The 72,089-nt window shown below is 41.3% G+C and overlaps 1 protein-coding gene across 1 annotated transcript; it reads right to left on the bottom strand.

The window, feature by feature from the left end:
• Positions 1-15,345: 15,345 nt before the first annotated feature.
• On the bottom strand, positions 15,346-39,304 carry AQP4 (aquaporin 4). The gene is made up of 5 exons (XM_069960069.1): positions 39,232-39,304; positions 27,173-27,587; positions 25,940-26,104; positions 24,300-24,380; positions 15,346-16,978 (listed from the first exon to the last, which is right to left on the bottom strand). The coding sequence occupies exons 1-5, from the start codon at positions 39,261-39,263 to the stop codon at positions 16,715-16,717; spliced, it is 957 nt and encodes a 318-aa protein (XP_069816170.1). The 5' UTR covers positions 39,264-39,304; the 3' UTR covers positions 15,346-16,714.
• Between the last annotated feature and the right edge of the window lie 32,785 nt (positions 39,305-72,089).

The raw sequence follows: 72,089 nt of genomic DNA, 5'->3' as shown, positions 1-72,089 counted from the left end.
ACAGATATGGTAATACATTGTATAGACACATCTATATAACTTTTAATGTACTTTTAATAGAAAACACATTTTTCTTATGTGGAGTTCCCCTTTAATTTCAAAATACTGTACACCTGAACTGGAGACAAGAGTTGATCTGTCTCTGGAAGAAAGTGGCCATGTTTTTGTATATTATCACAGAGGCGTATCACATATTGAAAATTAAAATATAACTTTATACTTTTATACTAGCGTAAAAACTTTAAAAACGCCACAAACATGTATCGGCACACGCCATGTTTTTGTAGCACTGGATAACCCCTTTCATATCTGTATGCCCACTCTTCCCTGAAAAGTTAGATGGGCATGAACTCTATTTAAAAAAGTGGTGAAAAATCGGGTCTCAGGGGAAAATGAGCAGGATTCACGCTCCGAGCCTAATTCATGTCCCCTAATATTCACATCCCTCAAGATTGTTACATGTTCCCTCGGCACCATATTCAGCCTCATTCATGCCACCTCTGTCTCATGTAGAAATTCTCCAAACTGTCCTCTCCATTTATATCGTCAATCCTGTATAGGATAGTTTGGGAAAAAAAAATTCTAATGTCATAAGTATTGACAAAACAACCAGTTCATGTAGGGGTTGTATCTTTTTGGCTTTACCTTTAAACTTGATGTTTAGTTCTTCTAACAGGTGTGCAAATAAAATGCAAATCTCAAAATTATGAACATTTATTCTCAATTTAGCTGCAAAAATATCTTATACAGTCACTTCTTTGCCAGCCAAGAGAACTGTTTCAGCTGTAATTGAAGAAGCCACTAATAGGAGAAAGAAAGGGAGAAAAGCAAGGCACAAAAGGGAATAGATACTGTACATAGCTTGCAGGCTTTCCCTCCCACACATATGATTTAGTGTTGTTCAATGTCTCACATGGGAAAATGTTGCCCTGCTGACAATATAACTTACAGGCAGTTCTGCCTCAGAGACATTCCATATGCATATTGATAACATGCACTTTGTTTTGCCTGAAGATGCTTTTAGTAAAGCATGCTTAAATGTACCAACAATTTTTATTTATATCCTTCTGCCAGCCACAGATGAGACAAATACTTCCTGGTGGTCCACGTCTTCGGCAAGCAATATATGTATTTTATAACCAAACAGACCATATGCATTTCTTATTTATAGCGTGGGTATATGTAAACTTGCTTTGAAGTTTAATGAGCAATTAGGAATAATACACCAACATTAATCTTTATGCCTTCCGCCCGTTGTAATTTTTCTATTTATAAAAGTGAAATCAAACGAAATGTAAATGTTAATTGGGTCTCAGCAGTGTAATAACTAAATACTGGCTGCTCATTGGCTGACAGAGGAACTCTAGTGGGCCCCATGCAGCTTTCTGTCATAAGTGAAGTAAAAGGATCCTTGCTGTGTGTAAAGTGAATTATTTAGTTATTTTGAGCTTGTTGTGAAATATATAAATATTTATATAGCACCAAATAAATGTATTACTTTTACTGCCCCACCTAGAGCAAAGTGCTTCCATATCGGCCACAATCACAAGATCCCTATTCTTAAAGGGATCACGTCATCACTTTCATGCTGCCCAAACCATGAGTCATCCAGAAGGTCTCTGGTGGCTTCTTCCCGTCCCACCAGCCTTGATTGATAGATCTTTCATTTTGGGTATAGCTATTAATCAAGGCTAGTGGGGCAGGGAGAATCAATAGGGCCCACTTTGATGGTTCAGGCTGCATGAAAGTAATGACAGGTTCCCTTTAAAGAACTCAGATTGATGATAGCAATATCACTATTTTGGTTATTGGTATCATGAACTGTATAACTTGTGGCTCAACTGGGTTGTTACAAAGACTCTCTAGATTGTCACTAGCTTTATGCTGTGCTATCTCAGTGTAGCATAAACTAGTGATAGAGAAGCTGAACAGGATGATATACCACTTACACTGTTCTATGCAGCTGAATCAGAGATATCCTCCTGAATAACATGGACAATAAGTAGTCCTCTCCATTATGTGCATGAGCCCAGTAGTCCTGGATATTTATGAGAAGCAGAAAACTCCGCCCATCAGCTGCTAATTGGCAGTTATCTTTTTATACTGTGTATAGGCAGTCACCTGTCCATCAGCAGCTGGAGGACGGGTTGAGGGGGTATATTAGGAGAATGGCTTAATAGAATGATGTAAGTAATACACCGATCTGTACACCATTTTTTCACTTGTTTATGCTACCCTCATTTAAGGTGGAATAAACCTAGTGACAGATTTCATTTCCACATCCAATAAATGACATAATATACAGATACAAATGTATGTGTTCAGGTATCCTGCACTGGGGTATGTATAGTAATATACTTATATATGATATATAAAATATACATTGAACATACCGTGACGGATTAAGTAAACTGTCAGTGTTTGGATTTTGTCTTTAACCTTTCTGTGTTCCTCTTGCTTTATCAATGATTCAGGAACCTCCAAGCTTTTCTTTTTCTCACTGCTGAACTCGAGAATAGATTTGTTACACTGAATTTCCTTCAGCAAAAGATATTGATGAACATGATGAGTTCTTGAAGTATAATGATAGTGTTCTAAACTAGTGCAGTCCAAACTGTACTGTATACTTTATAGCAAAATACCTTATCTGATAAGCATATTATTATTATTATTATTATTATTATTATTATTATTATTATTATTATTATTATTATTATTATTATCCCCTATATTATTCAGAATGTTTCTTTATTTTTTATGGCTCTGCATTATGTCCAGAATGCTGAATGATTTCAGAAAAAAGTTCCAGTCTGTAAGGCCTTCTTTTAATTAGAAATTTATATAGTCCTGGTCACTCATGGTTTTGACCAGTTTTATACTTTTATGTGCCACATAACAGCCAGGAGTCCTCGTTCAATTATGGGTTTAGCTTGTAGTATCATGAATCCCAATGGTACGGTAAGCTCAGGTTATTAAACCCATGGTAGGGGCAAGGTACTTGTAATACCCTTGTGTGATACTGGCCTTGGTTAGATTGGTCACTTTTAATTAAACATATTTAGTCTCAGGAAAGCTTCTCCTGTCTGTCAAGTGACATGTTCTGGGAAACCATAGTAGAAGATAGAAGAACGTGGGATATGACTACTACCATATACTTTTGATGTTACTAAATAATTTTTTTTACGTTAGTAAGTAATTCTAATTCAGGACAGGTTGATCAACTATAGAAGGACAACAAATTGCTTTTATCTTATGGTTTAGAGGATTCATTATATACACATGGTACCATGTTTCCCCCAAAATAAGACACCCTCCTAAAATAAAACACTCCAACTTCCCTACCAACTAGCCTAAAGTAAGGCATCCCTCCGAAAATAAGGCACCCCTACTCTAAACTAGGGCACCCCCCCAAGAAAGTTAGGCCGCCTGTTACCACCCATGGCTAACCAGGACAGCCGGGAACGCAGGCAGCCTGGTCCAAGGCCCCCATGCCCCGCATGCCCCCCCCCCCCCGGCCAGGGAGAGAGAAGTAAGGCATACCCCGAAAATAAGACATAGCGGGAAATTTATTGAACTGGTGTAAAGTAGAATTGCCTCAGTTGCCCCTAGCAACCAATCAGATCCCACCTTTCATTTTCCAAAGTATCTGTGAGGAAAGCAAGGTGGAATCTGATTGGTTGCTAGGGGCAACTGGGCCAATTCTACTTTACACCAGTTCGATAAATCTCCCCCATAATGCCTGTTTATGAGTAAAAATTAATATAAGGGAGTGTCTTATTTTCGGGGAAACATGTTAGTACCCTGTGTAGGACCTTTATCTATTACACTCAGCAAATAGTTTCTCCTGCTCCAGAGGATCCATGTGGAGCATGTGGAGACCTTTTGAATATAATGGGTGCCTTATAATGATTTTTTTTTTCGGAGGTAGCTCTGTAGGAAAATTGAACACCCATTACAAATTGCCCCTGATCCATGGAGATACAGTCTATAGAACACTATGTAAACAGGTAACCTTACATCAAAAAAGGGTTTGTCCAAAATAATTTTGCATTTTGTTTTTTTCCAGATCTAGAATATTATTTATCCATCATCATCTGTATATGACGATATTCACCCCTGTGTACGTTACATTTGTTCAATGAGTGTAGCACCATTTATGTCCTAGCAGAAATTATTTTGCAAGATACGACACAGCACTACTTGTCAAAACATTAAGCCAATGGAGCAAAATATACTTAAACATCTTAGCAAGTGACCTCTTCATGTCTCTTGTCTAAAGAAACAAGTCTTTTAGTAACATATGTGATTTTCTGTGTATATAATAGGCAGTGCAGCTGCATCAATTGTTTCTTGGTAGAGTCTATGCAGCTGTTTCTCTGGAGCTGTACCTGAGGCAAGGAACAGCGTAGCCCATCACTTGTGTACATTTCCTGATCCTTCTGGTCCATTTTGTCTACGGTCTGTCGTATTTAATCATTAAATCTTATTCAGTGGTTGACACCTTTCTCTTATTGTAAATCCACTGGTCTTTGTATGCGCAAGATGAAGGGACAAGTAAGACGACTTGTGTTCACTGGAACTTTTATAATCACTTTTATTCTAGAGGTCATAGGTCTTGGGGCTGACATGTAACATTAACTACGCCTTTAGCAGTCAAATATATGTATCTGCATTTTGCCCACATACACTGTAATTCTTTTTGACTACTGGTAAGAGTGCCTGTAGAAATGCCATATATACCAAGAGACATATAATACCTACAATAAATAATACAATGTTTTTATGATAACATATTTATGAACTGTTGAAATTATGAAGATATTGTCCTTTTGTGCCACATACAAGACAAAGATTAGACTTGTAGGTTATAAACACTTTCATAACCATTTTATTTTTAATTTGTTTGTCCAAACCATTTAAAATGACAAAAGCAGCAAATGTACAAACATTCTTAATCATAAATGAGAAAAGTTAGTGTTTACAGCTCCTGTGCAGACCTATATGTTTCCATGGTAACATGTTACAGCATATTCTGTTTAGTCTCACCCATTAGTCACATTGACTTCTACTTGTCCCTCTATTTCTTACCTACCAATTGTATGATAGTAACAGTAAGCGGACAGGCCAGCCTGGTTATATTGGTGGAAATACACTTTAGTGGTTGACAATCTAATGTTAATGGTATCTTATGACTGTCCCCTTGTGGTAGATGTTTGGGGAAAAAAGGAACTGAGAATCTTGGATTTCAACATAAGGGTATGTTCACACTAAGCAAAACAGGCAGAATTTCACGGCAGAGACCCTGCCATGGAACCCTGCCTGTCTCAGTGTCTCTATAGGTTGGCACCTTCAATCCTGCCTCTCTGCGCTCAAAGAATTGACATGTCAATTCTTTAAGCAGGGAACGATGGAAGCGGAGGCACCGAGCCCTTCCATAGAGACACTGTGTGACACTGAGGCCTGAGGCCCTAACTGATGCTTTGTTTATCTTGTTATTTCATGTGCATGGCTGACTTTAGACATTATGGGGGAGATTTCTCAAACATGGTGTAAAGTGAAACTGGATCAGATTCCATGTTTCATTCCTCACAGACTCTTTGGAAAATGAAAGATGGAATCTGATTGGTTGCTAGGGGCAACTGGGCCTGTTTCACCTTACACCATGTTTGATAAATCTCCCCCTACATTCTAAAAGTTTGGTCAAAATAAATCCTATTAAGTGAAGTAAATACTCATTCATTTACAATGGTCCAAAGCAAGGATCTAATAAGTTTCAATATGTGATGATCAGGCTGATCAGACTAGGTAGGGGACCCTAATAATCAGACACACTTTCTGACCAGTTAGGGGGCTCTAATGTTCAGACACAGTTGTGCTTGATCAAAAGAAATAAAAACATGTTGAGCATCTAAGATTTAAAGTGTAACTGTAATTTTAGGTAAATTATGAAAACTTTTGACATGTTGTCACAAAAATGAAGACAGTCCAACAGCTCTAATGTTTATTGTTTGCCCAGGAAAGGATGCATGCTGGAAGCCAACAATTCACACAGTTTGGCCAGTAAAACGTAGTCCAAGAAGTCTAACAGCATGACTTGGTGGTTTTCAAAGCATCAAAGGTTTATTGTGCACCTAGTATAACGCAATGATTCGGGCCTCAAGAAGTATTTGTCAGGCATACATGTGGACAGACTTTAGACGGTTACCCTGATTCTACTATGGACAGTTTCTTATGGACTAACTATACAGGACAATGAAACATCCCACCACTTAGCATTGGCGTACGTGTATGCTGAGACGCCTTTACGCCACGTTGTACCAGACCTCTCTTTTGCGAGGGTTGTTGTATGTGTCTGGGGTGGGATGAGGGGGTACACTATACTCTCCGTCTTTACCTTGTGTGCATCTGTTATGGTTGGCCAGGGATGTTGAGACAGATGCACGGGCTACCATACGTAGAGACCCGTGTCGCCATGCCTCCTGTTCCCCTTGGTAGAAGAGCCGTTACTAGGGGATCTGTATTCCCGGGGAGAATTTCCTTGGTCTCCCCTCCAATAGACAGCATGTCTTTGACCCATTATTCCTCTAAAGCTGATGACCCCTGCAGTCAATGCATTACACACACCACTAGCAGATTCCCCCGTATACTATGTCTACCCTGAATACTGCTATTCTGCTCCTAGGTACTCCTAGTTTGGTCCTTTTGTTTGTGGTATTCAGGCTACAGTCACCCAACGGTGCCACGTATTTTGTTCTTAACATGCCAGTAATGTCCACGTAGCCGTGCAATAGGCCATCCGACTTAGATACTTACCTTTCTGTCTCCAGTGTTGTTTTGACAGCAGCTCTAATGTGACTACATACTGACAGCCTAGTGTCCTTGGTCTCCATATCAATAATGATGACGTCCTTTCCTACCTGCTCAGGATTCAAACATACTCACGCCTCCTACAGTTTAGGGAGACAGCGCCCGCTCTCCTTCTGCTTCCCCAGGACTGGGTCTTTTCTCTGGCAGGGGATGGGGTAAGATTATCCATGCCCTAATCTTGTTTCAATGTTGATTTAATGATGCCAGTCCAATGTAAACCAGATTCCAAGCCTGAATGAATATTACTGATTATGATGTCACACTGTGTTTCACTTTTGATTGGTTGCCACATGTACTGTACCACATATATACCCTCACTGTCAGTTGGTTTATGTATGATTGGCAAAAGCCGTTTGAGGCTGAATCATTGTGTTTTACTGGTTGCACAATCAACCTTTGATGCTTTTCATTTGTGGGGACCTACTGATCATTCCTTGGATGTAACAAACATTCTTGTTGAAATCTTGCAAAGAAGACTGGATAATATCCTCCTGATTCCTTATGTTTTAAAGTGGCAGAAGACTGGTGAGGACAGAACTTACAATACCCTTACGGCCAGGAGCACTTCTGATCTAAGGTTTCTAAGAAAACTTTCAAGCAAAAAGATAACACGGGAAGGTAGTCATAATAAACAGAGTTCTACTTTAAAGGGTCACTTTCGTTATAACTTTCAAAATCTAAATCAACAGTAGATGTGAAATAAAGCAAGTTTGCAATTTACATTCATTATTTTTTTTCAATTATTATGGAAAAGACGGCACTTCCTGCTTTCTTACTCTTTTTTCCTCAAAAAACAGGAAACAGTCAGAAAACAGGAAGTCCTGTGTTTCCCAGGCAATCTGAGCGCTCACAGAAAGAAAGCAGTCATGTTACCGACGGACACATTGAGCCATGACTCTCTGAATTGGTTATAATGACAGCAACACTTTAACTAATAATGGATATTACAATGCAAATGCAATGTGTATAACATGACTAATGGCAACTTCTTAATTATATTAATAGCTAATAGCCAACTATGTAATGATAATATAAATACAATTCCAATTATCTAGCATTCTACCATAATAATTATGCTATAATCAGCTGACCTGCTAGCTTCAGTAAATCCTGTTAATTGCATACCTTGTTACCATTATGCCTTGCTTTATCAATGCATTGTTCAGAGCAATAGAACATCTGATTTCAGCTCAATCTGCACTCACACATTAGCCGGTGCAGTTTATGCTTATTTTATCAATGTTATTTTAGTATTTTTTCTGGCAGAACAATGGACCTGCCATCTGACATTGCTTTGAAGTATAAAAAGAGAAAGACATAGCCATCAACTATGTAGTTTGAATAAAATTTACTCATGATTTTTTACCAGTATGTAATTGAACCATGTGTATAGAAGTTTATAAACTTAAAGGGTAACTTAGTTATCATGCTTTAAAACAAAGCTATACTTACTTGTATCCAGGTCCAGTCTCTTTAAGGCAGCTTTATAGTCTTGTGCTCATTGAAAGAAAGAGACCAAATGCAGCTAGTCCCAGGTCATCTGCACGCTCACAGAGAAGGCAGTTATTTGATTCATGGACACATTGAGCCATGTCACTGTGTTTGTTCTCCTTTTTTCAACCAACACAAGACTAAAAATCTGCATTCAGGAGACTGGACCTGGATACAAGTAAGTATAGCTTTGTTTAAAGCATGATAACTAAAAAAATTAACCCCTTCATGTCAGCAATATGTATATATATATATATATATATATATATATATATATACGTTCCTGCTGCAGATGCCCTGTGGAGCAGGAACGTATATATATATATGTTCCTGACTGTGAGGGGCTTTAGATGTGTGCGGGACCGCTGCAGTGTGAGCAGCCCCACACACATCATTGTGTCTGGAGCCGAGGATAATGAAAGGCAGCTGTGATCCTGCACCTTCCTTTCATTGACCGCTTAAAAAGTATGATTTATAGCGATCACAACGTTTAAGGAAGTCAGTCACAGGTTAAGCACCTGTCACTGACTGATTGGGACCCCCAAACTTACCTTCGTCCTGTCAGACACTTACTTCCGTCCTGTCGGATCGGAGCTCTGTAGACAGAGTCTGCTCTCAGTACTGACCTATGCTTCATATTACATATTGTAGCATGTGGAATTGTCCAATCTATTAAAATTTAACATTATTGTTCCCGCACAGTAAACTGCGTAAACGTGGGGGTGGGGGGTCGGGGGGCAAGACATCAGCACTGCCCTTTACTTCATGTTTAAAAGTGGGCAGGCTGGGCAAAAAAAAAGAAGCCCTTAACCCCCCCCCCAACAAAAAACAACAACAAAAAAAAAACAGACTGTTGCTCTGCAGGCACCCAGTCCCTAATGCTCCCTACCTCTTGGTTCTGGTCTCACCCTTTCTGCTTTCTGGAGTTTAGATCTGCTCTCTGCATGTCTGGTACTGTATACCTTCTGAAACAAGCAGGGTGAATACCAGTAGCAATCATTGCATGCTGGTAAAGGGTTGATCATGTGATGACCAACAGCTGCACAAGTGAATAGACCTGGGCTATGGTTTTCTGCCGGTGCACAGAAGCATTGCTGTGCATGGAAAGTTGCAGTAGTGCATACCTAATGATTTGTGTCGGACTGGGGTATCTGGGGCCCACCAGAAGAAATGATCCTGGAGGCCCACCAATAACCAATGTTAGTGTTAGTGTAGTTCTAGTGCAAGTTCTAAACCTGGGGCCCACTGGAGGATTCTCTGGTCCTCTGGTGGGCCAGTCCGACACTGCTAGTGATGATAAATGTCAGTGTGACCGGTTCCCTTTAGTAATGAAAAGAATAAATGTCCCCTCCTGCATTCTGTTAATGGAGAGAGAAAGCAGAGTTGTCATGATAAACATCATCTGCACATAGAACTAGCCCCTCTGAAGGAGCATCTTTCTCTGAGAATGGTCATTGTTCAATTTGAAATACTTAAAAGTTAGTTGAAGTTATTTGGGTATAAGGATATTAAGGGTATTTAGGTATAAGGATATTTCACATTTCATAGGGCAATTCCCTAACATACAAATAAAAGCTTCATTGAAAAAAATAAAGTATGATATAATAGGATGTAAAAATGACTAGGAGTGCCTAAACTACAACCACTGTAAATGTCTGAGCAAAGAAATATACTGATATAAATTTCTCTTATACCCCCTTGTCTTGTAAGTGTCTTCCTTACGGGCTAAGACTACATTCCCTGATTTCCTGTTTTAAAAGATATTAGGAATTATTTTTCAAATATTAAAGCAATCGAGAGTTTCCTCAGGGTGCAATGCGAATCCACAAAATGATGTGGATTCATAGCATTTTATATTGGATGCCGGTGGGTCTCTTCCCTATAATAAAAACTTTTTTGTCAATAGAAAATTTCCCAAAGCAAAAGTAACGTTGCTGGTTAATGATTGAGGAATAACCACAATAGATTTATGTATGCATCAACATAGATCTATGTTTTAACCGACAAATTCTAATTGAATAATGTGTTGTTGGTGCTATCATAGATATAGGGCAAACTACTTCTATATGGCCAAGAAAGATGGTAACCCAACACTGAACTGATCTGCTGACTGTCGTGAAGGTTACCTACTAAAGGGAGGAAGCACAGACATTGCCGTCCATCACCACCATACAGATTCGCCGTACGTTTATCCTGACCTGCAATTATTTTTATTGGTGAAGATTGTAGAAATAAACTGAAAGATTTTATGAAGGGTGAGTGCTGCTTTTCTTTTTTTATACTGTATATGCTGAACTGAATGTATCTGAGTGCCGCCACCAATGCCAAACTACTAGAAATAATACATTATCCACTATTTTATGCAAATTACAGTATATAATATAAAGGCTAGGTCCCTTGCTACCTTTATAAATACAAATGTCATAACCCATTTTGCATGGACCAGCCTTATCTGTGGCAGTTGTCTGTTTTCTTAAGTAACCACATCACAGAGACATCAGGTAGACAAACAGGATGCCGCAAATCAGGTTTTACACACTAGAAAGCAAAGTGCTATTAAATAACCATATAGTAGAGTGGACCTTTTGTGTGATGATGTAACAAATAGTCCTAAAATGTATTACAATATCAAGTGCATGGATATCACTGTCAGGGAAAGTAATCTGATACATTGTCATTTTAAGTTTTCCATTTAGTTTTTTTAGACACAGTGAACTACACATTAATACTGTTTTGTTGAGTAAATAAATTGCAAGTTTATTAGATTATATACATGTACTGTCAGAATATGATTACTGTATAATAGCTGCAAACAGACTTATATGACTATTTCAACTAACAAGTCACATCTCTAATGTTCTCCACCTTTGCTTGTCTTTCACACTTAAGAGTGGGACTAAAGGGCTAATGTGTCTCCTTGAGGAGGGCATCATGAAGACTTATGGAGAGTTACAGGTCATACATGTTACACTGAGAAGTGTGAGAAGAAAGGATATGCAAAGCAGCTCTCACTATATTTTTGAAGGTAGCTTTCCCTTAAAGTAACTGTTTCACTCCAATTAAAAGTTATGCATGCCAGGCCAGAAATCTCTCCAGAAGGAAATAATACCTAGCTGTAGCTTTCTTTGGCTTGGCAGACATTCATTTTAAAGGCTCTTAATTGGAGTGAGACACTGACTTTAAGGGAAAGCTACCTTGAAGACGCGGTTTGAGAGAGCTGCTTTGCATATCCACACTTCAGAGTAACGCTTCTGTAAAATGGTCTCTGTCATCTTGAAATAACATCTTGCACAAAAGTAATATATACAGTATAGTTATAACAGACTTCCGAGCAGTAGGCGTGCAGTATTCTGATGGTGTTTTCTATTGGGAAAACTACAAGCTGATTCATGATAGTTTCTAGTCTGGATCACATTTAAGGCCTACGCACTTCTTTATCTCTTCTGATCCCAATATGAACACATATTGGCTTGGCTTCCAGTAGGATGAGGGGAGTAAGTCATTCTCAGGCCCCTGTGGCAGTGGCTTACAGCTCCAGAGAAGAATAGCAACATGGTAAAATCAAACTGCCCAATACTTCTCTTACCTAACATCATCTGTTGGGGGAGAATCAGAAGGCCATTATTTACAAAAAATGGTTGGCTTGTCCCACTGAACTCAGCAGGTTTGGCCAACAATAATTTAGAGAGGGCCTGTTATCGATTTCAAACTACCTAATGCTATGTTTACATGAAGCGATAATTCTCCCAATCAATCGTTTAACGATTTTGAAGCAATGATTTGGTTTTTATAAAGATCAGCATTTAGACAAATAAATCGTTAGAAAAATCGTTTGAAAATTTGTAAGAAAAATCGTTATTGCGATCGTTTTTAAGATCGCTTAAGCCCATCTTTTACATAGGGTAAATTGGTAAAAGACTGTTTACACAAAGCGATCTGCGAATTTTCAGCAAACGACAAACGACGATTTGAAAGATCAAAATGAACGATTTCTCGCTCGTCGCGTGATCGTTTGCTGTGTTTACATGGTACAATTATCGCTCAAATGCGATCGTTATTGCGAAAATTTGAACGATAATCGTTCCGTGTAAACACAGCATTAGTCATCTCAATAGTTCTCCCTCAGTGGGTTCCCCCTGCCCCACCAGCCTTGAATAATAAGTCTCTGTATGTTTAGGTATAGAGAGAGATTTATCGATGAAAACCAATGTGGCTGGGAAAAGCTGCCAGGGCAGCAGAGAGTGCCGTGTCAGACTTGACCGAATACACCACTGCCTGCAGGGCATACAGCAGCTAAAGTACTGGAGAGCTTACGTTTATTTTAAATAGAAGTAATTTACACATCTATATACCTTCATGGCACCATTTGATTTAAAAACAATTTCTTTTCTCTGGAGTACCCCCTTATAATAAATACACATCAAGAGGCTGAAGTCGTTTGGTTGTATTCATTACATGGCCATTCAACACAAAATATCATTTGATATTTGATTTGCCTGTGTAACTATGGTAGTTTAAAAACAACGTCTCATGTATTTTTTATGTTGCTTCCAGTCATTAAATATACCGTAATTCTGTACTGGTGAAATAATGGTTTTATAATTCTATTTAAACATCGAAGCTAATAATATTTTTATATTATGTTTTATTTTTTAATAAAGGGCAGTTATATTGAAAACACACATTCTTCCGGCACTTTTTACATTGACCGGGGTCCACAATTATTTTGGGTCTGAGGGCCATTTTGTCAGATTGAACCACTCCCAAGAGTAGCAATAAACCTAAGTGATAATTAAACCTGAATATCTCTAATATTCTTTAGGCAAATGTCCAATAGGTGGGAGTCAAAGAAGTGTAACTCCACCTACTGGGCAGCACTCCACTGGGATATTCTTTTAAAGGAGCCATCTTAGTAAAATTAATGCAGCTGGTGGGTTACATTGGGGTTCAGAATACAGATTACCAGACTTTGTCGGTCAGCACTAGGCACACAATAACCTATATTTGCTAAACATAAGCCAACAGTTTTTGTAGATCTTTTCGTTGTTATTGTTTTCTGAATTTTCCTGACAGATTTATCATGTGTTTCTGTTCTGTCCCATCCTTTGTTTTTTCAAATGTCCTGACATATTTAATAAGGGTTTTACAGTACATGTACTTTTTACTTAGTTGACCATCTATAAAGGGCTTTGTTTCCACATTAGTCACAGGACTTGTGCAATTTGGCCCAATATGGTGCATATAGGTGCACAATGTCACACAAGAAAACCAGCCAAATACACTTAGAGCAATAAGACACATAATAAATCTTATGGGATAAGATACTAAACCCTCATGTGTAGGGATTTACAAACATGACCATTCTAGTAAATCTTGACCAATGACCAAATACCTGGATTGCTCCTGGATTGCCCTTTTAGGCTATGTTCCCACTAAGTAATAATATCTGCGGACGCTAATAATCATCATGATGTTTATTCATGGCCGTCTATGTTACAAGCTGGTCATCTTCTGCCGATATTATTACTTAGTGGGAACATAGCCTAAAGTAGCTTAAAATAAAATGTATGCCCTCCCCATTGTAATGCTTTTCCGTAACAGTACCAGCCACACAATGTCCATCTTAACAAAAGGGGTAGCCTAATGGTTTAGGGCCACACAGAATGACATTTCAGAAAATGTGTGGCTGTGGTTGTGCATCTATGGTATAGACAGTGTCAGACTGAAAGGACAGAAATGAATCATTGGGCTAATACAGTCTCCAGGTAGAGATTGAATATCTCCCCTCCACCCTAGAGACCATAGGATGCCAGCAGAAGTATATACAGATATGGGTTGCTATCCTGTCTGATATAGCATCCAGAAATAGAATATGGTTGTTATCTGTCAATAGATCCCTTTCTCTGTGGAGGACCTGTCCAATTCTACACAGCAAAGCTGAGAGGTAGGATTCAAAAACAGGCAATGTCAGCAAATTGTGTTTGCTACTGTGAATGCAGGAATAATGTTGATGTCATATATTGATAGCTACTTTGAAAAACAGCAGAATCACACAGTTTAAATATGTCCTTTTCTTATTAACTGTTGAGGAAAATGACTAAATACGAGATATATTCCAGAATATTTACTGCAGTAGAAACAACAGTCTTATGATACGCTATTAAAGGAGAAGTCTGGCCTTAGGGTTTTTTTTTTTAAATTGCAGGGCATGGCGGGAAAACAACAAATGGCACTAATTTACCTTTCCCTGTGCCTGTGATCTGCCATCTGACTGGCTTCGGGACTTCCGCCAGGCTCCGTTATCTCCTGTGCCGCTGATGGACTGGCTGCTAAGCCAGTCATTGACTGGGGCAGGACGCTGATCCAGTCACTAATTGGGATGGGAATTCTCCCCCTAGTTGTGACTTGATCACAAGTTGGGGAAAAATGCCTTTTGGCTGGGGTACCGGGCCCGTCCAGATGGTGGATAGCGGGCACAGGGAGAGGTAAGTACCGTTTCTCGTTTTCCCCCACCATTTAAAAAAAGTGTCCTGCCATTAAAAAAACAAACAAACCTTAGGTCGGAATTCTCCTTTACAGTGATTCTGTACCCACAATCTGACCCCCCCAAAACCACTTGTACCTTCAGGTAGCTGCTTTTAATCCAAGATCCGTTCGGGGGTCCGTTCTGCAGGTGATGCAGTTATTGTGCTAAAAAACAACTTTTAAACTTGCAGCTCTGTGCCAAACTGCCGTGGCCTACAGTGACTATGCATTAGGCTGACACAAACTCTCTGTCCCTCCTCCCCGTCCTCTTCATCATGGAATGCTCCAGGAAGATATTTTCCTAATAATCAGCAGTGAGAACACGGCACATGGGCTGGATCGTTTTTTTTTTTTAATCCAAATAATTTTTATTAAAAGATATGCATTTTTTTAAAATTAACAAACAAAAACTCCCCAGAGGGCATACCCTCCGACCCCTACCCTCCCTAACCCTCCCCCCACTCCTCAGTCCTGTCAGTTCCATAGTCCTCGTGAGCATATGTAAAATTCTGCAGTCCACAAATCTTGACCTCATTCCACCGCAACCCCACCGATGGGCTGGATCGTTAAGGCACCTGTGCAGTGTTCACTGCAGAGGAATAGGAAAAATCCTGGCAGTGCATTCCTAATGATGAAGAGGGCACGGAGGAGGGACAGAGAGGCGGTGCAGGCCTAGGGCACAGATACTCTAGGCCATGCCAGTTTGGCACAGCGCTGCCGGATTAAAAGTTGTTTTTTAGGACAATAACTGCATCACCTGCCGAACAGACCCCAGGACAGATCTTGGATTAAAATCAGCTATCCGAAGGTACAAGTGGTTTGGGGTGGTCAGATTGTGGGTACAGAGTCACTTTAAATATCTTGCACATTTGAATATGTAATTGGATAAAAGAAATAGCTGAACAACTATTTCCTTTCACAATTCTATACAGGGTGCATATATTAGGTTAGATGTTATAGAATAAGAGACAACAACTTTGAAATGGCGACCTATTTGATCACATTTACATGTAAGCCTCTTCTACCATCTATGTAAGTGAACAATAAAATTAAGATGCTCTCTATCCCCCTATCACACAATGAAATTGCATTTCACATTAAGCACTAGCGGAAAGTCTTTGTCTATTTTTAGTGTGATTCTGACTTCTTTTTTTTTTCCGTATGGTCCTGATAAATTGCCAGTCATTCAACAGATCAAACAAAGGGAAAAATACACGGACAGGAAAAGAATGGTACTTAAAGATTTTTCTACTCCTCCAAGCCATTTGATGTTTTCTCTGGATGCTTCTTCATCTGTAAAGTACTTTCTCAAAAGTTTACCATCATAAACAAAAAGTAAAAAGAAGATATATATATTTTTTTTTTTAGTATAAAAAAAGGATTTTGCTGACGATCTTTCATCTTAAATGTTATTTCCATTGCGCATATGCCGCTCTCCAGATAGTGATTAAATAGGGGGATATCTTAATCAGCGCTGACAACAACCAATTAAATGCCAGAGGAAAAACCATTTGTTTGAATTTGCCGGTGGGTACTTTAAACTAATGTGCACTGTCAATCTAGATGCTAAACGGGCAGATTTGAGGCTCAATATTGACTTCTTGTTAAATTAAGGATCACTCTTATTTACCTCAAATTTGCCATAAGGACAGTGTCCAGAGATTACGTGCATGTCTTATATAGTGGTAGTTTTTACACAATGGTGGATACTGTTTATTGAATGATATAAGTATTTGTAGGTAATACAGCTGCTTTATAATATATCGGTTTCCTTGATTGAGAACAGTGTTGGTGATGGCTTAGAGGGCTTTTCTCTGACTTCCGGCTCTAGTCATACAGAAGACAATACTTCATCAGAGGTTTCCTTTGCTTTTTTCTCATCTAAAACATGGACAATCCCAGGTTTCAGTAGTAGGTCATCGGATTCTATCTGACTTTTATTTTCTTCCACTTCGCTGTATTTCCCTTTGGATGGTTGGGTTGCCTTATTTAAGACATCCTTTAAACGATTCTTGAGTTCAACATCTGGACAGAACACATATTCATACAGGGCTCCTGCCAGAACTGCGCCTACCACAGGCCCAACCCAGTACACCTAGGAAAATATATAGTCGATTAACAGTGATAAAAGCTTATTTAAAAAAAAAATGTTTAAACAAATTGGAGTCAGAAAGTTATACAGATTTGTAAATTACTTCTATTTAAAAATCTCCAGTCTTCCAGTACTTATCAGCTGCTGTATGTCCTGCAGGAAATGGTGTACTATCATCAGTCGGACACTGTGCTCTCTGCTGCCATCTCTGTCCTCAACAGGAACTGTCCAGAGCAGGAGAGGTTTTCTATAGGGATTTGCTACTGCTCTGGACAGTTCCTGACATGGACAGAGGTGGCAGCAGAGAGCACTGTGTCAGACTGGAGACAATACACCACCTTCTGCAAGACATACAACAGCTCATAAGTTCTGGAAGACTGGAGATTTTTTAATAGAAGTAAATTACAAATCTCTGGCACTTTCTTATAACAATTAATTTGAAAGAAAAACATTTTTGCTGGAGTTGCTTTTTAAGAAGGGGGATTTGCTACTTCTTTGGACAGTTCTTGTCATTCACATCTTCGCTCTACAGCGCTTCCTCTGGGCATACAGCTGCAGATTTTTTTAATTGAAATACTGTAGATCTTATTTATGTCATCGATGATGTCATCAGTGATGTCTACGATGATGTTGTCGATACAGTTATCATTGTTGTCAATGATAGTCATCAGTGATGTCTACTATTCTACTATTTATGATGTCTTTATAGATGTTATTTATGCCATTGATGATGTCATCTGTGATGTCATAAGTGATGTCTATGATGTCGATAAATCATTGTCATCAGTGATGTCATCGATGATGTCATCAAAGATGTCATCAGTGATGTCATCACTACTCGATGATGTCATCGATGAGGTAATCAATGATGTCATCAGTGATGTCAACAATGATGTTGTCGATAAAGTTATCATTGTTGTCAATGATTGTCATCAGTGATGTCGTCAATGTTGTCTACGATTATACTATTTATGATGTCATTATAGATGTTATTTTTTTCATTAATGATGTCATCGGTGATGTCATCAGTGATGTCAACGATGATGTTGTTGATAAAGTTATCATTGTTGTCAATGATTGTCATCAGTGATGTAATTGAAAATGTCATTGATGATGTCATCGATGATGTCATCATTGATGTCATCCCTACTCGATAATGTCATCAATGATGTGATTAATGATTTCAAACATGATGTTGTTGATAAAGTTATCATTGTTGTCAATGATTGTCATTAGTGATGACATTGATGATGTCATAGATGTTGTCATCAATGATGTCGTTGAAGATGTTATCGATGATGTCATCAGTGATGTCATCACTACTTGATGATGTCATCGATGATGTTATCAGTGATGTCATCAGTGATGTCAACGATGATGTTGATAAAGTTGTGATTGTTGTGAATGATTCTCATCAGTGATTTTGTCTACTATTATACTATTTATGATGTCATTATAGATGTTATTTATGTCATTGATGATGTCATCTGTGTTGTCATCAGTGATGTCTATGATGATGATGTTGATAAAGTTATTATTGTCCATGATTGTCATCAGTGATGTCATTAATGTCATCAATGTCATTGATGATGTCATCAGTGATGTCAACGATGATGTTGATGATAAAGTTGTGATTGTTGTGAATGATTCTCATCAGTGATTTTGTCTACTATTATACTATTTATGATGTCATTATAGATGTTATTTATGTCATTGATGATGTCATCTGTGTTGTCATCAGTGATGATGATGTTGATAAAGTTATTATTCTTGTCCATGATTGTCATCAGTGATGTCAATAATGTCATCGATAATGTCATCGATGATGTCATCAGTGATGTCATCTTTACTCGATAATGTCATTGATGATGTCATCAGTGATGTCAACGATGATGTTGTCGATAAAGTTATCATTGTTGTCAATGATTGTCATAAGTGATGTCATTGATGATGTCATCGATGTCATCAGTTATGTCATCACTACTTGATGATGCGATCGATGATGTTATCAATGATGTCATCAGTGTTGTCAACGATTATGTTGTCGATAATGTAATCATTGTTGTCAATGATTGTTATCAATGATGTTGACAATTATACTATTTATGATGTTATTATGGATGTTATTTATGTTATCGATGATGTCATCGGTGAAGTCATTAGTGATGTTTACGATGATGTTGTCGATAAAGTTATCATTGTTAATGATTGTCATCAGTGATGTCAATGATGATGTCGATAAAGTTATCATTGTTGTCAATGATTGTCATCAGTGATGTCATTGATGAAATCAATGATGATGTCATCAAAGATGTCACTGATGATGTTATTGATGATGTCATCAGTGATGCCATCACTACTCGATGATGTCATCGATGATGTAATCAATGTCAACAGTGATGTCAACGATGATGTTGTCGATAAAGTTACTGTTGTCAATGATTGTCAGTGATGTCAATAATGTCTACAATTATACTATTTATGATATTATAGATGTTATTTATGTTATCGATGATGTAATCGGTAAAGTCATTAGTGATGTCTACGATGATGTTGTTGATAAAGTTATCTTTGTTAATGATTGTCATCAGTGATGTCATCGAGGATGTCATTGATGATGTCAACGATGATGTCATAAGGAATGTCATCACTACTCGAGGACATCGATGATTTAATCAATGATGTAATCAGTGATGCCAACGATGATATTGTTGATAAAGTTATCATTAATCCTATATAAGGCTCAAATAGTGCGGTCTATGCGCACCCAAAATGTTAACACTAAAACCAATAAATAAAGTACGAATGCAAGACCAAAGTATTTATCGAGGGTAAAGCAACACGCGAAACGCGCGTCGGGTGAATGGTGAGGTGGACTTTTATACTAAGGACATGTATGGGTAACGTTTATTATCTCTTGATGGTGTTTTTTTTCTATATACTCACTTTGAGGTTTACTTTCTCTGTGCAATATTAACCCAGTGCCCAGTATATATATATATATATATATATATATATATATATGTATAGGTTTTCCATTAACTGTTATTTATTTTGTGATGTAGCACTTTATGTAATGGAACCTAGTAAAATCCACCGTTTTGTTGGGGTTTTGTATCACCTCCATCTCCCTTGATATGTATTTTTAACCAAGTTAAAGGGAACCAATCACACACAAATTGGCCATAAAGATAAGGAAACGTGCTGGTACATCAGCCAGCACGCTTCCTAACCATCCCCCTGTCCCCTCCGTCCCATGAACATTCAGCCCGCAAAGTTAGTTTAATAGTGTCCCGCGCTGTATGCAAATTACCATCTAAGTAGTCAAGGTGGGTGGGCGGCTGGTCAAGTAGTCACGGTGGGCGGGGGCTTCATCATGTAGTCACAGGCTCCTGGGCCGCCTCCGGTGCTGTAATCACGCCCCTCCGGGCGTGTTGTAAAGCGGCTCCTGGTATTGTCACTCGGGGGTGACGCCATTGCACGTCGGCCACGCCGACGTCTTTACTAAGCTGCGCATGCGCAGTACAGTGGGTGAAGCCGCTGCTGTACTACGCCGCGCAAGCGCAGTACAGCAGTGTCTTCTCGGGCTGCACTGCGCATGCGCAGCTTAGTAAAGACGTCGGCGTGGCCGACGTGCAATGCCGGCCCCCCCGAGTGACGTCACCAGGAGCCGCTTTACAACACGCCCGGAGGGGCGTGATTACAGCACCGAAGGCGGCCCATGAGCCTGTGACTACATGACGAAGCCCCCGCCCACCGTGACTACTTGACCAGCCGCCCGCCCACCTTGACTACTTAGATGGTAATTTGCATACAGCGCGGGACACTATTAAACTAACTTTGCGGGATGAATGTTCATGGGACGGAGGGGACAGGGGGATGGTTAGGAAGCGTGCTGGCTGATGTACCAGCACGTTTCCTTATCTTTATGGCCAATTTGTGTGTGATTGGTTCCCTTTAATTAATTTTTTGATATATTAATAAAAGACATTTCTTTATACTTTGGTCTTGCATTCGTACTTTATTTATTGGTTTTAGATAAAGTTATCATTGTCAAAGATTGTCATCAGTGATGTCATCACTACTTAATGATTTCATCGATGATGTTATTAATGATCTCATCAGTGATTTTAACGATGATGTTGCTGATAAATTTATCATGGTTGTCAATGATTGTGGTCAATGTGGTCATGTGGTCAATGATGTCTACGATTATATTATTTATGATGTCATTATAGAGGTTATTTATGTCATCATTGATGTCATCAGTGATGTCTACGATGATGTTGTCGATAAAGTTTTCACTGATGTCGATGATTGTCATCAGTGACGTGATCAATGATATCAGCGAAGATGTCATCAATGATGTCATCAGTGATGTCATCACTACTCGATGATGTAATCGATGATATTATCAATTATGTCATCAGTAATATCAACGATGATGTTGTTGATAAAGTTATTGTCAATGATTGTCATCAGTGATGTCGTCAATGATGTCTACTATTATACTATTTATGATGTAATTATAAATATCAATGATGTCATCAATGATGTCATCAATGATGTCATCGGTGATGTCATCAGTGATGTCTATGATAATGTTGTTGATACAGTTATCATTGTTGTCAATGATTGTCATCAGTGATGTCTGCAATGATGTGCACTATTATAATATTTATGATGTCATTATAGATGTTATTTGTCATTGATGATGTCATAGGTGATTTCATCATTGATGTCTGATGATTTTGTCAATAAAGTTATCATTGTCAATGATTGTCATCAGTTATGTCATTGATGATGTCATTGAAGATGTCATTGATGATGTCATTGATGATGTCATCGATGATGTAATCAATGATGTCATCAGTGATGTCAATGATGATGTCGATAAAGTTATGATTGTTGTCAATGATTGTCACCAGTGATGTCATTGATGATTTCAATGATGATGTCATCAAAGATGTCACTGATGATGTTATTGATGATGTCATCAGTGATGTCATCACTACTCGATGATGTCATTGATGATGTAATCATTAATGATGTCAACAGTGATGTCAACGATGATGTTGTCGATAAAGTTACTGTTGTCAATGATTGTCATCAGTGATGTCAATAATATCTACGATTATACTATTTATGTTGTCATTATAGATATTATTTATGTTATCGATGATGTCATCAGTTATGTCTACAATGATGTTGTCGATACAGTTATCATTGTTGTCAATGATTTTCATCAATGATAACATCTTCGATGAAATGATCAAGTAGTAATGACATCACTGATGACATCATCGATTACATCATCGATGACATCATCGATGACATCACTGACAACAATCATTGACAACAATAATAACTGTATCGACAACATCATCGTAGACATCACTGATGACATCACCAATGACATCATCGATGACATAAATAATATCTAGAATGACAACATAAGTAGTATAATAGTAGACATCATTGGCGACATCACTGATGACAATCATTGACAACAATGATAACTATCAACATCATCGTTGACATCACTTATGACATCTTTGATTAAATAATCGATGACATCATTGAGTAATGATAACATCATCGATGACATCACTGATGACATAATCAATCACATCACTGATGACATCATCAATGACATCACTGATGGCAATCATTAATAACCATGATAATTTTATCGACAACATCATCTTTGACATCATTGATGACATCATCGATAATATCATTGATGACATCATCGAGTAGTGATGACATCACTGATGACATCATCAATGACATCATCAATGACATCATCAATGACATCATCAATGACGTCACTGATGACAATCATTGACAACAATGATAAATTTATTGACAACATCATCTTTGACATCACTGATGACATCATTGATAACATCATCACTGACATTATCGAGTAGTGATGACATCACTGATTACATCATTGACATCATCGATGACATCATCAATGACATCATTACTCGATGATTGTCAATGATTGTCATCAGTGATGTCGTCAATGATGTCTACTATTATACTATTTATGATGTCATTATAGATGTTATTTATGTCATCGGTGATGTCATCAGTGATGTCTATGATGAAGTTGTCAATAAAGTTATTATTGCTGTCAAGGATTGTCATCAGTTATTTCATTGATGATGTCATCGAAGATGTCAACGATTAAGTTGATAAAGTTATCATTGTTGTCAATGATGGTCATCAGTGATGTCATTGATGATGTCAATGATGATGTCATCGATGATGTAATCAAAGATGTCATTGATGATGTCATCACGACTCAATGATGTCATTGATGATGTAATCAATGATGTCATCAGTGATGTCGTCAATGATGTCTACGATTATACTATTTAATATGTCTATATACTGTAATTTACAAATCTGTATAACTTTCTTACATCAATTAATTTAAAAACATTTTTGCCCCTGAGTATAGTAAAGGCTATGGACACCTTCTGGGGAATTTCTGTTCATCGAAATAAATGTATATTGTCATAAAATAAAACACTGTTCATAAATTTTTATTTAATAAAATTTAGCTTGGCTTCTGCAACTTAAATGTCTAACACTTTAGTGATGCAAAATCTTGTTCACAGTTAAATCCAACAGACCTCATCTCACAACTCAATCCCCAATTTTTATCCCCTAAGCCGAAATATTACACCCTCTGAGACTTGCCATTTAAAACATGAAATCCACAACCCCCTCTAAAAGAAAGTTTCTGTTTCAGTAAAGTCCCTCTTGGCATCCCAAAAACAAAATAAAAACACCATTAATGGCTAGGTTCACAGTATGTAAAAATGACAGCTGTCTTTTATAATAATGTGTGCCATTCTTCAAATAACGTCCACTATTTAAAAAATAACAGATGTTATTTGCTTAATGACGGCCGTTATAATGAAAGACGGCGATCATTTTTACATACTGTGAACCTAGCCGTTAATGGTGTTTTATTTTATTTTTTTACATGTTCATGAGAACAACATGCATAAATAAAACCATTCCAGCTACTTCCCTTTGATAAAATATGCCATTCTTGGTAACGATCGGCCATTGTGCCTAGTAAAGAGTATTTCTATAGTGGTGAGTCTTACAGAGGTACCCTACAGAGGAATGCTGTGTGTCTATTGTTCTCTAGTATGAAGCCATAGAAACTCTTTATACCTCTGTACAGGCTCTGTGCCTTTGTGGTAAAAATAAATATTAAGTCATTTCTATTGAATAGAGAAACAAGTGTGATTCAAGTTAACAACAATAGTAAGAAAATAATGAATATAGCTCATCGTACCCAATGATGTTCCCATATGTTCATAATGACAGCTGGTCCGAAAGATCTAGCTGGATTCATGCTGGCTCCTGTATAATTGATCTAATAAAAGTTTGGAACACATACAATGTTAGGAACATCTTGCTGAATTAAGAGCAAACAACATTAATAACAGAGATGAGGCTTTATGAAAATAAACGTTTGTAGTTTAATAGATTGGGAACGAATAGTTGGACGTAAATCACTGTTAACCATATGTAGGTTAGTTCTATTTATAATGGAAAAGAGGGGTTTTTGATTCCTTGATATTTGTGATTTACACTGTTTTATGTGTCCCAGTATTGTTGATTGAAGACTACTTAGAATATATGAAACCACTACATCCATAACATCGCAAAGCTGCATATATTACTGTATTTATAAAATAGTAATCAGATCAGTCACATATACTTAGATAACAAATTACCAGAGTTTCTATATTGAAGGAAATGTGTTATAAGGCATGAAATGTCCATATGAGGCATTTAGCCTTATGCAGATCAGGTGGAGTACCCTCGCTGAGAACCCCCCACCACAAGCTGGAGAAAAGAGCTGATACTAAGCAGACTTGAGCCCTTCATGTATTTGAAAAAGGTTTGCCACTTTATAGTAAAATTGTTTTGTGTATAGTATTAGTAATTACACTCACAGCAACTACTGACAGTAATAGAAACGTCCCTCCTCCAGGCTATGCTGTCCTGCTCTGTGGTGATTCTGCGGAGTATGAAGGAACACGTGAGCATGCCCTGCCCCGTGTCCTCCACTGAGCCTGTTTATGCCTAAGGAGGACAGTGGAGGCAAAGTCACATGATCCTCTATGCTAGCCATCTTATGGACAGAATCACCACAGAGCAGGACAGCAGAGCTTGGGGGGGAGGGGAGGTGTAAGATCTGTAATTACACAGGGAGCTGCTGTCAGTGCAGTGTGCACAGTTATTTATACTGTACACTAAACAATTTTACTATAAAGTGGCTAACCCATTTAAATTGGAACTGACAGTACATACATGCATACAGCCGTGCTGCCTATAACATGAACATTGCATAGTTACCTTTAGAAATACTCTGTGATCCACTTTCTTTGTAAAAGTATCTTTATTTTGCACTGACAGTGTCACAGAGGTGGGTATGTGACACTGTCTGCACCCGCCCCGCTCCACCACTTCAGGCGCCCCTATGAAAAGAATTGACAGCTGGCTCACATTAAAATCCTGCACAGCCGAAGAAGAGCTGGCTGTCAGTGATTTGGGAGGAGGTGGGGGTGACCTGAGGACACAGTTATTTTTTTTTTTACAAAGAAGTTAGATGACAGCTGCACTAAAGGTATGTATGGGATGCTCCTGTGATAGGCAACTAGAAACTGGCACTATTTGCATGCTCGGATATATGCATGCTGTAAGTTTCCCTTTGGGAGTGACCATTCATCTGTGTTGGAGGAAGCTCTTACCATACAATACACAGTTGTGCTGGGATTCCTATAATTGAAGCTTTTTTTTAGAGGTCCCCTCTGACATTCACAAGTCCAAAGAGAGCTTGTTCACAAAATCATGCAAAAATATTAATGTACCAGTATGTCAAAACATTCATGATATACGTGGATAGTTATATTAAATTGTACTTACAGCAAATAGATGTCCTATGGCCACAGAAAATCCAATGGCTAATGCCACAGACCCAGTGATGTCGTTGCGCTTTGAATCACAGCTTGCACAAATTGTGAACAGCAGCTGGAAGGTTATTACCAGTTCCACAACGAGCCCATGGCCAGGAGAAAGCATGTCATTCACCTATGGATGCATGAGAGAAACATACTATAATATAGGGCGAACTAATGGCAAAGAAACTGTGAATGTATTAGGGAACTATGAGACCATTGGGAGCTTTTTAGTTAAATATATTGGTTGCAAATATGGGAAATTTTATTCTCTTTAACTTCTATGGACACATTTGAAAAGCATTTTCTACCTTGTACTTATAATGGTGCACATCCTACAAGGCACTATACAACTTGTAGAATGAGCTCTATTTTCTCCTTCTATACACGGTCTAGAAGATTCCCCTTTCCAAAATTCCTTGAATCTGCTCTCCTCTTCCAAGCCTGAGTTCCATCTATCTGAGCTGCTTTAAAGGGGGACTATCGGCATGTTAGACAAATCTAACCTGCTGATATGTCCCTACTGCACAGAAGACATTGAGGAGGAAGGGATGTCTCTTACCTTCCTCCTTGGTGCTGTCTCGGTGCAGTTAGTCATGTGCTCCATGGTCCGTTGAGACTATTAGGAGCACTGGGACACTGTTAGGAGCACTGCCCACCCCCATAGTGACGTTCTGCATCGAAACAGCGTCGAGGAGGTTGGTAAGAGACATACCTTCCTTCTCGGTGTGTCCTGTGCAATAGAGACATATCAGGAGGTTAGAGTCATCTAACCTGCTGATAGTTCCCCTTTAAACCCATCCCATTCTGTTATCTTTAATACTGAGCGAACAAACTATGACAGATCTATCTATATATGAACAGCAGCTAGATGATAGAACATTTCAAAGGGAGAATATATGGAAGTTTGCTTCATTTTGCATTTAGAAAGAAATCAACAATAATCTTTTTTTTAATCTCTCTATCTATCTATCTTAATGCAAAATTGTCCATAGCCTTTAATTATCATTCACAATAAATTTATTGACATGAAATAAATTTATGTATCTAATATAATGGTAAAATCAATATACATTCTATTGTACTTTATTATGGTGTATAGTAGTGTTCTGTGCTAGGCCTGCAGGTTGCTAAGCCCTAGAAGTCACTATAGGCTATGGAACCAATATTATGAAATAAAATAAATGGTTTGGATTATTACCCTGGTAACGCCCAAACTTCCGGCAACTTCTGTTGGAGTAACCAGGTAGAGAATTCCTGCTCCTGCAATAGCACCCACACACTGTGCAACAATATAAAAGGCTGCCTTTGCAATGGTTATCTTCCTCATGCACACCATTGCAATAGTGACTGCTGGATTAATATGGCCTCCGCTAATATGTCCAAAACACTGTACTAGGGTTGCAATGCTAAGTCCAAAGCAGAGAGCAATAAGGACCAGATCTGCTGGTTGACGATTTTCCTTTGGACTCCAGTTAATAGTTGAACCAAGACTCAAAAGAACAAATATGAGCATAGCCAGAAACTCGCCGACCACTGCTTTCCAGAACGGCTGTGTCCAGACTCCTTTGCACGCCACCATGATTGAATCGCACTTGCACAGAGAACCACACTTGCTGAAATAGAGAGGAAAGATCACTTTAAGCTCAAATCTATAACTATGGAGTCATTCTGGAATAATAAATGAAATTGTTATAACTAGTACAAAGTGTAAGCCTTTGTTAGAAGTTGATTGCATGAAACACACGTCTCTCTGGTCTAGTAGAGCTGTGTAGTTACTAGACATATTTATTCCCTGCAAAATGCTTTTGGCAGTTCTGCCAGGCGAGTATAGTTTGGGGGCACCATGGAAGATTTATCACATTAAAACACATGAGTTTTTCTGATGCATTTCCAAGTGGTGGTTAAATATAGATGAACTTGTGCTTATTATTTTGGGCAAATATCAACAATATGTTTGTAGAGGAAGAAGTAAAACTCAATATTAGATCAGAGTACGAATCAACATGTAATCACTAGAACCTGGCTGTAAGACTTGGATGAATCTTCTGTAAATGTTACTTAATATGTACAGTGGTTTGCAATAAATTAGAATATTAACAATTTTTTTTCAGTATTTCATATATTCTATATTCATATATTCTATAGCGTCATTACATACAGAGTGAACTTTTTCAAGCATTTATTTCTGTTAAAGTTGATGATTATGGATTACAGCCAAGAAAAACCCAAAAGTCAGTATTTCAGAAAATTTGAATAATTAACCCAAAACACCTGCAGTGGCTTTCTAAGTGTTATAAAAGGTCCTTTAGTCTGGTTCAGTATGCAACACAATCATGGGGAAGACTGCTGACTTGACAGATGTCCTGAAGGCAGTAATTCACACACTCCACAAGGAGGGTAAGCCACAAAAGTTCATTGCTAAAGAAGCTGGCTGTTCTCAGAGTGCTGTATCAAAGCATATGAATAGCAAGTTGAGTAAAAGGAAAAAGTGTGGTAGAAAAAGGTGCACAAGCAACCGGGAGAACCGCAGTCTTAACAGGATTATAACGAAAATGCCATTCAAAAATTTGCTGGAGTCAGTGCTTCAAAAGCCACCACATACAGATGTCTGCAGGACATGGGCTACAAGTGTTGCATTCCATGTGTCAAGCCACTCCTGACCAATAAGCAATGCCAGAAGCGTCTTATCTGGGCCAAGAAAAAGAAGAAGTAGACTGTTGATCAGTGGTCCAAGGTGCTGATTTCAGATGAAAGTAAATTTTGCATTTCATTTGGAAATCAAGGTCCCAGAGTCTGGAGGAAGAGTGGAGAGGCACAATCCAAGCTGCTTGAGGTCTAGTGGGAAGTTTCCTCAATCAGTGATGGTTTGGGGAGCCATGTCATCTGCTGGTGTAGGTTCACTGTGTTTTATCAACACCAAAGTCAACGCTGCCGTCTACCAGAAAATTTTAGAGCAGTTCATGCTTCCCTGTGCTGAAAAGATTTTTGAAGATGGAATTTTCATCTTCCAGCAGGATTTGGCACCTGTCCACACTGCCAAAAGTACCTATACCTGGTTTACTAACCACAGCATCACTGTGCTTGATTGGCCAGCAAACTCACCAGACCTCAACCCCATAGAGAATTTTTGGGGTATTGTCAAGAGGAAGATGAAAGACATTAGACAATGCAGACCAGCTGAAGTCCGCTATCAAAGCAACCTGGGCTTCAATAACACCTCTGCAGTGACATCAGCTGATCGCCCCCATGCCACATTGCCGCATTGATGCCCTCATTTATGCAAAAAGTGTCCCAACCAAGTATTGAGGGCATTTACTGTACAGACTTTTCATTTGGTCGACATTTCTGTGATAAAAACATTTTTTTCAGTTGGTTTTATATAATATTCAAATTTTCTGAAATACTGACTTTTGGGGTTTTCTTGGCTGTAGTCCATAATAATTAACTTTAACAGAAATAAACGCTTGAAAAAGTTCACTCTGTATGTAATGACTCTATAGAATATATGAGGTCACTTTTTGAATTGAATTGCTGGAAAAAAAAATGTTGATATTCTAATTTATTGCAAACCACTGTAACATTATTCCTGCAAGTAGTTGTATGTATTGCAATGCTGACATGGGCTTTGCCGTTACTGGACTGTCCATTCATCTGGACAGCACATGCAACCTACAGTGTTCAAATGCAAAACTATACTTTTATTATTACTAGTACAGCCAGTTCTTGAAGTTGATGGCCCAGATTTATTAATATGTGTGAAATATAAACTGGCATAATTTGTCCATAGAAACCAATCACAGCTTAGCTTTCATACCTCAATACGCTTTGGTAAAATAAGGCCTGAGCTGTAATTGGTTTCTATGTGCAAATTACACCAGCTGTTGTTTCACATACATTGATATATCTGGGCCTATGTGTTAGAAGTAGGATAAAGGGGCAAGAGTAAAAAGCCAATGGTTAAATTGTAATGTCAGACGACTGGGTCAGAGCACCTCTACAATATCAGGTCCTATGGCATGTTCATGGTATACGATGATTAGTACCCACCAAACTTGGCCCAAGAAAGCCACAATGGGTTGTGCAGTAACAAGTGCTGTGGCCCGGCACGCTGGATACTGGTGTTGAACCAGCCAGTGGGCTCTTGTGTTTTTGGCCGATTTGTCACAGTGGCCAGGAGTGGTAACACTTACCCCCAGACACACTGGCACACGACCTTTGGTAGAACTAGTGTGAGGTGCACGGTGCTGCGACAGAGAGGAGTCCCACTTAAACAGACTTTACTTGAAAAACATCTTCAATGCAATACAAAACTATAACAGTGCAATAAACAGTAGATATTTCAACAGTAGCTTGAGGTAAAGATAAAGTAGGAATAAACTGTAGCAGTAGAGGGGGTTCGGATAGGGGCCCTTGCCTAAGTAGTACTGGCCACTGCCAGAATGTGTGTGAAGTGTATCTTGAAGAACTTCTTGTACTCTTGTTTGGATACGTCTGCGTTATCTGACCACCTTCTGCCTACAGAGTATTGGTGACCGTCCTGAGAGGTATAACGAGTCCCAGGCCTCTGTCACTGGGTAAAGCTAAAACTGCTCCTAATAAGGAGCAGCGTTAGGCCTTATTCACATATCCCATAATCTAAGGATCTGTATTTCCGTACTTGAGTTAGTGCACATTGATGTCTATTGGGCTATTCACATTATCAGTAAATTTCCGTAAAAAAAATAAAGATGAGACATCAGTCACATGTTGAAAGGTTGTGTTTCTAAAAAACAGATTTATGGAAATCTATATATGCAGTAGACAAAGACTACCGGCACTACCGCTGGAGGAATGAGTCAATCACAGCACATCTCATTAGCGGCCGGTTTGGCACATACATTTGCAACGATCACTGGTTGGTGCTCACTAACTCCTTATAGAATGAACCAAAGTCCAAAGTCCAAGTGAAAAAAAGAAAAGTCGGAGAGGGCACTCACCCTATAAACGTGATCTTCTTTATTGCATGTGAATCGATAAAACTGTACAGGACATAGAAGATAAAGAAGATCACGTTTATAGGGTGAGTACCCTCTCCGACTTTTCTTTTTTTCACTGAGATTTAAGGAAATACGGATGCACTACAGATGCCTAATCCGTAATTTTTAGCGGGTTGTACGGGTGGATGGCGGGGGGAATCTACAGACATGAGAAAAAAAATACTGACCGTGTGCATAAGGCCTTATTGGTACTACCAGTATTTATTAGACATTGTGAGGTAACTTTTTATAAAAACAACAATGAAGATACAGACAAACAATAGTAATTGCAAATGACAAGAAAGCAAGCAAATAGATAACAGTATCAATGCAGAAATAAAAACCTATATAAATGAAAGTATTTACAAGTCATTTTTGTTTATCTTGTAAATGCAGATATGCAGAAAATATTTTTTATTATTGTGCTCATCTAGTTTCAAGTGGACTCATTAATACCACATATTCACCAACAGAGGGCGCCTTTACCTCAAAAATCGTCTTCATTAAAGCCAGTGTTTTATATTTCTATTCATATAACAATAAAAAGACAAATATTTTATTCATGCAAAATGTTTTTAACCGATTTGACTTTAGCTTCTATTATTGTAAGAACCTTTCTCTGTATCCATCAGGCTTATTTTGATATAATAGTCTGTGGTTTTTTTGTTTGTTTTGTTTTCAGCTTGTTCAAAAGTTTGTAAATTTTTTTCCTGCTGTGGTATTTTGGCATCCACATGTACACTGAAAGTGAATATGAAGTTTGTTAATACCTATTTACATATAGTGTTTTTTTTCTTTTCTTTTATTGTATAGTGCATATCATGCTGTTGTTTTTCCTATTCACTCTATAGTGATCACACTGTAATGTAAATATTTTACATGCAAAACAAAAGATTTGTGTAAAACATGTTGTTCGTTAATATACCAGATCTTTTGCTCTCTCCCCTAGCATGGAGGGAACAAGGTGATTATGGGCTTATATGGATTTATGGTGAATCTTAGCAAGTGTGTGGGTTTTTTTAATAGACACAAACACAGACACACTTAAAAGTAACATTTAGTGCCCAATACCATTGCCAGATATATAGTAAATTACGGTGAAAGGTACATTATGTGTGCCAGAATTTTGACATATTTACAGTAGTAACTCTGTTGTTGTCTCTATAAACAATGGCGAATAAGGGATTTTCCAACCAAGTCTGGGACATTTGCTATCACTGTGCCATGTCACCTCAGTATAGGAACAGGTCAAATGTATGTGGACTCTTTCATATGCTAGTTTCCTAGTTAAAAGGCAACCAGCTGATAAGCCGACCCCCGAGCTAATGAATCTAAACTCTAATTACTACTAAGAGGTGACGTGAATAAAAGGAAAAGAGGGTAGTCTGGTTTTCCATCATGTGGGCATGGGTACATGTGGATTTTGTTCATAAGGAAGAGACAGCAGGATGAACTACAGGAAGGAGGCAAGAAGCAGCTTGATGTTCTGCATTCATGTGGACATTAAAGGGGAACTATCAGGTTAGATGAATCTAACCTGCTGATATGTCCCTCTTGCTTAGCAGATACTGAGGAGGAGGATATGTCTCTTATCTTCCTCCTATGCGCCATTCCGGTGCAGTTAGTCGTATGCTCCACAGTCTGATAAGACCACTGGAGCACTGTGGCACATGTTAAGAGCACTGCCCGCCCCGATTTGAATTTGGTCTCATGAACTATTAGACTACAGATGTGAATAGGGCACACATGATGATCACCTAATTTTTTTCAGTGCAATACTTGTAAATGTTGCCATCTTACACAGGAGGAGTGAAGTAACTCTCTAATATTAACACTGTTCTCCAATTACACACTTAGCTTATTACTGTTCCTAGCCTTAACCCTTAGAGGACCCGGCCAATTTCAATTTTTGCATTTTCGTTTTTCCCTCCTTGTGCTTAAAAGGCCATAGCACTTGCATTTTTTCACCAAGAAACCCACATGAGCCCTTATTTTTTGCGCCACTAATTGTACTTTGCAATGACAGGCTGAATTTTTTAATAAAGTACACTGCGAAACCAGAAAGAAGTTCAAAGTGTGGTGAAATTGAAAAAAAAACAAAAACGCATTTATTTTATTTTTTTATTTTTTTTCGTTTTTACGCCATTCGCCCTGGGGTAAAACTGACTTGTTATATATGTTCCTCAAGTTGTAACGATTACGACGATATGTAACATGTATAACTTTCATTGTATCTGATGGCCTGTAAAAAATTCAAACCATTGTTAACAAATATATGTTTCTAAAAATCGCTCCATTCCCATGCTTATAACGCTTTTATCCTTTGGTCTATGGGGCTGTGTCAGGTGTCATTTTTTGCGCCATGATGTGTTCTTTCTATTGGTACCTTGATTGCGCATATGCGACTTTTTGATCGCTTTTTTTTACAATTTTTCTGGATTTGATGCGACCAAAAATGCGCAATTTTGCACTTTGGGATTTTTTTGCGCTGACGCCGTTTACCGTGCGAGATCAGGAATGTGATTAATTAATAGTTCGGGCGATTACGCACGCTGCAATAGCAAACATATTTATTTATTTATTTGTTTAGTTTTATTTATAATGTGGGAAAAGGGGGGTGATTCTGTCTTTTATTAGGGGAGGGGGCTTTTTACTAATAACCACACTTTTATTTTAACTTTTACACATATACTAGAAGCCCCCCTGGGAGACTTCTAGTATAAGTGCACTGATCTCTCATTGAGATCTGTGCTGCATAGATATGCAGCACAGATCCATGAGATAGGCACATCGATTTCTTCCGGCTGCTGCAGCCGGAAGCAATCGAGTGCCGAGCCGGGATAAGCGCCATTACGGTGCTAACCCCGGAAGGAGTAAGATGTGTTGATCGCTCTTCCAGGACAACGTCCCGGAGAAGCGATCCTCCCCACTAGACACCAGGAAACGTCTGCATTCGGTAATCGGATGCAGCTGTCAACTTTGACAGCTGCATCCGATTACTGTATTAACGGGCACGGCGATCGGAACGTGCCTGCTAATACCTGCGGTCCCGGGCTATGAGCAGCACCTGGGACCGCGGTGGTTCAGAGCGCGGCCGCCGCGCGGCCCCACTCTGAACGAGGTGAGGCGGCCCTGGACGTACGGGTATGTCCAGGGTCGCCTAAGGGTTAAGCCCCTATTCCACAGGGCGACTATGAGGAGCAAACAAGTGCTGTCAGTGCTCGTTTGCTACTCTTTCCCTGCTCACTGCCGATGCTATTACTTGCGGCAGCAGCAAACGGGTAAGAGGCAGGGGGTGGCGGGGAGGTGCGGGGGGGGGGGGGGGGGGGGTGCCCGGGTGATCACTGATCATCCGGGCAGCCCATAGCACATAACAGCAGTCTGCTGCTGCTCCTATTCCATGGAGCGAGGGCAGCAGATCGTTTCTGTATGAGTCGTTTGTCTTTCAACAATGTTGAAAGACAAATGACCGCAACGATCAGCCGACATCGTTCATGTCGGCTGATCGTTGCCTTCTATTGCACGTAATGATTATCGGCCGAATACGGCCAATAATCGATTGTGTAATAGGGCCTTTAGGGTCATTTTAGACAGCCCAATTTGCGATTAGTGATTTGTGCTATATCAGCTATATCGGCACTAGCCTGCAGTGCCGCCACAACCAATAAAACATCCAGGCCAAATTAATGATCCTTTGATCATTTGTGCAGCCATTTAAATACATTGTTATCGGTTGTACATCCCCTCTTAGACAGGGAGATGTGCGGCCGATAAGCAATGATTTACAGGGCTGCACAAAAGATGTGATCAGCTAATGAGCAGGCTTTTTCCTGCTCCTCGGCTGATTGCTGACACTTTTACATGGGCCGATTATCAGCCAAATGAGCGTTTCTAGCAATGGTTGTTGCCAGTAATTGACCGATGTAAAAGGGCCCTTAGGTACACATGTGTCAGGGAAACTAATATCACATTATTCCCTGGTGCTCTTCTTTCAGGGATAGTACTCCAACATCCCACAGTAAATCATCAATGCTGCCCCTCTCCCAGTCATTTTACCATCTGACCTTTTTACGGTAATTGGCCCCAGGCTTTACAGCACTGCACCTCTTAGGCACCTCAGGTCTTCTTATACCAGACCACAGTCTACTGGTTTGTCCCTCAGTGGCTCTACTTGGCCCTTGCTGTTTTCTCCCCCTTTTTATTTTAAAGACCATAGCACTTGCATTTTTTTCACCTACAGACCCCTATGAGGCCTCATTTTTTGTGACACCAATTGTACTTTGCAATGATGTACTTAATTTTTTTCATAAAATATGTAGCAAAACCGAAAAAACAAAACAAAACAATAGTTTGCAAAAAAAAAATAAAAAAAAATGTGTGTGTGTGTGTGTGTGTGTGTGTGTGTGTGGGGGGGGGGGTCTGTGTTGGGGTTGTCTTTGTGCCAATAGCCCTTTGGTAAAACTGACATGTCATCTATCTATATTCCTCAATTCAGTACAATTACAACAATAGGCAGTGATACTGCTTTTCAGAAATTTTAATTGCTTTATTATGACCCTCATAATACTTTTATTTTTGGTCAATGGGGCCATGATCTGTATTTTCTATCGTACCACACTTGCGTATATGTGACTTTTTGATCACTTTTTATTCAAATTTGTCAGGATGTGAAGTGACCAATAATCATCAATTTTGCACTTTGGCGTGATGCCATCCTAGCTGAGAAATGTGATAATTTAATAGTTCGAGTGATTCCACATGTGGGGATAGCAAATATGGTGTTTTTTTGTATATATTTTGACAAATAGGAAAGGGGAAGTGAATGGAAGTGGATTTATTGATATTATAACTTTTTTTTTACACACTTGTATAATACCCCTAGGGGACTCCTATGAGCGATACCATGATTATTCATAGGGATCAATGCAATTTTAGCTTGATAACAGCCTGTAGTTTTTAGAAGAGCAGGGGACAGCACAGAGAACCAGAAGCGGGCAGATAAGTATAATGGATCAATTTACCGCGATCACAGCAAGCTAATCTAGCCACTGGACCACCAGGCATGGCTTTTACCAGCCATTTTAATGCCGCTGTCAGGTTTGACAGCAGTATTTAAGTGTTTTTTTAGCCAAGAATAGCATGATACTGAAAGCGCTTACATTGTGAGCCAACTCTGTACACCCTTAGGTGTACAGAAGTTGTCTTCTATCGGAGGATCTTCTCAAAGAAACTGTCAAATGTATGTGCCATGTGCTGGAGTAGCTTGTGCGGACAAATGGGCACTGCGCATGTGGTTGAGGATAACTGAGTCCAGTGGCTTAACCAGAATATGTTAATTTACTTGTAGAAACTTCAGTGCAATACAGAATAAACACACTTGTGGTAACTGCAGGTGTAGGCAGGAAATAGTAGCAATACGAGTTGTAAGAACAGAGTAGAGTAGAGAAGCATCTTGAGGGCCCTGTCCAATGTAGTAGTTTACTCTACCGGGATAACGTAGTTGAGAAGAGAAGAAAAAGATACTTGTACTCATGTATAGATACTGTGGATCTGACCGTCTGTTGCCCTATAGTGTCAGGTTACCCGTCCTGCTAGGGTAGCATGAGGTCCCAGTCCCTGCGCTGGGTTGAGCAGACTTTCCAAGACGTCCCAGAATAGTTGTGCATTACAGTAGGGTACGTACGCTTACAAGCTGCTTTGTCCCACTAAGGGTCAGTATCTAGCCTCAGGTATACTGCCCTGTGTGTTGATGAAGGTATCCCTGGCGTGGACAAGGTTTTCCTCAGAGGATGTCACTCCCTCCTAAGGGTCTAGTATTGCATGCTAGCGGTAGTTAGCTGCACAGAAAAAATCTCTCTGGCTCTGTGGTGTCTCAGTCCCTCCTCACCTCTACTGACAAAAGACATACCCTCCCACCTATAAGGACCACTTAGCTAGTCTGTGATTGGTGGGGCTGTGTGTTTGCAAGAAAGAATAGATAAGATAGGAGGAAAAGTGAGGAAAAACAAGCCTTCACCTTTCCTAAGGTGTATAAAACATAGTGGTACATCTGTCCTGGGACACTACATATGGTGGACTGAAAATTCATCACATGAAATTTGGTCTTCATGAAGGTCTGCTCAAAGTGGTGGTCCATAGAGCAATCTATACTGATGGTAGATCAAAGGCAGACGGTGTATAAGTTAAGCAAGCAAAGCACTTTGCTTGTAATGTAAATTCACTAATCTCTACTCAGTATCAAATGTCAAGTAAATACAAGACAAACTCTGCACCCTGGCTTGTGCATAAAAACAACCAAGATGACAATAGAAGATGATTATTTACAATAATCATCTAAGAATGTACAGGCATATCCTCCCAAAATAGCTCAGAAACCAGAAAAGGGTCTGTCCTTAGTTTTTGTTTTTAGATGTTTCAAAATATTTTCTAAAGGGTTTTCTTGTTTTTATATTAGTGATGTGATTGATGCAGTTTGGTGCAATACAGTGCATAGAAGAGCATAGAGTTATGTGCAACCCCCCCCCCCCCATCCAAATACAGTATGGGCATTCAGACACATAGTAAATCTAGCCATGTAACAAACTAAAACCCAGTGCTCACATATAGTAACAGTGCCCTCTGTACCCCATAAAAACTGCCCCCTATGCCCTCTATATTGTAAGAATGCCCCCTGTGCCTCCATATTATTATTATAAGGCCCCTTGTGCCCAATATATAGCAATAATGACCACTGTACCCCATAGAGTAATAATGCCCTCTGTGCCCCCTATATTGTAATAACGCCCTCTGTACTTCCATTTAGTAGAACATGTCTCTCAGTGCCCCCTCATATTGTAATAATGCTCCATGTGCCTCCATATAGAATTAATGTCCCCCCCGTGCCATTATATATTAACAATTCCCCCTTTGTCCTCATACTGTGTTAAATGCCCCCTGTGTCTCCATACAGCTATAATGCCCTATGCATCCTCATATTGTAATAATAACCCAAGTGCCCCATATAGCAATACTGTCCTCCGGTACCCCCATATGGTGATAATGCTTGATGTAGCCCCTTACTAATAATTCCCATTGCGCTAAAAAACTAATACTTACCCAGTCAGGCTGCCATGGTACACGGAGTGGCTGTTCTATATTCAGGTCTGCAGCTTATGAGCCACAGAGACAGAAACCCCAGGCAGGAACAATGAAGTCATATCATCATATCAGTCAATGAGGACCATCCAAGCAGCTCTTAGTCTGCAGGCCTGAATTGCCTACAGCCTGTGAGAGAACGGCAGAGCAAGGAACTGATGGTTCCCTGCTCTGCCATACTTCTTTACCTTATTTGTGTCTGGAGGATGCAGATGCAGTGAAGGGAGGCAGCCACCTGGAGATATGGGGCGCAGGGCTAAAAACCTGCAGCTTGTGCCTCAGATATCTGGTGTTAGTGATGCCCCTGTTCTATAGCCCAGAACAAACAGAGGCTTAGATTAATAAATTACTAGTTATACAACCCTTTTTTCTCACAAAGATGTATATAAATCTGCTCAGCTCTTTCATCTGTATAACACGCTGTTTAGAGATTGGATAGCATTTTTAACATGACAGATTTCCCTCATATGCTATAGTGCTCACAGATAGAGTGGCATAGTACCCCCTTAAATTTATTGCTTGATATGTTCCTTTGTGTCACACTAGAGATGAGCGAACCGGGTTCGGGTTCGGGTCAATCTGAACCCAAATGTTCGGCATTTGATTAGCGGGGGCTGCTGAACTTCGATAAAGCTCTAAGGTTGTTTGGAAAACATGGATACAGCCAATGACTATAGCCATGATTTCCACATAGCCTTAATCCAAAGTTCGGGTTCGGATCGACTCGAGCATGCTCGAGGTTCGCTCATCTCTACGTCAAACCTATCATTATCTACCAGACATTTTTAACTTTAAAGTTTTAAGACCAATACAGCATATATACAACTTGGACAATGAACACAATTGTGCTTAGTTGCCGCCTTTTTTGACTAACTTTAAGTCAATTGTCAGATAAGTCCAATATAATATATACCATTCTCAGTCATTTTGTGAATAAAGTATTTTGCAACATAAAAATAACAGATTATCATGCAAATAAAGCACTTATTACTTCCAATGACACATGTTCAGTATATGGTTGAATATTTAAGCCAGACCTGAAGATGATTAAGAACTGCCTGCACTATATAACATGAATGATGTATTATGTGTAGTGTAAAGCACTTACCCTCGAGCCCTTGTATCAGATCTGTCACTCATTCCTCCTTACGATAGAATAAAATGTTCTGATAGCCCACACTAGAAGAACACAAGGAGTCATATTACAGCAAGCTGTCTGATTGGGTTTTGCAAGACTAGGGGTGGAAATGGACAGGGCTTTTTCCTCCAGGTGTGACGTCGCAGATATAGTCCTGCCAAATAGTATCTGCATTTAGGAGTCTTTATGGAATAATGCTATCTATTTTTACAGCTATTTATGAAATGTCCATCTAAGTAACCTGCAAAAATAAAAAGGAATTTTTTTTAAAATAAATGAGAAAGTATATTAGTTGTCAGGGAATGTGTGAGACTGACACCAGCTAACTATCATGACTATGGGTCCATTTACACAGAAAGTTTATCTGACAAAGATTTGAAGACAAAGCCAGGAATGGTTTTGAAAAGAGGAGAAATCTCAGGCTTTCCTTTTTCTTTTCTGGCTTTGGCTTCAAATCTTTGGCAGATAATCTGTCAGATAATCTTTCAGTGTAAATGGACCCTAATGCTAAGTTTACACGGAGAGATAATTGGCCCGATCGCACGATTAACAATTTCGAAGTAACAATTTTTTTTCTATAACGATCAGCGTTTAGACGGTACGATATATCGAACGGAAAAATCGTTTTGCGATTGTTTTGCGATCGCACGCCCACAGCCCGGGCCGCCCGCAGCCCGCCCCCCCCGCTCTGATTGGCTGAATGGGAGCCGTTTGAAATTCCCGGCTCCCCTCTTCAGCCAATCAGTGCTGCCTTGCATTGATTGGCTGAAGAGGGGAGCCTGGAATTTCAAACGGCTCCTCTTCAGAAAATCAGTGCTGCCTTGCATTGATTGGCTGAAGAGGGGAGCCGGCAATTTAAAACGGCTCCTCTTCAGCCAATCAGTGCTGCCGTGCATTGATTGGCTGAAGAGGGGAGCTGGGAATTTCAAACGGCTCCCCTTCGGAGCGGCTGCGGCGATCTGAGCGGCGGTGGCGGGGGCGATCGGAGCAGCGGCGGCGGGGGTGGCGATCGGAGCGGCAGCGGGGGTGGTGATCAGAGCGGCGGCGGCGGGGGTGGCGATCCAAACCCAGACACTCATTCCGGAGTCCCTGGTCAAAGCCAGTAGGTTAAACATACGTCATGTACTTTACTTCAGGATTATTGCTGTGTTGTCCAATACATATTGGTGTATAAAAGGTATTATTATCCCTGCTTGTTTTTTAAACATAACTGTGATTCAGTAGGCAGCTTCTAGCACCTCTATTATTGTAGGAATGTAGTGAACACCTGTATGTGGTTATAGCACTGCCACTTTATGACGTTATCAGTTGAGATGAAATTGAACATGCTCTTTGAGCTCACTACTTGCTTGAGTATCGGGGTACTCGATAGTACTCAATACTCAAACAAATACCGTGCAGTGCTCAAATAAAAATCATAGTCTCCTTCTTTCATGTTTGGCGGCTTTTATTAGCCAATAAACATGCAGGGAAGGGGCTGGCACATCCTGCTAAGCCACAGCCATGTTGGGTGTTTTCATAGCAGTGATTGGCTGGCTGCATCAGGTGACCTGGAATATATAGACTCAGGTCTCGTGATGCTCTATTCACTTGAGGTGTGTAAGCTAACAGGAAGAGCTGCTGGAGTGGGGGAAAAGGTAGTGTAGGCTTAGTATGGTTAGTCAGCTAGGCAATTGGGTTCACCAACTACCTAACAGTGCTTTTAAGGTCTGTCAGTCTGTCATTTCATACAATATATCAGTATTTTACAGTAGTACACTGATATATAGCTAGTAATAGTCAGGTATCCACAACTATCCAAAAGTCCTTTTCAGGACTAGTAGTCTATCAGCATGATTAAAAAGAAAGCTAATTCCAAATATACCAGTATTCTATTGAATAGTATACTGGTATATAGCTGGTAATAGTTGAAGGGATTATCCAGCATTAGAAAAACATGGCCTCTTTCCTCCAGAGACAACACCACTCTTGTTTCCAGTTCAGGTGTGGTTTGTAACTAAGTCCCATTCACTTCAATAGAACTGAGTTGCAAACAACTCACCCAAAGTGGAGACAAAAGTGGTGTTGTCTCTGGAAGAAATTGGCCATGTTTTTTTTTAGCCTTGGTTAACCACTTTAATAATCTACAACCATCCAAAAAGTCCTTTTCAGGACTAGAAATAGAATCATCTGCCATACAGTATAATACAAGTGTTATACAGTGTAACCAGTGTCACAGTGTGATAGTCTAGTGGTGGTGACTAAGTATACATTGTTTTATACTGTGCTACACTTTTTTCTTGACAGAAGTATACGCACTACCACCAAAATGTTGAAAACTTTTCTGACTAGTGTTATCTCTTCCTGGAACCCCCCCCCCCCAAAAAAAAAATATAATCTTCTATACAGTATAGTACCAGTGGTAAGCAGTGTAACCAGTGTAATAGTGCGGTATAGGAAATCAGTAAGGGAGCCACCACTATCAAGCTGTCCACCACCAGCATGCACCGGCTCATGTTACTGAAGGACCCAAAAAGCTGGGATAACAGGCTCTCGCACTCAACAGACTCTTACCCACATATATAGGGAAGGTCACAACAGGCTCATGCCCAATTATTTTATGGAGGTCACCATCAGATTCCTGGCCACAATTTTTAAAAGGGCCACAACAGGCTCTTAACCACAATTATAAGTGATCACTAGGCTCTTGCACACAATTTTTAAGGGGGTCAAACCAGGCTTTCACCCACGATTTTTAACAGGGTCACAATAGGCTTTTACCCACAATTATAAAAAGGCTCACAACAGGCTCTCACTCACAATTTTTATGAGGGTCACCCCCAGGCTCTCGTCCACAATTTTTAACAAAGTCACAACAGGCTCTTGCCCATAATTAAAAGAAAGGTCAAATAGGCTCTTACTCACAATTTTTATGGGAGGTCACCACCAGGCTCTCGCCCACAATTTTTGATGGGGTCACAACCAAGCTTTTGCTCACAAGTTTTACAGGGGTCACCACCAGGCTCTCACCCACAATTATAAGGAGAGTCCCCACCAGGCTCTCGCACAAAATTTTTACAGCGTGTGCATAAGGCCCTCCTTTATGTGTAATGAAGGGTGTATAGGATTTTTTTTATTTCCTTTAAAAATTTGGCAGGCCTTGCACTTGTTAGTCAGTCTCTACTAGGGGCCTAATTCAGGGAGCTGAGTGTCTTTAACCTCTTAAGGACATAGGACGTACCGGTACGTCCTATGTCCTCACTTGCACTTCAAAGCGGGGCCGCGCGGCGGCCCCGCTTTGAAGTGCCGCGATCCCGGGTGCCGCGTGTAGCCCGGGACCGCCGCTATTAGCGGGCACGGTCTGATCGCCGTGCCCGCTAATTAGCTAATCGGAGGCAGCTGTCAAAGTTGACAGCTGCCTCCGATTACCGGAGGCAACGTTTCCCTGGTGTCTAGTGGGGGAGATCGCTCCTCCGGGACCTTGTCCCGGAGGAGCGATCTCCGTTACTGATGCCGGCCGGGGACGCGTCCAAGATGGCGCCGTCCTCGGCTCGGCACTCGTTTACTTCCGGCTGCAGCAGCCGAAAGCAAACGAGTGCCGATCTCATGGATCTCTGCAGCATATCTATGCTGCAGAGATCTCAATGAGAGATCCAAGTGTATATACTAGAAGTCCCCCAGGGGGGCTTCTAGTATATGTGTAAAAAAAAAAAAAAAAAGTGTTGTTAATAGTAAAAAGCCCCCTCCCCTAATAAAAGTCTGAATCACCCCCCTTTTCCCAGGTTTTAAATAAAAGTAAACAAATAAATAAATAAATAAACATGTTTGCTATCGCCGCGTGCGTAATCGCCCGAACTATTAATTAATCACATTCCTGATCTCGTACGGTAAACGGCGTCAGCGCAAAAAAAATCCCAAAGTGCAAAATTGCGCATTTTTGGTCGCATCAAATCCAGAAAAAATGTAATAAAAAGCGATCAAAAAGACGTATATGGGCAATCAAGGTACCGATAGAAAGATCAAATCATGGCGCAAAAAATGACACCTCGCACAGCCCCATAGACCAAAGGATAAAAGCGCTATAAGCCTGGGAATGGAGCGATTTTAAGGAACGTATATTGGTTAACAACGGTTTGAATTTTTTACAGGCCACCAGATACAATATAAGTTATACATGTTATATATCGTTTTAATCGTAACGACTTGAGGAACGTGCATAACAAGTCAGTTTTACCCCAGGGTGAATGGCGTAAAAACACATTTCCCCCAAATAAAAGAAATGCGGTTTTTTTTTCAATTTCACCACACTTCGAATTTTTTTCTGGTTTCGCAGTGTACTTTATGCAAAAATTCAGCCTGTAATTGCAAAGTACAATTAGTGACGCAAAAAATAAGGGGTCATGTGGGTTTCTAGGTGGAAAAATGCAAGTGCTATGACCTTTTAAACACAAGGAGGAAAAACCGAAAACGTAAAAACGAAAATGGGCCATGTCCTTAAAGGGTTAATGAATCCATGCATGCTCCCCCTGCTGTGCCAGTTCCATTTCTGTGGTGTTTCCATCACTATTTGAGGTTTTTAGGTACAGCAGACACCCTCTGCCAAATAGGAGCCCCCTGAACAAATGCTCTAGTCTCCCATTGACTTTAATGGGGTTAATCTCTCAAATTGACCACTAGAGTATTGGAAAATATTTAACTTGAGAAACGAGCATTTTAGTACTTGCATATCTCTAAGTTATCTCTAGTGGACCATGTATGCAATATAATAAAGCTATATTTTTAACCCCTAGCCGCATGGGATGCGGGTACTTCCAGCAAAATGACATTCCCGGAACGTCATGCTGCCCCTGCCTCCCCCCTCTGTCTCTGTGTCACACAGCCTCCTCCCGCTGCCTCTGCCCAAAGGGGAGCCGCACTCTCTCCCGGACAGTTAACCCCATAGACACCGCGTTCGGGCCGACCGCTGTGTCTATGGAGCAGCTGGAGGGAGATCGGCTATAAAAAATGATTAGGGTATCACATGTCCCTCAGAATGGCACCGATGGAAACGTCAACTTGTCTTACACAAATATTTTGGCACCCCAAGTTCTCTGTGACATGGTGTAAAGGCTAAAAAAAAACCTGAAATAAAAATAGGCCCCAAAATTCCCCAGGTCTCTGTTATGTCTACGGCCTGTGGATGAGTCAGGTGACGCACTGTGGCCACATATGGGGGATTTCTAGAAACACTGGAATAAGGGGAATAAATAGTGGTATTTCTTAGTTAGTATTTGCTGTGTAAGAAGAAAAAAATTAATTAAAATAGAATATCTGCTAAAACAATGAAAATTTTAAATTTCCCCTCCAACTTGTTTAAATTTCTGCAAAACACCTAAAGGGTTAATAAACTTATGAAATGTTACTTTGAATACTTTGATGGGTGCAGTTTTTACAGTGGAGGGATTTATGGGGGTAACTAACATACAGGCCCCACAAATCCACTTCAGAACTGAACTGGTCCCCAAAGAAATCAGAGCTAAAATTTTCATGAAAATTGGAAAAATCGCTGCAATATTTCGAAGCCCTCTAACATCCTAACAAGTAAAAGGACGTTCACCAAATGACGTCACCATAAAGTAGACATGTTGTAGATGTCGCATCAATAATAAGTTGATGTGGCATGACTATCTTTCTTAGGAAAAGAGAGTTTTGAATATAAAGAAATGTAAATTTTTCGAATGTTTGCGCAAATGTTGGGATTTTTCCAAAAAACTACTGAGTGTATCAACCAAAGTATACCACAAACATAAAGAGCAATATGTCACGAAAAAACAATCTAAGAATAACCGCGTTAAAAGCACCGCAGAGTTATAACTACATAAAGAGAGACAGGTCAGATTTGAAAAATAGGTCCCGGGCATTAAGGCCAAAACAGGCCGAAGAGGCAAGGGGTTAAACCCAAATAACTGTCTGTTTAAGTTGAAAGCTTGGATCAAGGGAACATTAATTCCATGCTCCCCCATTTGTTCTGGGCAAAAGGTAGGACTTTAGTCTAGTTTGTCAAAATCCAGATGGACCAGCACAACCAATGTTGTGTATGATGGTATTGCCCACACGCAGTGCTTGGAACATGAACCGTCTCCCGTCTCATTACAGTATCTAAACTTCTGACATGGCCAGAGGGAGGGAATGGAGAGACAAAGAGCAGAACAGGTAGGATCTTTTTTGTTCTCCAGATAACCCCTTTAATTGGGCAAATTCTCTCTCAGAGCTTGATACATGAAATGACAGCATTAAAACTGACAATACATCAGAGAGCTGCTGTTAGATATAATTTAAGGGAATGTATCACCTAGATTTTGTTTTTATTAATAACAGCCAAATACTAAAATATATTTATTTCCAATTTGTTTCTATTTCCTGATTCAAATTTTTTTTATTTAATTTTTTAACATCATTATGGGGACAGCCGTCTTACCTGAGCTGTTTTCAACCCGCATTTAGTGCAGCAAGCTCTATGGACACAATAAATCTTAGGTTTACCTAGGTGTTGCGTTTTACTGTAATTTTGTACAAATCATTTTTCAGCACTCCTGTAGTCTCCTCCTTATCATCACATACAGAGAAAGAAGTCTCAGCTTGCATTTAGGCCTAGTGATCATATTGAAATCTGCAAGATATCAGGATTACTTTAAAATATGAACATTAACATTGAAAATTCTTAACAAACATGTTTAAATCTTGTTTTAAACAACTGGTCTCTTGTCAATGACACATTCCTTTTAATTTCTTTGTGTTTTTTTTCTTACAAAACTAAAGAGGAAAAAATGTGTGTTAACATAGCCCAACAAGTATATTCCAGTAGTCTATAGGTTTGAAAGGTAAGTCATATTCTCCATTTATAAAACAAACCTTTTAAATAATGCTTAAAAAACAGTATTCAAATTTTTCTTAATATTTTTCTAATATATATATTTTTCCATTTCTTTTAATTTCAGCTTACTGGGTTAGCAGGCACGCATGGCTTTTGAGGTCTGAAAATGAATCGGCAGTTAAGACTTTCTCAGGAAATTGTTCATCTTCTTGAAGGGAGTAAATGCCTTCAAATGAGACAAGAAGCTCAATGTTCCTTGACATTGCCTTATGTTCTCTATATGGCCATTTATTAAGAAATAACCCAATTTAGCATAACCACAAATTCTTCTGAATTCCAGTAACATGAAAACACTTAACCCCTTCACGTTCACAATATGTATATATGTTCCTGCTGCAGATGCCCTGTGCAGCAGGAACGTATATACACGTTCCTGAAAGTGAGGAGCTTTTGATGTATGCGGGACCACTGCAGTGTGAGCGGTCCCACACACATCAGTGTGGCTGGGGCTGGAGATAATGATAGGCAGCTGTGATCCTGTGACTGCCTGTCATTAATTCCTTAAACACAGCTATCTATAGCGATTGTGACGTTTAAGGAAGTCAATGACAGGTTAAACACCTGTCACTGACTGATCGGGACCCCCACAGCATGGCGATCACTTGTACCTACGGGCAGGGGTAAGACACTTGGCTCCGTCCTGTCAGATCAGCCATCTGTGCATAGAGTCTGCTCTCAGACAGGCTCTATGCACAGATCACCTATAACACTGATCTATGCTATGCTATGGTATAGCATAGATCAGTATATGCAATCTAATGATTACATGTTTTACAGTTAAATATAAGTGTAAAAAGAAGTGTAATAAAAAAAAATTAAAGTATTAAAAAATTCCCTATAAACCCCCCTCCCAATAAAAGTTTAAAATACCTCCTTGCCCATTATAAAAATATGTAAAAAATAAAATAAAAATAAACATAATACATATCGTAGCATGGGGAATTGTCTAATCTATTAAAACATAACATTATTGTTCTTGCACGGTGAATGGCGTAAATGAACAAACAAACAAAAAAAACAGGTTGCTAATTTTTTAAATTATATATCAGAAAAAAATTTATAAAAAGCGATCAAAATTTTTCCTTTACACCAGTATGATTCTAATAAAAACTAGAGATCATGGTGCAAAAAATTACTCCCCAACCAGCCCTGTAGGTGGAAAAATAAAAGTGGGCACCAATGACCTTGGTTATGAAGGGGTTAAAGAAACACTCCATGTTTTTTTTTTATTTTTTACTTATGTAGTGCAGCATAGGCTATTATTGGAGAATATTTTAGAGGCTCTTGTGTATGTTTTGTATCTGTTTTAGCTGACATGAAAGGCTTTATTTCCACACATACTGAAATGATTTCCAAATGCTGCCCACATTTTCAGTGAATCCTTTGGCTTTATAGAGAAAGGGCTTGGAGTCTCATAGCTGCATCCCATAAACCAATTAAGCTCCTCCTACTGGAGTTACCCAGGTGAACTGATTATTGGGTTGGTGTCAGTTCACATTATGTGCAGGTTTGAAGCACTTTCTAATTTACTGTATTTTTCCACTGTGGGAACGTGCTCTAATTTAACATGGAAAGGCGTCCGTCTATTGATAATGACAGATGCAATAATGATCATTATATAATAGACAGACACCTCTCCATGCTAAATCCTCCATGCTTCCTGTACTGGGAACATAGCCTAAGGGTACGTTCACACTTACCGGATCCGCAGCTGATTTTCTGCTGCGGATCCGCAGCAGATTTGATTTAATTAACTGAACATAGCATCAAATCTGCACCATCAAATCTGCTGCAGATCTGGTGCGGATCCTGTAGGTGTGAACGCACCCTTGGGCTGGGTTCACACTACGTATATTTGAGGCTGTATGTTTGAGGCTGTATAGCAACCAAAACAAGGAGTGGATTGAAAACACAGAAAGGCTATGTTCACATAATGTTGTAATTAAGTGGATGGCCGTCATTTAATGGCAAATATTTGCTGTTATTTTAAAACAACGGCTGTTATATTGAAATAATGGAAGTTATTTACCGTTATATGGCGGCCATCCACTCAATTTCAACATTGTGTGAACAGATCCTTTCTGGGTTTTCAATCCACTCCTGGTTTTGGTTGCTATGAGGACCTGACATGAGGACCAAATACAGCCTGAAATATACATAGTGTTAACCCAGCCTTAAAGTGCGTTTTTAGAGAAATATTGCAATGAGAAAAAAAAATATTTTATTCAATTTAAACCAAAATGGAAGTATTTTATGAAGTCTTTAGGCTGTGTTCACATGTAGAATTTTTACTGTATTCCTCACACATTTTTATTGTGCTTTAGCAGTGTTTTTATATGTGATTTTCCAAATTCATGTAAAACTAACACATTTTTACCATGATTTGAACAACTGTGGTTAAACAGCGCAATTTGTGCCATGATTTTTGGGAAATCATGGCAAAAAAAAGTTTTAACAGCCTTGGGGGAGGGGTATGACTATTATATATCCTGATCCCATAGAGAGAGCAACAGCAGTTTAGTAGGGAGGGGACGGGTCTTGGCGCTGCCAAGAGAGATGTCATTCTGTAGTGAACAGGAAGTCATTTAACTCAGGACAGACTAATTTCTCTAACACATTAAGAATTCTGATTTCGGTTGGTCAGGCTATTGATCACATGACTATATATAACCTACATAGACTACATATTCAGAATAATTACCACTTCATTGCAATACTATGTTCAAACAATATCCAAACAACAAAAATACTCCCCTACCCACCAAAGCATGCACCCATGAAAAAATGATGGAGAACTCCAGCAGTGCATTCCATCAGAAGTCACCAACAGTGTATTGCATCAGAAGAAGATACAAGTGCCATGGTCCTCTATGTGCTATTGCTAAACGTTAATGCATTGATTACATCCATACCTGATTCAGGCATGCTGTGGGTCTGGTGCTCAACCACAACCCCAATGTCCTTCTTTGTCAAGAGGTCATGACCCGGTTACAGTAATGAAAGTGTATGGGCACATTTTTGTATCCATAGTACACCCGCAAATCATGATCTGACCAATGCCAAAATATCTTTTTACCAACTAAATAGAAATATTCTCATATTTAGACGCTGTAAACTTTTATCTTGTTGACAGATAAAAGTCTAGCTAGATAAAAAAAAATACCTTTGCATAGCTATCAACCAACACATACATATGCATACTTGGATCAACATATAATATATATATTGGGATCAGGAATATTGAAATCCATAACATTTGCTGTGAGAATCGGGTTGGGACTACAGATGAGCGAGCACCAAAATACTTGAATGTTCATTAATTGTTTTGGAGTTAAGAGTCTCATCGAGAGACTCAGATATTTAACCGGGTGCCTCCTGCTCGGCAGAATGGATTGTACCAAATTAATCTGATAGGGACAGTCTGTCCCCCAGAGGGTTAAGTTAACCCCCTGAGGGCCAGTCTGTGCTCCCTTGGTGGGGAGGGAAGTGGGGAAATTACATATCTGTCTTCACTATTACCGCTCAGCCAATAAGCAGCTGAGACTGGTCACATTTGCCTTCTCAAATGATGGGCTATTAAAATACACAAGTATATGAGCAATTCAGAGAACTTTTCATTATACTATGATTACATTTTACATACATAATGACTAAAACAACCCTCAGATGCATAGTTTTAATTTTTACATGTTTTAAGATGGAAGAAAACCCCCGCATTTAGGGCTGATAGGAACCTATTTTTACTATGACCTTTAGCAGGTCTTTTAATAATAATGGATACTTTAGGATAAAATGTTAATGTTTCACCGGACTAATGTAGTTGTATTAGATCATCCTCATTTTCACTTGCGACTTCCTCCTCTCCTCTGTCTTCTTCTATTAGACTTGCTTTCCTTATTATTAGTTTAGCACTTTTTATTTGAATCTGTTTACTTTTACCAAAATAAATGTGCCTGAAGATGTGTGTATGATTCCACAGTTTCAATGTGAATTTAGGGTTGTGCTTTTGTTTACTGCAGAGTAAATATATTTGTATTAAAAGTCAGTGAATTTTTATCACTATATAGCAATATACTAACAGATTGTTCTTTTGGTGCACATTAAATATACTGTACAGAATAAAACAGTTAATAACCCTTTTCAATACTAGGAGTTGCTACAAAAAAAAAAGTACCATATAGTGTGCAGCAAAACATGCCAAACATGCAAATGATTACGTGTTAAGGCATATATATGGGGTGTAAGTATATTCTAATGCATGCCAAACGTACTCATTAGTGCACTATGAACAGATACATAATTGACGTTGGACTATCTTTTGCCAATATGTCTTATATATTTCCTCCAATGTTGCTCAGAGTTGTATGTTTTGAATAGTCTGTGATTAGTAAAGGACAGTGTGTTGGTTTAGGATATCCCTCCACTAGTTGTATTTTGATATGTCTAGATTAATATTCCTGTCCTGACATTCCATGCAAGTATTTTCTCTCCAACCATTTAATAAATGCAAACATGCATGGCCCCTGTCCAGGGCTTCACTTGACACCTTCAATCAATTTAACTGGACCGTTCTTGGCTGCGCTGGTTGTATCTTGAAACTGTGTGGGACTTCTTCTAAATTAGTTGACACATTTCACAATTTACTTTGTTTAGTTTTTAATTACAATTTATTTACAGGATTCCCCTGTGTTATTAATATAAGGTCCCCTTCTCACGTAGAGTAGACAAAAGTTTCCCAAGGTTATACCTATGTACTGTGTTGCACATTTAAAGCATAGCACGAAGACGGTGCAAATACTTCCTAAAGACATGACATGTATTGACAATTTAGGATTCTAGATATACATATTTATAAGTGACCTTAAATCCATTGAATTATAATGCAATGCTTTAAATTGTGGGGGAAAAAAGTAATAAAACCTTTGTCAAGGAATTACCCAATGAAAAGTGAACATTGGGAAATATATATAGTTGTGCTAACTTGTTTCTGTATTCTAGCAAATATTAGGAAAAAGCTTTTCTGTGCTTCACCACTGACAAGAAATGAAAAATAAAAGGACTACAAAATTTGTATTGTCCCCAGCTCCTCCCTTCTCTCTCCTGTGACAACGTATCATCCTCTGATGTCACAGGAGGTTCGGCTGGATCGTGTAGCTGAGCTCTAGCCCCATCCCCCTGAGTAATTGATCACCTCCAACCAATCCCCCCAGCCTGGCAGCTGCAGGCACGCTAAAGGCTCTATTACAAGAAGCGATATCGGCCGTTACGGGCGATAATCATTTGGTGTAACAAAAGACAACGATCTGCTGATATTGATCAATGTCGGCTGATCGTCGTCTTTCAACAGGCTGAAACGCCAACGATTAACCTGGCAACGATCTGCTGCCGTCACATCAAGCAACAGGAGCGGCGGCAGCAGACAATCGCTGCCGCCACAATCAACAATCTATGTAATGATTGTGTCATGCATTTCATCTAAATGCCATGAGAACAGGGGGGTGAATTACTACTCATTTCCATTTTTGTAAACTTTTTGTTGAAACCCCCCCCCCATTATTTAAATTTTTTTCCTATACCTTACTTCTAAAAAGTTCCATTATCACAGAACATACTTTTCTTGTTTTCACTTATCAGTTTTAAATGTTTGGTTCAAGAACATCTTTCATCTGCGCCTTGTTTATCTCTTCTCTGATAAGGTTTAATTGATGTCCTAGGGGAGTATTAGAAGAAAACATAAATCAAGGCTGTTATGTAGGAGATATTATGTATAAAAGAAAATTAAATATTTTTACTTAATGCTAGTAGCTTATTTTCAAGAACAAGATTCAGCCGACCATTTCTTCATGGATTTCTATTTAATACCTTTCTATGCATTGATGCAGCATATATATTTATATACATGCTTACAAGGTATAATTGAGTTACAATAGATATAACCATACAAACTGCCTATTGTATATGAAAAATGTAATAAACCTTGTCAAGTGTATCTTATTTCAGTACCCAAGATAGAACTTACATCATACAGCATTGCATCTGACACTGTGTTGTCTTGGTGACAATTATGACTGAAACTCTTTGTTAAAATAGCGATTTCAAAGAGAAAATTATAAATTGCAGTGAAAGCCTACTTACTTAGTACTGACAAACCACAATGTTTTATCATGTGTAAGGTACTAATGTTTGGGCACCTTGATGTGCTAGTACATTAAAGCTTGAAGAGACACTTTGATCTGAAAACTGATCCCGATACCTGACTTGACCTTCATAATGGACACCTCAGTCTTATACCTGACCTTGATATCAAATTAGTCAGTTTTTTGGGTCACCAGACAAACTTGAGATATATATATATATATATTTTTTTTCCTTTTTCTACTTAATACCAGCATTAGGGATGGTCTGAACCTGCCGAGGTTCGGGTTCATAAGAACCCGAACTCTCGGCAATGATTCCCGCTGTCTGCCCGCTCCGTGGAGAGGGTGGATACAGCCGCAAGACCGCCTGGAAAACTGGGATACAGCCATAGCCATAGGCTGTATCCCAGTTTTCCAGGCGGTCCTCCCGCTGTATCCACCCGCTGCATGGAGCCTGCAGACAGTGGGAATCTGATGCCGAGCGTTCAGGTTCATACGAACCCTAACCTCGGCAGGTTCGAACCATCCCTAAACAGCATGTTTAATTTGTGATTTACTAATGTATTAGGTAACCCCCACCAGTATACAGTTTATTGTATATTCACAGATATCTAATATAAGTGGTATTCTCTGAAAAAAATGATGGCAGGTAGCTTGGATATGCCATCACTTTATGATCAGTGGAAGGCCGGCTCAGGGACCCTAAGAATGAAGTGGCTTGAGCATTAATTCAGCACCTTGGACCTTTCAAAGTCTTTTCCTGCACAGAAGAGCACAGCTACTCATTATCAACTCAAACAGTTCCTTGTATATCTGGATGGCTGGGAGCACTGCTGAGCAGGGAAAAAACTGTAAAAGGGCCATAGCGCTGTATTAGCAGTACAGTAACTTGATTCTCATGTTCAGTAGGGGTTCTAGACATTATACGGGAGATTTATCAAACTGATGTAAAGTAGAATTGGCTCAGTTGCCCCTAGCAACCAATCAGATCCAACCTTTCATTTTTTCAAAGAATCTGTGAGGAAAGAAAAGTGGAATCTGATTGGTTGCTAGGGGCAACTGAGCCAATTCTACTTTACACCAGTTTGATAAATCTCCCCCTATATGTATACTAATCATACAATGCAGTGGTAGAAGATCTCAACGTTGTGTCATTATTTTATGCTATAGGAATACCTATTAAGAAGGAAATATAGCTGCTCTATATTTAAATTCCCCAACTTTTTGACAGTCTGCACTAGGCGCAGACCTTGATACACATGGGGGAGATTTATCAATCATTGTGTAAAGGGAAACTGGCTCAGTTGCCCCTAGAAACCAATCAGATTCCACCTTTCATTTTCCAAAGAGTCTGTGAGGAATGAAAAGTGGAATCTGATTGGTTGCTAGGGGCAACTGAGCCAGTTTCACTTCCCACCATGTTTGATAAATCTCCCCCATGGCCTTTAACCCCTTAAGGACCGGGCCTGAAATGGCCTTAAGGACCGGAGTAAATTTTATGAATATGACCAGTGTCACTTTATTCATTAATAACTTCGGGATGCTTTTACCTATCCGGCTGATTCTGAGATTGTTTTCTCGTGACATATTGTACTTCCCATTTCTAGTAAATTGGAGTCGATACTTATAACAAATCTTAATGAAAAAAAACAAAATAGCGTGAAAAATTGTGAAAAAATGCATTTTTCCAACTTTAAAACTTTTTTGCGTATACAGAAAGTGGTTATATCACATAAATTATATATTAAATAGCATTAGCAACATGTCTACTTTATGCTTGCGGCATTTATTAAACTATCTTTCATTTTTTTTAAACAATAGAAAGCGTAAAACATTAGCAGCAAATTTCCAAATTTTCAGTAAAATTTCAAAATCAGATATTTTTAGGGACCTGTTCAGGTTTAAAGTGTATTTGAGGGGCCTGAATGTTAGAAAGCCCCACAAAGCACCCCATTTCAGAAACTGCACCCCCCACACTCTGCAAAAGCATATCCAGAAAGTGTTTTAACCCTTTAGGGGAGTCACAGAAATAAAAGCTAAGTGTGTAAGAAATTTGAAAATTTTAATTTTCTGTGCAGAGATTTTATTGTAATCCAATATTTTTCATAATTATAAACCTATTACCAGAGAAATGCACCCCAATAATTATTGCCCCGTTTCTGCAGTTTATATAAATACCCCATATGTGGCCGTATTGCGCTATTTGACGCAACCACAAGCCTCAGATATAAGGGAGCGCCTAGTGCATTTCAATGGCTCCGTTATATTTGGTCATTTCTGACTGTACCACTTCAGGTTTGCAGAGGCTCTGGGGTGCCAAAACCTAAAAAAACACCCCTAAAGGGACACCATTTAGAAAACTACACCCCTCAAGGAATGTAACAAGGGGTGCGGTGAGCATCTGGACCCCACAGGTGGTTCACAGATTTTCCGAACAATGTGGCGTGAAAAAAGACAAAAGTATTTTTTACACTAAAACGTTGTTCTAGCCTTCAATTTTTCATTTTCACAAAGGGATAAAAGGAAAAAAAAGACACAAAATGTGTAGCGCAGTTTCTCCCGAGTACGGAAATATCCCACATGTGGACATAAAGTGCCAAGGGGGCGCAGGACGAGCCTCCAAAGGGAAGGAGCGTTTGGAAGCTGGATTTCACTGGAATGGATTTCAAGGGCCACGTCGCATTTACAGAGCCCTCGTGCTGCCAAAACACTGGAAACCCCCCACAAGTGACCCCATTCTGGAAACTACACCCCTCAAGGAATCTAACAAGGGGTTCAGTGAGCATATGGACCCCACTGGTGACGGGCACAAATGTGGAACAATGTGACGTGAAAATGAAAAATTTCATTTTTTCACTTTCACGGCACAAATGTGCCCGTCATCAAGGGGTCCATATCCTCACTGCACCCCTTGTTAGATTCCCTGAGGGGTGCAGTTTCCAGAATGGGGTCACTTGTGGGGGGTTTCCACTGTCTTGGCAGCACGAGGGCTCTGTAAATGCGACATGGCGTTCATAATCCATTCTAGCCAAATCCAACCTCCAAAATCCAAATGGCGCTCCTTCCCTTCGGAGGCTTGCCCTGCACCCACATGGCGCTTTATGTCCACATGTGGGGTATTTACGGACTCGGGGGAAATTGCTCTACACATTTTGTGTTTTTTTTTCTCTTTTAACCCCTTGTGAAAATGATAAATTCAAGGCTAAACTAACATTATAGTGTAAAAAATTTAATATTTCATTTTCACGCCACATTGTTCCACATTTGTGCCCGTCACCAGTGGGGTCCATATGTTCACTACACCCCTTGTTACATTCCTTGAGGGGTGTAGTTTCCATAATGGGGTCACTTGTGGGGGGTTTCAACTGTCTTGGCAACACAGGGGCCTTTTAAATGCAACATGGCCCCTCGAAATCCAATCCAGCCAAATCCAGCCTCAAAAAACCAAATGGCGCTCCTTCCCTTTGGAGGCTTACCCTGCGCCCGCATGGCGCTTTATGTCCACATGTGGGGTATTTCCGTACTCAGGAGAAATTGCGCTACACATTTAGTGTTTTTTTTTACCTTTTAGCCCCTTGTGAAAATGAAAAAATCATGACAAGATTAATGATTTAAAGTAAAAAATTTAAAAAAATTACACTAAATGTTGGTCTAGCCTTGATTTTTTTCCATTTCCACAAGGGGTTAAAAAAGAAAATAAACGCAAAACGTGTAGGGTAATTTCCCCTGAGTACGAAAATACCCCACATGTGGACATAATGTGCCATATGGGCACAGGGCAAGCCACCAAAGGGACAGAGCGCCATTTAGAGGCTGGAATGGAGGATGGAGGCCATGTCGCAATTACAAAGCTCCTGTGCTGCCAGGACAGTAGAAACCCCCGACAAGTGACCCCATTCTGGAAATTACACCCCATAAGGAATCTAACAAGGGGTGCAGTGAGCATATGGACCCCACTGGTGACGGGCACATGTGTAGAACATGTGCCGTGAAAATAAAAAATACCATTTTTTTCATTTTCACATCCCAAATATGGCCGTCACTAGGGGGCCATATCCCCGCTGCCCCCCTCGTTAGATTCCTTATGGGGTGTAGTTTACAGAATGGGGTCACTTGTGGGGGGTTTCTACTGTCCTGGCTGCACAGAGGCTTTGTAATTGCATCATGGCATCCTCTAATGGGAATGGCGGCCATACCTACTTAGCTGGGGAAAAGGGATCATTCTAATTTATTTAGGGGTATTAGGCCAATTATTGGTTTATAAGGTTGAAAATGACAGGTGTCCATCAAATTCAACCTGTGTTGATCCAGAGGAAGGCAAAAACCCCTCGTGAGGCAGACGACAGTAGCCTCATCACAGGGGAAAAATTCCTTCCCGACTCCATAATGGCGATCAGAATAATCCCTGGATCAACGTGACCCCTGAAATAGGAATAAGGGACAGAATTTAGATAATGTAGAACTCCAAGGACGTGTGGTACGCCTTGGAGCGATCCAGTATGCAGAGGCCGGGGTGATCAGGACAGGCGTCACACTGGAAAATGGCGTCCTTCCTGATCCCCCTGTTACGCCACACTCTGCACTTCTTCTGGGGTCTCCTGTTTTCCAGTGTGGGAGACGTCACCTGGAAAATGTTGTCCTGGTGCGATACGGGGTCCCTCATATTCAGAAGCGCTGGGTCCGCTCCATGGCTGCTAAATATTAGGGCGCTATTAAATGCTTCTGATATTTTCGGATCGTGCCGCAAGCTACAGGGCAGCGAGGGACCAGAAGAGGGGGTGCTGGTATAAAAGTTATCCCCATACAGGTGGTAACCTTTATCCAGCAGTGGGAAGATCAGTTCCCGGACGATCTTCCCACTTGTTCAGAGGATGGGGGGGGGGCATCTGGGGGCATCTGGGGCTGGATTCGGGTGTCCCTTCCTACATACACTCTAAGGGTACGTGCACACTGCGGAATGGCGAAGGATAACCCTTCGTGCATTCCGCAGTTGGCACCCACCGGCGGACTGATGCGGGCGCGCGTCTCCGTCCGTGTCATAGACTCCATTCTATGCACGGGCGGATTCCGCTCTCTGTCCAACGTATTCATTCTTTGGATGGACGACAGAATCCGCCCATGCATAACATGGAGTCTATGACACGGACGGAGACGCGCGCCCGCATCAGTCCGCCGGTGGGTGCCAGCTGCGGAATGCACGAAGGGTTATCCTTCGCCATTCCGCAGTATGCACGTACCCTAAATCTGTAAGTGTACCCAGAGGTACGCTCACAGAGTGTGTAGAATTTTACGCCATACCGTGATCTCTTATTGGGATGGTACTGACGGAAAAGACGTGTCTGGGGGGCAGCGTACGCTACGCTACCCCCAGATACGTCATTGGAGGATGAGGATGATGAGGATGAATGGAGGAACGAAGGATCCCCCCATTCATCCTCACTGGCTGTTTCGGTGTCGGAGGCAATAATAACGTATCCCTCTGACGCCGAAAACACCCTGGGGGCCACTTTTATATAGGGATTGGTATATGGGGTATGTAGTGGTGTAGTGTCAAACTTTATTCAATGTAGTGTAGTGTAATGTAGTGTTTTTTACGTGTTTTTTTACAGTAAGTATAAAAAAAAAAACTACGGCAAAAATGGTGTTGCTGATAAATGCCGCACTTATGTGCGGCACTTATCAGCAGACCGGGGCAGTAGGATATAGAAAAAAAACACCCTACGCCAAAAAGGAGGAGTTGCTGATTAGCAGCGCACTTTCGTGCGATGCTGATCAACACTCAGCGGCGATAGGGTGCGGAAAATAGAAAAAAAAAATTTGAAAAAAAAAACAAAACTTTTATTACATACTGAACATCCCTGTAGCTGCTGATAAGTGTATTACACATATCAGCCGCTAGAGGGCAGCAGAGCGGAAAATCCCGAAAACCCGACGCTGGAGCCGAAAATAGCCGAACGTGACGTCACGGAAGAAGCCGAAGACCCGAACGACAACACGAGGACGCCGCGAACCCGGAAGACGCCGATCAGGACCCCGGGACAGGTGAGTAATGTACGAATACCTGCTCTGGACCCCTCAGCTAGGTAGCTGAGGGGTCCAGAGCAGGTATTTATAACTTTTGGGGACTTTGATCGCCGTGAACGGCCGGCCGGTAGCGGCCGGCCGGTCACGGCGATCGGGCCGGTGGCACCTGGCCACCATTACTTTTTACAGTAATGGCGGTCGGTGCCGTCCTCGGACAGCACCGACCGCCATTTTTTCCGGGTCATCGGGTTACCGATGACCCGGAAATGTTCCGATCGCCGCTATTGGCTGATCTGAACTGATAAGCCAATAGCGGCGATCGTCGGCATGGGGGGGTTTAACAACCCTCCATGCCGACAGGGAGAGATGGCCTGCAGTGTATTTCTGCAGGCCATCTCTCCCGATCGCATGCGGCCGGTCCGCGGCGCCCTCTTAAAGGACCCGCGTACCGGTACGTCATGGGTCCTTAAGTGACAGTGATCCATGACGTGCCGGTACGTCATGGGTCCTTAAGAGGTTAAAGGGAATCTGTCAGGTCCCTACCAGGTAGTGATGCAGACAGGTGTGTTACTTCAGATTCCAAGGAAAATTATACAAGCATCGGGATCCTGCACCTGACTGACAACGCTGCTGCCTCATGCCTGGTTCCGTGCTGATTCTCCTGTAATTTGACACACACTCCTCTCACAGGTGAGTCCAGTGTTCCACAGTAACTATAACTACTCAATCCACAGGCTCATGGCCCAGGATATAATACCCCTTAACAAAAAAAGACCCCCCCCCCCCACCTTATAAAAAAAACCACTTTTATTATTTTTCTTTTATATTAATAAATGCAAATTAAGTTAAAAAAAAACATTTCATAACCAGTTAGATCACTAATACGGGGACTGCTTTCCTCCTATATATTTATATAATATATTCTGTATGCTGTAGCAGAGTCTGCAGGACTCTGCCCTATCACATGCTAAGTGTTATGCTTATTAAAATAAAGTACACATGGCCACTTCTACATGTTTCACTGCCACAACATCGTCATCAGGAGAAACATGCATTCGGCATGCCTGTTTCTCCTGATGCCTTTGTTGTGGCAGACTTTGGTACAGTATAGAGAATATATATATAGATATATATATTGTGGCATGGTGGGGCTGTAAGAGGCAGTTCTATGCCTCTGGAGTGTGAAATGGAGTTCAGGTGGAGCTCCTGGTCCAGATACTCCACTCCAGCCCTAGAGCTAATGAGGCTCTGAAACCACCTGGTGGAGCTCTATTAGAGACTCCAGAGCTTTCCAGGTGATGGCTCCCAGGTGAAGACTCCCAGGGTGGGAGAACACAGGCAGCGCTAGGCCTGTGGGAGCTGCAGACAAGTCTGGGTGAGACCAGTGGAGCTGGTGATATTGAGCATTAGGCTCAGAAGTGCAGCTAGGGAAGCTGTGGAGTTAGTCAGTGGCTAGACGGTCTAGGTTTTATTTTATTGGCAGTGTTGCCTATGTCTTGTGTTTTCTTTGAACGGATAAATAAAGCTGACTGAGGTCAGTATAAAGCATACAGCACTGACTGGACTGCAATTTGTGATGTGCCAACTGTCTCAGGCCTAGGAGATGGCGATCCCAGCGAGTGAGTAACCCCCAGATTGTCACAATATATATATATATATATATATATATATATATATATATGGCTCAATCTAACCGGTTACGCCATGCTGAGTGGCATGGTGAGTGTCGTGAATACTTCATATTCATTTATTGATATTAAAGAAAAACAAAATATATTTTTAAGGGGGGGTGTCTTTTTTTGTTAAGGGGTATTGTACCCTGGGCCATGAGCCTGTGGGTTGAGTAGTTCTCTTGTAACTGACTCTGCTTGCTGACTACTAGGGATGAGCGAACTTTTGAAAAGTTTGGTTCGGTTCGATCCGGCGAACTTTCGTGAATTTCGGATCGGTCCGAACTGAACCGAAAACGAACCTTGCTCTAACGGCTGAATAATTGCAGCTACAATAGTGGGAGTGTGATAGGGTATAGTTTCGTTTAGTTGCAGTTGCTATTACAATGAAAAATAACATTTCCAAAAATGAGAAAAAAATAAATAATAATAATAATAATAGGAATAAAATTAATAAAATATAGTGAATAAAAGTGAAAAAATAGTGAAAAAAAATATTTGGAAAAAAGGTTACAAGGAGGATGCTGCAGCACTTGATTGCACCCAGGCCAGTATTGTTGAGAAGAGACAAGTTGAGCAGCAGGAGGAGGCAGCAGTTGATTGATTCCAGTCCAGTATTATTGAGGAGAGGCTACTTGAGGAGGAGGCAGCAGTTGATCGATTCCAGGCCAGTATTATGGAGGATAGGCTACTTGAGGAAGATGAGGCAGCAGTTGATCGATTCCAGGCCAGCATTATTGAGGAAAGGCTACTTGAGGAGGAGGAGGCAGCAGCAGTTTATCGATTCCAGGCCAGTCTTATCGAGGAGAGGCTACTTGAGGAGGATGAGGCAGCAGTTGATCGATTCCATGCCAGTATTATTGAGGAGAGGCTACTTGAGGAGGATGAGGCAGCAGTTTATCGATTACAGGCCAGTATATTGAGGAGAGGCTACTTGAGGAGGAGGAGGAGGCAGCAGCAGTTTATCGATTCCAGGCCAGTCTTATCGAGGAGAGGCTACTTGAGGAGGATGAGGCAGCAGTTGATCGATTCCATGCCAGTATTATTGAGGAGAGGCTACTTGAGGAGGATGAGGCAGCAGTTGATCGATTACAGGCCAGTCTAATTAAAAAGAGACTACTAGAAGAGCAGGAGGAGGCAGCAGTTGATTGATTCCAGGCCAGTATTATCGAGGAGAGGCTACTTGAGGAGGATGAGGCAGCAGTTGATCGATTACAGGCCAGTATTATTGAGGAGAGGCTACTTGAGGAGGATGAGGCAGCAGTTGATCGATTACAGGCCAGTATAATTAAAAAGAGACTACTAGAAGAGCAGGAGGAGGCGGCAGTTGATTGATTCCAGGCCAGTATTATCGAGGAGAGGCTACTTGAGGAGGATGAGGCAGCAGTTGATCGATTACAGGCCAGTATAATTAAAAAGAGACTACTAGAAGAGCAGGAGGAGGCAGCAGTTGATCGATTCCAGGCCAGTATAATCGAGGAGAGGCTACTTGAGGAGGATGAGGCAGCAGTTGATCGCTTACAGGCCAGTATTATTGAGGAGAGGCTACTTGAGGAGGATGAGGCAGCAGTTGATCGATTACAGGCCAGTATAATTAAAAAGAGACTACTAGAAGAGCAGGAGGAGGCAGCAGTTGATTGATTCCAGGCCAGTATTATCGAGGAGAGGCTACTTGAGGAGGATGAGGCAGCAGTTGATCGATTACAGGCCAGTCTAATTAAAAAGAGACTACTAGAAGAGCAGGAGGAGGCAGCAGTTGATTGATTCCAGGCCAGTATTATCGAGGAGAGGCTACTTGAGGAGGACGCAGCAGCAGTTTATCTATTCCAGGCCAGGATTATGGAGGAGAGGCTAATTGAGGACGAGGAGGCAGCAGTTGATCTATTCCAGCCCAGTATAATTAAAAACAGAGTACTTGAGCAACTGGAGGAGGCAGCAGTTGATCAATTCTAGGCCAGTATTATTGAGGAGCGGCTACTTGAGGAGGAGGAGGCAGCATTTGATTGATTCCATGTTAGTATTATTTAAAACAGACCAGTTGAGGACCAGAAGAAGGCAGCAGTTGATGGCTCTCAGGCTAATATTGTTACAAACAGACAAGTTGAGAAGGCAGCTTCCACCCAGTATGTTTCCAAATAGACAATTGACTGTGGGGGCATTAGTAGGAGTAGTATTATTTTGGACCCAGAAGGACCTAGTACAGATAACTAAAGTTTAAGCTAAGGATATGCATGTGTGTAAAAATCATTCTTTAAACATGACAACATGTTAATGTAGAGTTCAGCACAGGACAGTCAACGTTAAAAAACACCCACTCTAACATTACACCTAGTCTAGCAGGATACGGATACGGTAAAATAGACAGAGAACCTCACCCTCAGAATCCATGAGGTGAAGAAAGGACATTTAAAAAGGTACAGATTCAAGAAGGCTTTACCCCAGTTCCATTATCCAAAAATATGTGTCCAAATTTCATTAAATTGACACCTCACTGGCACTTGCTTTACAAATTGACGCAACTTCTCTGGTGTCAAACCTGTTGAATCTGGGCCTATGGCTGTTGGCGATACACATATATATATTTTTTTTTCTTAACACCAGTTTGATGTCCTAACCGAGTGTAGCGTCCAATACAATGGATGTATGCTTTTGTGTTTTTTAAGTGCTGTCACCAGCTGGCTTAAAGGATAAGTCGGGTCAATTAATAAGTTTCTGGGTCAAGTAAGGGTACAGAAAGTTATTGACTGCCTGGACTTATCTTTTAAAGTGGGTAGGGGAAAAACCCCTGATGGGGTATGGGAGTGACCTCCCACCCTCGCTTTTGTCACTCCCAAAAAGCCTCACCCTATGGGTATGTTCACATGTGGCTGCGGGTCTGCTGAGTAAAATCCACAGGGCCTTTTTATACCGTTCACCAAATGGCATTCAGTACTAGGGTGCCGGCCGGACATACGCAGTTCTGCGCAGAACTGGGTATTTGTGCCAAGCCCCATAGTACTGAAGGTGGCATAAAATTAGCCAACGATGCGCTGTGGATTTTAGCCAGCAGGGAACCACAAAAAAGCCTCCTATTGTAAAGGCACCCGTAAAAAGGCAAGATAACCTGCCTTTCATCAACTGTTTGTTGCTGTAACTAACTGTGGTGGTTTTTTATATCACAGTTGAAGGACAGCAGCCTCTGTGATATATACCCCATAGACAGCCTTATTCCACGCGTGACTGCATGAGAGGCGTGAAATAATTTGCACACAGAAGAACCCCATCAGGATTTGCGGTGCAAGATTTCACTACTCTCATGATATCCACAAAATACCTCAAGAATAGTTATTACCCACTCACAAAACGGTGAGTAGTGTTCCTTGGCATGGGTGCCAGGGATAGAACCCCACGGCTATAGTTCACAAAAGGTGAAATCCACACTTTTTGAAGCATAGTCGTGGGGATTATTTTAGGGTTGCTACTGTTCTTGGGGTATGGGCTGGACGGTGCACTGGTGCAAGGCATTAATCTGGTGTGGAGATGTTAAATGGCCAACACACCATGGGCATCAAATTTGGAAATGGGGATCTGTTATTTCAAATATATCCGAATTAAGTTGGAAATTTTTAAGGTGATTTTTTTAAAAAAAATTGGGGTCTAAGGGGGGAACATTACTTAATAAGTTAAATTACGGATTTTTACGTTGGGCACATATTTAGGATATCAAGGTCAATTTCTTGGACACACGGATTGCCATGCAAGACGGGTGACTGATGACTTAGTCATTCACATCAGGCAGGGGGGGTGGTATAATCCAATGTAATCCAGGCACGATTCATCTTAACAAAAGTCAGCATCTCCACAAGAGAGCTTGTTCTCGTTGTGGCAAGAGAGCCTCGTTCTTTGCGGTGTTATGATGTTACCCGCTGCACTAAATACCTTCTTTGACGCCACACTACTGGCTGGGCAGGCCAGCAGAGCCAAGGCAAACTCTGCCAGTTGAGGCCAAATCTCGAGTTTTTCTGCCCAGTACTGCACGGGGTCGGTGACACTTTAGGGGAGGGTAGAATTAAGGTAGGCAGTGACCTGGTGGCTGAGCTCATGCTGGTCCACGCCATGAGTCCGGTGCTGTGTCCTTTCTTCACCAGCTGGCTGCATGAAATCGCTCATGAGGGCTTGCAGGCTGTAGCGACTTCTGATGCCTCCACTAGTGGTGGTGGGAGTGGAGCGCGCTGGTTCCCCCCCAGAGGATGTTGTCTGGAAACTTGGCTGGTCTCGCAGGTAAGTTGAGACCAACTGACTGGTGAGCATGTCCCTGTAGTACACCAGTTTAGCCTCCCTCTGTGATGGTGGGAAGAATTCTGCCATTTTGCGGCGGAAGCGAGGGTCCAACAGGGTAGCCAGCCAGTATTGGTCCCTCTGGCAGATGTCCACAATCCGGCTATCATTCCACAGACACTCCCGCAGACACCTTGCCATCTGCACCAAGGACAATGACCGCCTCTCCTCTCCACTGTCCTCGGTGTAGTTCCAGGGTCTGCTGGGGTCTTCCTCCTCTTCCTCTACCACCTCATCCTCCATCTCCTCCTGTGATGGAGAGGCAGAGAAGCCAGGTGGCGGTGTGCGGAATGGCTGGGCATAGACATCTTCCTCCTCCTCAACCTCCATCTGCACTTCATCCAGCTCTGGGCTCAAGGCGATGTTCAGCCTTGGAGTTGTGGCCTGGGAATCCTCGCTGATGATGTTGCTCAGCGCACTTTCCAGAACATGGAGGAGTGGGATGAAGTCGTTGATCCCATAGTCCTGCCTGCTCACAAAGAGAGTCGCGTCCTCAAAAGGGATCAACAATTGGCAGACTTCCCGCATTAACTGCCAGTGTGTTACTTGGAAATCGCAGTGTGGCGTGAAGCTGCCTGATTGCCCCATGAGGTAGTCTGTTACGGCTGACCTTTGCTCCTACAGGCAGTCGAGCATATGGAGGGCAGAATTCCAGCGGGTTGGCACGTCGCAGATTAGCCGATGTTGGGGCATGCTGCACTGTCTCTGTATTCTGAGAAGGGTGTTCCTTGCAGCGTAGGAGTGGCTGAAATGTTTGTACACTCTACGTGACATCCTCATAAGGTCATGTAGTGCATGAAATGATCGGAGAAACCTGTGCACTATGAGGTTGATCACATGTGCCATACAAGGTGTATGAGTCAGCCCTCCCCGCTGAACTGCAGAGACAATGTTCCTCCCGTTGTCCGCTACGACACTTCCCACCGTTAGTCGACGTGGGGTCAGCCATTCAGCTATCTCCTCCCTGATGGTCCAGAGGAGCTCCTGCCCACTGTGGCTTCGTTGACCTAGGCTCACCAAATGGAGGACAGCCTGAGAGTGGTGGGCCTGACATCGGTGGTAAGACACTGGGTCCCCTAAAGCACCGTGGAGGGGACAGTGGCAAGAATGGGCCAACTTCCTGATGGTCTCCTGGGAGGATGTTGACCCAATGGGCAGTAACTGCCATGTACTGGCCTTGCCCATAATTAGAGGACCAGACATCAGCACTCAGGTGCACGGTCTTGGACACCGAGAGTCCCAATGAGTCGACAACCTTTCTCTTCACATAACTGTGCAGTGATGGGATAGCTTTGCTCGAGAAGTAGTGGCGGCTGGGGACTCGCCATCTGGGGTGCGCACAAGCCACGAAATCCCTGAAAGGGTGGGAGTCCACAAGATTAAATGGCAGGGACTGAAGCACCAGCAGCTTAACCAGGTGTCCGGCCAGTTTCTGTGCCATGGGATGGCTGCTGGAGTACACCTGATGTTTGCCCATGGACTCGGTCAGGGATTGCTGCCTCATTAGGGGTGTACATGGCAGTGGGACTGTGCTGCTGCTGGCAACTGAGGCTGACGAGGCCTGAATTGCAGTGACAGGATGCTGCATGATGGGATCTGCAGTGTATGGTGCATCCTGACAGGAGGTGGTATTGGGGTCACGTTTTTTCCAGGCCTGTTGGTGTTACCTTTCCATGTGCTTCCTCATGCATGTTGTCCCAAGATTATCACCCCTGCCACGGCTGACCCTCTTGTTGCACAGCAGGCACAGCGCAATGTGCTTATCTGTCCCCAGCCGAAAGAACTGCCAGATGACAGAGGACCGTGGTTTGCTGCCAGCCACGGGGGGTCTTGCGGCCTGTTGGCTGCCACTGCTGCCTGAGGGTCCCCTCTCAGGACAAAGGCTTGGAGGTAAGTGACTCTGCCTGGTAGGTTGTCTTCTAGCCCTCCCTCTTGTGCCTCGCTTCCTTGCAGCAGTGGGATGTTGATGCTTCGGTAGCACCTCACTTTCCTCCCCTGATGACACTGAGGATAATGGTGCTTGGGGGCGCCACGTCCGATTGGAGACATCATCAACACCACCACTGCTACTGTCCTCCAGTGGCTGGGATAGGATCTCAGGTGTGGCACTGGATGCCCCTCCCTGGCTTACAGCCACCACCTCCTCTGCAGTCTCTGCACGTTCCATCTGCTGCCTTTGGTGGACTCCCTCATCCTCCTCCTCATCATCACTAAAAAGTGGTAGAGAATCCAAAGGCAGATCAAGATTTGCCAACAGTTCCCTGGCAGAAGGTGCCCCAGAGGTGGGTGGCATAGTAATAACAGGGGACGGGGCAGAGGACTGTCGCTGACCCTCCCATGTAAGGGTGGTGTCGGATGATCCAGCCGACCTCGTTTGGGAGCTTTGGGCAGTGGAAGTGGAGGATTGGGTAAGCCAATCTAGAACCGCTGGCTGTGTGGGTCTTACAGAACCACTGGGTGTCTGGGGTAGCTGCACCCTGCTGCCCCGGCTGCTGCCGGGCCTGGTGCTGCCACTTCTCCTACCCTCACCGCCTGCCGTTGCAGTCCTTGCCTGGGAAGTGCTGGAAGTAGGACGCTTGGACATAGTTCTTTGGTTGGTGTAAATTTTGAAAAAGAAATAATCTATTGGGCAGAAGGCACAAATTTTCAGTGACTATTGCTTTGTGGGTTGGAGGCACCCAGCAAAGCAGAAATTTACAGGTTATCCCAAAAAACAATTTATTTATTTTTTTTAACTTTTTGGTTGCGGGTGGCTAGAGGGGTTTGACGGCAACCAGCAGAGCACAAACGGACAGCTTTTGTGGGGCACTGACTTCACCTCAAATAGAACAGCTGATCACAAACAAACAAACAAACCAACTTTTTTTTATTTTTTTTGAAGGTTTTTTTTTTAACTTTTTGGTTGCGGGTGGCTAGAGGGGTTTGACGGCAACCAGCAGAGCACAAACGGACAGCTTTTGTGGGGCGCTGACTTCGCCTCAAATAGAACAGCTGATCACAAACAAACAAACGTCTAGCGTCCCCTCTCTGTCACGGAATAGTAGCTGGTTCAATGCTACGTGTCCTGAGTGACTCTTCTCACTTTTCTCTCCCTATTTCTTTTTTTTATCTCCCTATCTCTCCCTAGATATCACGATTTTTGAGTTAGATGGCTATCTCTCCCTCTCTCTACCTAACTCTTGATTTCTCAGCCTCTTTCACTATGTATGAGCTTATCAAGCTTTCCCTGTATCTTGCAATTTTCTTTTTTTTATCTTCCTCTCTCCGGCTTCTCTCACAAACAATATATACTCCTTCTCTATCTCTCCCTGTACTTATCCAGTTGTTTTGATATGTAATCTATGTGTTTTCCCTCTCTGCCTAACGTACACCTCCTCTCTCTCTGCAGTCTAGACACACAATGAGAAAGAGCATGGACGCTCAGGCAATTCCTGTTCCTGGAGTGATGTTACACACCTTGATATTCACATAATAACAGGATACAAAGGATTATAGGAGTAATAATCCCTTGTAGCCTGTTCTATTCTCTGATTAAAGTACAGTTTTGCGACGCCGTTGCGATTTTAACGAACTTCGTCACAAACTTTTTGAAAGTTCGGTTCGGTACCGTAACGTTCGTCACGAATCTGGTTCGTAATGGTTCGGTTCGCTCATCCCTACTGACTACCCTGCATTGCCTTTACCTTAGGATCAGGTGCCAACTACTCCAGGACCACCCCTATCCTGGATCTGATTGACTACGCAGCTGCCTCATCCCTGGTTCTGTGCTGATTCTCTTATGATTGACTCTGCTGACCGCCTTGCTTCAGCTTTGTCCGAATCTTAGGACCAGCTGCTAACTACAACTGGACTACCACAATCCTGCACCTGATTGACTACGCTGTTGATTCTCTCCTGATTGACTCTGTTTGCTGACCACCTTACATCAGCTATACCTGGCTCTTAGGACCAACTGGTACTCACACGGGGACCACCCCGATCCTGCACCTGATTGACTACGCAGCTGCCTCATCCCTAGTTCTGTGCTGATTCTCTCCTGATTGACTCTGTTAGCTGACCCCCTTCCATCAGCTATACCTGACTCTTAGGACCAGCTGCTACCCACACCAGGACCAACCCGAACCCGCACCTGATTGACTACGCTGCTGCCTCATCCCTGGTTCTGTGCTCATTATCTCTTCATTGACTTGGCTTGCTCACCACCTTGCATCAGCTTTACCCGTCTCTGAGGACCAGCTGCTACCCACACCAGGACCTGCACCTGATTGACTACACAGCTGCCTCATCCCTGTACCCTGGATCTGTACTGATTCTCTTGTGATTGACTCTGTGATTGACTTGCATCAGCTACCCCTGGGGGGGGGGGGCAGTAGGGTGTGGGCCGCTGTAATGTATCTTCCAGGGTGAAGAGGGTTTGATATGGAGGGGGGTTGCAGGCCGCTCTGATCCGCCGTCACACAGTTCATAGCTCATTTACCTCATCACACACATCATACACACCTTACTTCATCGCACATATCATACACTCCTTACCTCATCGGACATATGATACACTCCTTACCTCATCACACATAGCACAGCACGCTCCTTACATTATCACACACAGCACAGCACACTCCTTACATCATCACACATTGCACAGCACACTCTTTACCCCATTACACATAGCACAGCACACTCCTTACATCATCACACATAGCACAGCATACTCCTTACATCATCACACATTGCACAGCACACTCTTTACCCCATTACACATAGCACAGCACACTCCTTACATCATCACGCATAGCACAGTACACTCTTTGCCCCATTACACATAGCACAGCACACTCCTTACCATATTACACATAGCACACACTCCTTGCCCCATTACACATAGCACAGCACACTCCTTACCTCATCGCACATAGCACACATATAGGTAACCCCCCCCGCCCCCAAGTATGTATCATCCCCCAATATAGTAGGCATCCCACAATAGGTAATTCCCCTGTTAGTTAGATAGCATCCCAATGTTAGGCTTCCCCCTGTTACTTAGCCCCTGTCCCCCTATGTAATTATCTCTCAGATAACAATCTATATATAGTAAACACCCTGACATCAGTGATAACCGGAAACACACTGGGGGTGCTGGGGGGCCAATATAGAGCTCAGGAAAATGTTGGATGGAAGAAGCATCACTAGAATCTTTAGGGGGAGGGAGGTGTCACTAATCTGCTGTGGAGAGGGAGCATCTGAATAGTGTTAGGTAGGAGGAGAGGGGTGTCACTGGGTCACAGCAGGACGCCTGGGTGGCATTAATGACAATAAGCACACATACTCTCACCTTCTCAGTTTGTATGCTGTAATCTCATATCTGTGCTGCTGCCCTAACACACAGCCCCTACACGGAACATAGCTGGTGTGAAGGTCCATGTACAGGGTGGGACTTTCAAAAGCCCATAGACTAAGGGGGGTGGGGGGGGTATTCATTAGCACAATTAGCGCAAAAAACTTCAGTCCGTGTGCAAAGATTATCAATAGGAGCATGGCCTTTGCTAAATATTGCACTTTTTTTTCATTATACTATTATTTCATACTAAAAAACTACGGCAGGGTATGACTGGAGTACTGCTTCGCACAAGATGAATTTGTAATATAAACCACATCTCTAAAAGCCCCTCCAAACAAATTTTTTTAAAAAGGCGCAGCGCACGTAAACGGCTCAAAAATAGCTGAAATTACTTGCTTAATCTGCAAAAAATATACGCAGTGGACAAAAACACCTTTTTCACTAAATTAATGGCTCAAAAGAATGATACATATGGCCTTACATGTAAGTCTTGCATCTATACTGTGTCAATGGCGCTTGTCCTCTCTCTGCCTGGATTTCAGGTCATGCCGGGTGGGACACATGGGAGCTGCCCGGAACAGCGGGACCGGAGCCGGGGGTTCAGGAGTTGGGAAATATGGTGAGACGCCAGTAAATTCTGGTTTGCGAAACCATGAGTGCTCAGCATTTGACTATGGCTGTATCCATGTTTTCCAAGCAACCCTAGGACTGCATCCATCTTCTCCAGACACTGGGAGTCAAATGTAGAGCATTCAGGGGTTTGCGAACACAAACTTAAGGCCCTATTACATAAAATGATTAACGGCCGTATTTGGACTCTTATCGGCCATTACAGCCGATAATTGCTTTGTGTAATAAAAAGCAATGATCAGCCGACACGCATGAGGTTGGCTGACCATTGTCTTTCAACATGTTGAAAGACAAATGACTATAAAGCAACAATCTGCTGCCATCGTTCCATCTCCTTGCTCCTGCTGATCGGCCCGTGTCACAGCGCCTTTACTATACTTCTGCTTCTCTCTACTCCTAAATAAAGACAGCCTAGACCCACTAGTTTCATATATAAAAACAGACCACAAATCTATAAATAAAGATCATGGTGTGCGGAAGTGACACAACAGGTAGGCTCCTGATAGACCCACTGGGGGGAATTTATCTTTGTATTTACATAGTTTTCTAGTTTCTATTTTTCCTACAATTTTACTCAAAACAAAGGGAAGTAAAAAAGTCCCAAATCAATGGATTGTATGTAAATACAATGATATATTCCCCCATATGCTCTATCTAGGGCCAGTAATTTAAAAGCCTGGTGTTATCTGCGATAATCAAGTTACTCCCTATCCACAGCTCAGCTCTCGTCAATGTTCAGAAGCCCCATAGAGAATGACTGGAGGGCTGATCGTGGATGTGTAAAACGTTCCATTTATTTCTGAAAATGCTTTACCTCTGTTCTCATGATCACTGAGGGCCTCAGTGTTCAGATCCCCACTGATCTACCTACATATAAGGGATAACTTTTGATCATTTTCATAGTGCTTTTAAAGGGGTTGTCCTTAAACACCTGTTTACCCAAGTGCTCACTACCGCTCTCTTCACATCTTGGAGGGGATGTCAGTAGTGATTATTGCATGCGCCAAAATGACGGCTGTATAACTACAAATGTAGCTGCCACTGTCATGCAGTATCATAAGCAGTATAAAAAAGGAAAGTTGCCAAATTATTACACAAACCACCATTTGCTCAAAAAATTTGCAAAAGATGTATAAAAAAGCTGTGTAAATACAATTCCCCAAGGAAATCCAACTACCTCTTTACAGATCTCAGAGCTTACATGCTCACCTCTTCCTGCTCAGTGTCCATTCGTTGTCTGTGGTGGAAGGGCCATTTTAATACATTGGTGGGCCCGATGCACAGCCCTCAAGGGTGGGCCCCTTCTCTTTTTGGCATCCCCCCCAACCCAGCGTTATCAGAATCAGTGCTCCACACACAGTATAATCAGGGCCGGATTAAGGTTGGTGGAGGCCCTGGGCAACAATTTTGTTGGGGCCCCCCCATTTTCTTCCCCCACCAATAAACCATACAGCAATCTTTACAGGTGTCTGATTACTGTAGGGGACTTAGCACCTACCCCTCCTCACTCCTGGCTGTATGGCTCAGCATCCTCCTCTGTTCTGCAGATGATGGTCCCTGGAGGCTGCAGTCCAGAGGAAGATGTCAGACCCTAGAGACAGGATGGGGGAGGAGTGAGCATCGCGGTGTGTTCCCACTTTATTCAATGCGAGAACACAGCACTTTAGCACTTTTTGTGCTCTCTTGCCCACTGTGTTAGCCACCAAAGCTAGCATATGCAGTTGTGAATCGTAGGCAGAACCTGGACTTGCAAGTCTAAGTCCCATCTCCAGTTCCCAACCATGTACACTATCTGAAGCAGTAAAGAGCAGAAAGTACCTAAA

Source organism: Dendropsophus ebraccatus, chromosome 2, assembly GCF_027789765.1.
Source record: "Dendropsophus ebraccatus isolate aDenEbr1 chromosome 2, aDenEbr1.pat, whole genome shotgun sequence".
In the NCBI taxonomy this organism is placed as follows: Eukaryota; Metazoa; Chordata; class Amphibia; order Anura; family Hylidae; genus Dendropsophus; species Dendropsophus ebraccatus.
Note: the sequence above shows the minus strand (reverse complement) of the source record. Positions and strands in the feature narration are given on the sequence as shown.

Excerpts from the sequence above, each read along its gene's own strand:
- AQP4 (XM_069960069.1), bottom strand. The coding sequence starts at position 39,263 with ATGAGTGACAGATCTGATACAAGGGCTCGAGG. Across the intron at positions 27,588-39,231 it reads TCTGATACAAGGGCTCGAGG|CAAGTGTGGTTCTCTGTGCA; the intron begins GTAAGTGCTTTA and ends TCTCTATTTCAG. Across the intron at positions 26,105-27,172 it reads GAAGTTTGGGCGTTACCAGG|GTGAATGACATGCTTTCTCC; the intron begins GTAATAATCCAA and ends ATGCATCCATAG.